Below are 72089 nucleotides of genomic sequence, written 5' to 3' on the forward strand. Positions count from 1 at the left end.
ATTCAACAATATTTGTAGAGAATTGTACAACATTTTGCAGAATGGGCAGTGACTTAATGCCATGTCCTGGTGTGAAACCATTTGTACTGTCTACAGACACAGGAAGTGTCAGATGTGCTGTTGGTTGGGATCTTAAATGATACACATTTTGATGTGCTCCAGCCTTTTCTCCTGCAAAGGCAAAGCATCTGGATCAGACACTAACAGCTGACTGCAATAGTAATACAACTAGTGCCTTATAGTGCCCATGCAAATGAAGTAGCTGGCAGGGAGAAATGTGTGTTGGGGGGCCATGTTCCCCATTCCTGTAATGAAAAGGAAGCAGGGTGAAGGTCAATTTACCTTCCCAGTTTATGCAGCTGATTCCAGAGACTGAGGGGAGAAGCAGGTGACACCTCCATCAGCTACCGCACCAGATATTCCACTGATGCAAAAGTGCATTGCCTGTGTCCTGTAACCATGGCCAGGGGGAATAGATCTCTGCCTGCCCTTACCAGGGAAATGGAGACAGAACAGATCAAGGTTGTGGCTGTGACTCCAGCTGCAAGTTGGGAATCTGAGGCAGCTAAGTAGTTTCTGCCAGTCCTGTGACACCCACATGAGGGAGGGACAAGACGAAGTCAAGTGTAAGACAGCTGCCATGGCTCCTGAAGAGGTAATAGGACTGGCACATCTTGGACTGAGAGGGCACCACTCTCCTCTATCCCTCGCAGATGAAAGGGAAGAGGGAAGTGCTGATTCAGGTCCTCATTTCAGTCCCAGGGGTTTTACAGTCTTGGGGGCCATGTGAGGGCAAGTGTGGGGTCCCCTGGGGCACTGCACTGCCAGTCTGGCTGAGCCCGCTTTCAAGATGGGGAGCTGTGGAGACCTGGGAAACTTGTGGTTGATTTTTATGCAACAAATGTGTGACTCGCTTTCCCCATTCACATTCTGTGGCTACCCACCAAATGTGGAGGTGTTAATGTATGTCTTGAGACAGGACAAGCAATGCAGTGACTGAGCGGAAAGAATATAAGCACTGCTGAGCTATCGAAAACTAACAACATGTGACTTAGTTTAGAATCATGAACTACCAAATTCTGTAGAATCAACATCATTAAAGTTATCTTTATTGCTAGCGATTGCACCCTGACTTAGTGGGCGAGTGCAGGAGTTTGCTGGGCAGTTAAAGTCATTTGTGTGTAATTTAACAAATCCTTAGGCTTATAAACCTCTCACCTCCCAGGGGAATTTGCATATAGTGGTTTGACTTCACAAGAGTAAGGTTCGGGAACAGCTTTCCAAGGAGATTAGTGCAGGCAAATAAACTCACATGCATCTGATGAGGTGGGTATTCACTCAAGAAAGCTCATGCTCCAAAACGTCTGTTAGTCTATAAGGTGCCACAGGATTCTTTTCTGCTTTTACAGATTCAGACTAACACAGCTACCCCTCTGATACTGGTCACTTGTTCCAAGACTGATCTTGATAAAGTTATGGAGAGGATGGTATGATGAGGTTGCCTACTGTGGCATATGGTCCATCTGCCACTGCTATTAGCAGAGATCTCCTGCAGCCAGAGATGGGACTCTAGCTAGGGAGGGCTCTGAGTTACTACAGACAACTCTTTCCCAGCTGTCTAGTTGTGGGTCTCACGAACATGTCCCGGGTCTAATTCAGGGGTTCTCAAAGTGGGGGTTGGGACCCCTCAGGAGCTTGCTAGGTTATTACATAGGGGGTTGTGAGCTGCCAGCCACCACCTGAAACCCTGCTTTGCCTCCAGCATTTATAATGGTGTTAAATATATTTTAAAAGTGTTTTTAATTTATTATGGGGGTCGCACTCAGAAGCTTGCTATATGAAAGGGGTCACCAATACAAAAGTTGGAGAACCACTGGTCTAACTGATCACCCATCTTTGGTCAGGAAGGAATTTGCTTCCAGGTCAGAGGAGCAGGCAGCCTGTGGAGTTTTCATCTTCCTCCACAGCATGGGGCACAGGTGGTTTTCTGGTTTGAACTAGAGCAAGTGCTAGATTCTCTATAACTTGAAATCTTTATATGAATAACTGAGGACTTTAATAGCTCAGCCAGAGGTTACCACCCTGTTGCAGGGTGGGCGGGTGGGTGAGGTTCTGTGGTCTGCAAAGTCTCCGAGTCCGGCTGGATTCAGACTGATGACCTACATGGGGAAGACTTGGTTCACAAGACTGGCAAGGAACTGAAACTGTTATAAAATAGCCATCCCGATTAAGGAAGATGGGAGGGGTGGCTATCACCCAGTTCAAAAACTGACAATGTGTGAGTCAAACAGAACCAGGTCCTGTGAGAGAACCTGAATTACTTTGAAACCTGCCAGGTTCCTTCATGGGAGACAGGCATTGCGTAGTAAGCGTGGGTGTGAACTGTTTATTGTGACATGTTTACTCAATTATGGTTTTGTTCCGAATAAATAATTCTCTGTTGTATGCAGGATGGCTGGTCACTGGATAACTCTGTCCCTGCCTCGGATAGAGCAGGGTGACAGGTGCTGGACTAAACTCAGACTTGACCACAGTGGCTTGCAGGTGGAAGTGTAGCCTAAATGACTGGCCTGGCAGGAGGGTAATGCAGGTTCCTTCCCCAGGAATGGGAACAGCAGGAGACCTATGTGAGGTGTTGTGACGATGCGATTCTGGCGGGACCCAAATGAGAGTGCCAATTCAGGACCAATTGCTTAAACAGGGCAGTCACAGCCCAAGGCTGGGGGTTTTCCACCTCTAAGGCAAACCAAACCAGCCATAGAAAAATGACTTTGGTTTTACCCCACTGGCCAACCACAAGTCACACAAGCAATTTCCTAGACACTCCAGTCTCCCCGTATTACCACCAGTGCCACTCATCCCAGGGAAGAATGGTTATGAAAACCAACACCCCAATAAATGAAAAAAGGTTCCCTTGATCCCAAAGGACCAAGCCCCAGACCCAGGTCAATATACACATCAGATCTTACCCACAAATCACGCTGTTGCCAATTCTTTAGAATCTAAAATCTAAAGGTTTATTAATAAAAGGAAAAAGGTAGAGGTGAGAGCTAGAATTGGTTAAATGGAATCAATTACATATAGTAATGGCAAAGTTCTTGGTTCAGGCTTGTAGCAGTGATGGAGTAAACTGCAGGTTCAAATCAAGTCTCTGGAGTACATCCCCCACTGGGATGGGTCATCAGTCCTCTGTGTAGAGCTTCAGTGTGCAGCAAAGTCCCTCCAGAAGTAGGAAGCAGGATTGAAGACAAGATGGAGATGAGGCATCAGCCTTATATAGGCTCTTCCAGGTGTAAGAACACTTCTTTGTTCTTACTGTGGAAAATTACAGCAAAATGGACTTTGCAGTCACATGGGCCAGTTCCTGCACATCTTGCTGAGTTACAAGGCGTATTTGCCTCCTCTCAATGGGTCAGTTGTGTAGCTGATTGTCCTTAATGGGCCATCAAGCAGGCTAGGCAGAGCTAACACCCATTTGTCTGGGTTTTTCCCAGAAATATAGCACAAATTTGAAATACAGACAGTATACAGCCAGTACTCATAACTTCAACTACAAAATGATACAGATATACAGACAGCATAATCATAACCAGCAACCCATAAACTGGTCTTGGACATCTTAAATGACCCCCTTTACATAAGTTTTGGTGCCACTGCAGGACCTTGGTTGCAAACCATGTTCTATATGGTCCCAGTTTATATCAATAATGTCAGAGGTGTCCTCAGTGAAGCCAGGAAGGGATCAAAGGCGCATTTACCTCATGATCTGGGACAACTGGATCACAGCCTCCAAACACCTCTCTGGGGAAGAGATTTCTCTGAGGCTACAGCCCGCCAGTAAAGCAGGAAGAGGCATAGTAAGAGACAACGGTTAGCAGCAGATGCTAGATCAATTCAGACTAGAAATACGGCTCACAATTTAGACAATGAGGGTAAATTCTTAGAGCTATTTATCAGGAGCTTTCAAAGTTTCAAAGTCTGTTTTTGTTTTTCACTGGAACAAAACCCAAATAGTTTAAACATTCACAGAACAATGGAATTGTGTCCAGCTGCTGGTTTTCCATTCAGAAGAATGTGTCAATGTCTGGGGAGGGGAAAGAGAGACTGTGCGCGGGGGGAGGGGGGGGCGCTAGTATGTGAGAAACCTGAGTTCCAGCCACTCCTCTCCTGGTCTAAAGTGGCCTGGGTGGGTGCTACAACTCAATGTGCTCTGGTGCATCTCATGTTCAGTTCTCCTTTTCCCCATCCTAGGGGGTGATCAGCACCAGAAAGACTGAGATGGCACCTCAGGGCCTGGATGATGAGATCTGTGTGAGGAGAGATCTTGACCAGTAGAGACACCATGACAGTTTCCCTATTGGCAGGTGGCTTATTTAGCCCCTGGAAAGGGTTAGAGGTTCCTATCTCAACAAAGGAACTGAACCCTCTCCCCATCATCTTTCCTGCCCACTTGAGCTATAAAAGCTAGAGCTGGTTGTGATACAGTTTGCCAACAATCTCTTTGGTTGACTTCTTCTCTTTCATCCATGTGGACATTCCTTTCAATGTCTTTGGATGCCATGGTGTCTTGGCAGTGATAATGGGGCAGCTTCTCCAAGATCTACCCAAGCACTTGTAGGGGCCCCTGTGTGGTCATTGATAGAATGATAGAACTGTCAGGATGGAAGAAACTTCAAGAAGTCATCTAATTTTATAAATATACAGTCAAACTTCACAATAATGCATCCCGACATAACACGAAATCACATATAATGCGATCATAAGTTGGCTCCCCTTTAAGGCCTAATACCAGTGGTCCCCAATGCCATGGCTCCCGCCGGGACATTGATGTGCCCCCGCCTAGTGCCCAGCAGAGAAGAGAAGCTGCGGCAGGCGCGGGGTCATGGCTTCTCTCCAAGCTGGAGAGAAGCCGCGGCCCCGTGCTTCCCTGGGACAGAGAGCACCGGCGCCCACAACCTCAGTGCTCTCTGTACCCGGCAGGCATGGGGCCGCGGCTCCTTTTGAACCTGGAGAGAAGCTGCGGCCCTGCACCTGCCATGTGAGGGAGGGACAAGATGAAGTCAAGTGTAAGACAGCTGCCATGACTCCTGAAGAGGTAGCAGGAGCCGGGGTGGGGGGGGATTTCTCCCCACAGTCTGTGAAAGAGTGTGTGCCTCTGAACAGGGTGCGGGAAGAAATACAGCTCAGCTCATCTCAGCGTGTGGGACAAAGGACAAATCCAGTGGAGCAGGAACGCAACGGGGCGTCTGCAACCTCCCCTCGCTGGGGGAACTGCGGGATGCCACGGGTGTCCCCAGGCCCCGGCCTGCGAGGAGATGGGCAGAAGAAGGAATTTGGCTCTGAGGAAGACATATAGATTCTCCATTGCAGAGGCTTGGGATCCCTCAGCTGGTAACAGACCTGCATGATTAATAGCATGTGGCCCTCTCCCAGTGATAGAGTGGGTGCTCCGCATGCCCCTCCAGTGAGTGGGAACTCCAGTGGACAGCCTGGGTGACTGGCACGTCTTGGACTGAGAGGGCATCACTCTCCTCTATCCCTTGCAGATGAAAGGGAGAAGGGAGGTGCTGATTCAGGTTCTCATTTCAGTCCCAGGAGTTTTACAGTCTTGGGGGCCATGTGAGGGCATGTGTGGGCTCCCCTGGGGCACTGCACTGGCAGCCTGGCTGAGCCTGCTTTCAAGACGGGGAGATGTGGAGACCTGGGAAACTTGTGGTTGATTTTTATGCAACAAATGTGTGACTCGCTTTCCCCATTCACATTCTATGGCTACCCACCAAATGTGGAGGTGTTAATGTATGTCTTGAGACAGGACAAGCAATGCAGTGACTGAGCGGAAAGAATATAAGCACTGCTGAGCTATCGAAAACTGACAACATGTGACTTAGTTTAGAATCATGAACTACCAAATTCTGTAGAATCAACATCATTAAAGTTATCTTTATTGCTAGCAATTGCACCCTGACTCAGTGGGTGAGTGCAGGAGTTTGCTGGGCAGTTATAGTCATTTGTGTGTAATTTAACAAATCCTTAGGCTTATAAACCTCTCACCTCCCAGGGGAATTTGCATATAGTGGTTTGACTTCACAAGAGTAAGGTTCAGGAAGAGCTTTCCAAGGAGATTAGTGCGAGCAAATAATGGCTACCCTCCAAGTTTGGAGGTGTTAATGTATGTCTTGAGACAGGACAAGCAACGCAGCGACTGGGCGGAAAGAATATAAATACTGCTGAGCCATCAGGAACTGACAACATGTGGCCTTCCCTTTAGAATCAGGAACTATCAAATTCTGTAGAGTCATTAAAGTTATCTTTATTGCTAGCGATTGCCCCCTGACTCGGGGCAATCCTTAAGCTGATAAGATGGCAAACCTCGCACCCCAGAGGAATTTGCATATTGTGGTTTGACTTCAGAGCCATGAGGTATTGGAACAGCCCTCCAAGGGGAGCAGTGAGGGCAATTAAACTCACTTGTTTCAAGACTGAGCTTGAAAAACGTATGGAGGGGATGGTATGATGAGGTGGCCTACTGTGGCATATGGCCCATCTGCCACTGCTGTCAACAGAGATATCCTGCAGCCAGAGATGGGACTCTAGATGAGGAGGTCTCTGAGTTACTATGGAGAATTCTTTCCCAGCTGTCTGGCTGGTGGGTCTCACCCACATGCTCAAAGTCTGACTGATCGTTATAAAGGGGTCTTGAATAGTGTGACCAGACAGCGACTGTGAAAATTGGGATGGGTGGGGGGGTAATACAAGCCTATGTAAGAAAAAGACTCAAAAATCAGGACTGTCCCTCTAAAATCTGGACATCTGGTCACCTTAATCTTGAAGGAATTCTCCCCCAGGTCAGATTGGCAGGGAGCCTGGTTTTTTTTTTTTCATCTTTCTCTGCAGTACGGGGCATGGGTCACTTGCTGGTTTGAACTAGAATAAGTGGTAGATTTTCTGTAACTTGAAATCTTTATATGAAGGGTTTGAAGACCTCTGTAACTCACCCAAGGTTACCATCCTGCTGCGGGGTGACTGGTAAAGTTGTGTGGCCTGAAATTGCTTCTCATCCATACTGCTTAGGCATTTCCTGTGGTCTCTGAGACTGTGGTGACCTTTCTTGTGAGAGAAGATTTCTTATACATGTTCTTGTGGACCGTGATCCTGTGACATTATTGACATAAGCTGGGACCCGTGTAGATAATTGCTGCAACCATGGACCTGTAGCGGCACCAAATCTGGTATAAAGGTGGGGGAGGTCAAATAAGGTGTCTAAGACAAGGTATGGTTGCTGGTTAAGATTATGCTATCTGTATGCATGTTCATTTTTGTATTTAAAGTTAGAAGTATTGGCTCTCTACGGTCTGTATCTCAGACTTATGCTATGCTTCTGGTTGACATCCCAGACAAGTTGGTGTCAGCTCTGCCTAGCCTGCTTAATGGCCCCCTAAGGACCATCAGCTATACAACTGACCACATTGAGAGAAGGCAGAAACACCATGTGGACTCAGCAAAGTACCAGGGACTTGCCCATGTGACTCCAAACTCCGTTTTGCGTAATTTTCCACAGTAAGAACAAAGAGGTGTTCGTACATGTGGAAAGACTATAAAAGGCTGATACCTCATCTCCATCTTGTCTTCAATCCTTCTTCTTACCGTTGGAGGGACTTTGCTATAATCAGAAGCCCTACACAAAGGACTGATGACCCACCCCAGCTGTGGATGTACTCAGAGACTTGATTTGAACCTGCAATTTATTCTATCACTGCTACAAGCCTGAGCCAAGAACTTTAGCCATTACTATATGTAATGGATTCCATTTAACCAATTCTAGCTCTCATCTCTATCTTTCCTTTTATGAATAAACCTTTAGATTTTAGACTTCTAAAGGATTGGTATCAGGTGATTTGTGGGTAAGGTCTGATTTGTATATGGACCTGGGTCTGGGGCTTGGTCCTTTGGGATCAGGAGAACCCTTTGTCTTTTACTTGGGTATTGGTTTCATACAATTCATCTCCATAAGGAGTGGCACTGGTGGGGATACTGGGAAACTGAAGTGTCTAAGGGAATTGCTTGTTGTGACTTGTGGTTAGCCAGTGGGGTTAAAACCAAAGTCCTCTCTGTTTGGCTGGTTTGTTTGCCTTGGTGTGCATAGAAAACCCCAGCCTGGGCGGTAACTGCCCTGTTTAAGCAATTTGCCCCTGAACTGGCACTCTCAGGTTGGATCCTGCAGACCACTGTAACGATGCTGGTTCTAGTCCAAGCTTATGTCAATAACATCACAGATTCCCACTCAGGGTAGGCTCCAGTCACCTTCTTCAACACACCCACTCTTACAGACTCTCCAGAGGGTCAGCATGAAAATTCCATTTTAAGATTCAAGAGATCAATTATAAAAGATTAATTAGGAACAGAGAGAGAGAGAGGAAAAAAATCTGATAATGGTAGAAGTGCAGCCCTCCTGTAGCTAAGGTTGAAAGTCACTTACTGTTTAAAAGACAATTATGTTCAGTCTACATGCTGAATCCAATTGTGTTGAATTTTGCAGTGGCAGTTACTGCCAATCTGACCCCAGGGGTAAACTCCTTCCCGAACCACATATGGTGATCCTTGAGCATGAGAGCAAGAACCAGCCAGCTAACCACCTGAAAGAGAGACTGCTTAGTGCCACTTCAGAGCCTGGGCTACCCTGTCTAGTGTCTCATTCCCAGCCATGACCACCCTGTTAACCTGGAAAGGGTATTCAACAGGGAGCCCCTGTATTTAGCCACCAACCTCCACCCTACAGACTTGTCCTCCCTCCCGTATCTGTCACCAGGGGGGATATTCACAGGAATAGCACAAAGAAAACAGGACATAAAATAGGAACAAAGTCAAATTTATTAAACAAGACTCCCAATTAAATAACCGTTCACACAAAAGGGTAGGACAAAGCATTTGGTTGTTAATTCAGCAAATTGACCTTAAACCAGGGACCCCAAACAAACATAAGGTAGATATACAACTAATTCAGGTAAGTCAGTACATCACTGGATCAGAGGCTATCGTCTCTGACACCCTAACAAGGATTCCTTATTGATGACATCTGATATCTAATCATTAGAGTTCAGATCGATTACTCTTCTACATGTTGCTCCACCGAGGGTGACCACTTAGCAAGTGTGAAAAATCGGGACAGAGTGTGGGGAGTAACAGCAGCCCATATAAAAAAGAGGCCAAAATATCAGGACTGTCCCTATAAAATCGGGACATCTGATCACCCTAGCTCCACCACACTGACTGTGCTGCACAGTCTGTTGCAAAGGGATGCATCATAACACGTGGGATACGATGCCACCTTGCTCCTGCTCTTAACCTGACCCAGCTCCATGCATGGGCCTGATTCTTGTGAACCACCCACACAAAATATTTTGTAGGATCTAGGAGAGGGAGGCATAATGCCAGCAAAGTCACAGATTCCCCTCCAGTTGTGCGTTTCCCAGGGGAAATGTGCCGGCTCTGGACTCCTTCTGCTCTCAGCAGCAAAGTCCAGCCTGGATCAAGGCAATTCATAGGCAGGATGGCGCTGTCCTCGGGATTAAAATTTAACAGGCTATTAGAACAGGAGACCATTAGCCCAAGTTTCACTGTAAATAAGTTTCACTTTATTAGAGCAGGTTGATACTCTGTCACTCAGTGAAGCTAGCAGACTGAAAACTCTTCAGCCCTTTCTCAGAATCAGACATATGTTCCTGTGTTGGGAAGGAAGGGGCAGGAAACACAGTGGGTTTGTGGAGCCACTTCTGGGCTGGAGCTTACTCCTGTTTTGAACACTGCCCTGGAGGTGGGGGGGTGCAAAGCCCCAGTGTGCTCTGGTGCATCTCATGTTTGGTCTGATTTTCCCATCCTAGGGGGTGATCAGCATCGACAAGACAGAGGTGGCACCTCAGGGCCTGGATGATCATCTCTGTGTGAGGAGAGATCTTGGCCAACAGAACAACCTTGACAGTTCCCTGTGAGTGGGTGGCTCATTTATCCCCTGGGAAGGGTTAGAGGTTCCTAGCTCACAAAGGAACTGAACCCCTCCCCATCACCTTTCCTACCTGCTTGAGGGTATAGAAGCTAGAACTCTCTGCTCTCTTTAGATTGTGTGCTAAGATTTCCCTTCTTGCAGCTCTTCAAACAGCCCAGAGTTCCTAAGATGCGAGCGTCATGCATCTTTCTTGGCCATCCCACGCTGATGTCGGTGAAATGTCCTGGTTGAGGCACCAGTACTTGCAGCACCATTGAGAAGTACCCCTTGCAGTTTATGTACTGGTTGACAGGTGGTCCCCTGCCAAATGGGGAAATGCATTCCATCTGTCGCCCCACCACAGTTAGGAAACCCCATTGCAGCAAAGCCATCCACTATGACCTGCACATTCCCCAGAGTCTCTACCCTTGTTAGCAGAAGGTTATTGACTGCTTTGGCTACCTGGACCACAGCAGCCCCCACAATAGATTTGCCCACTCCAAATTGATTCTGGACTGAGGGTAGCAGTCAGGTGTTTGTAAGCTTCACAGGGCTATGGCCACTGCTTCTCAACTGTCAGGGAGTTTCATCTTGGTATTTCTGCACTTCAGGGTGGGGGGAAGCATGTCACAAGTTGAAGAGACAGCGGGGCTGCAGAGTTGCAGGGGTAGCGGGACAGTGGGGTTGCAGGGCTCTAGCCGGGGCAGCGGGGACCATGGGGTTGCGAAGCTACGGCTTGGGGAGCGGGGCAGTAGCAGTTGTCACTTTCAGGCAGGGGGGACCCGGGGCTGAGGCCTGGGGATTACGGGGCTCTGGCCAGGGGAGGCGGGGACCGCGGGATTGCAGGGTTCCAGCCTGGAGAGTGAGGGTGTGTGGTTGCAGGGCTCCGGCTGCAAGTAGCGGGCCACGGGACTTGCCCCGCTCTGCCAGGGGAGCGGGGGTTGCAGGGCTCCGGCCAGGAGAGCGGGGCAGCAGGACTTGCCGTGCTCCGCCAGGGAAGCTGGACCGCGGGGCTCTGGCAGGGACTGCGGCTGCTGCGGGGTTGCAAGCTCCGGCGAGGGTAGCAGGGCACAGGGTTGCAGGGCTCCAGTCGTGGGAGCGGTGGCAGCCGCACTTGCCATTCTCGGCCTGGGGACCGGGGCTGCTGGGGTTGCGGGGCTCTGGTCCGGGTAGCGGTGCCGCGGGACTTGCCACCATTGGGCCTGGGGAGCCAGACCACAGAGTTGCAGGGCTCCGGCCAGGGTAGTGGGGCTGTGGGTCTTCGAGGTTGCAGGGGCTCTAGTCAGGGTAGTGGGACTGCAGAGTTTGCGGGGCTCTGGCCACAGTAGCAGGGCAGCAGGAATTTTGCCGCTCTCCGCCGGGGGACCAGGATCGCGGGGCTCCAGCAGGGATAGCGGGGCTGCGGGGCTTTGGGGTTGCAGGGCTCCAGCTGGGATAGTGGGCCGTGTGGTTGCGGGGCTCTACTGGGGAAATGGGACCGGGTTGCGGGGCTCTGGTTGGGAGAGCGGGGCAGCCGCATTTGCCACTCTTGGGCCAGGAGACCACGGCGGTGGGGTTGCAGAGCTCCAGCCGGTGTAGCGGGACCGCAGGGTTGCAGGGATCTGGCCGGGAGAGCAGGGCTGCTTGGTTGCGGGGCTCTGGCCATGGTAGCTGGGCCACGGGACTTGCCACGCTCGGCCGGGGGAGCCGGATCGCAGGATTGCGGGGCTCTGGCGGGGAGAGCGGGGCTCCAGGGTTGCGGAGCTTGGCCGGGGTAGCGGGCCGGGACTTGAAGCCCTCCGGCCTGGGGAGCGAGACCATGGGGTTGCGGGGATCCAGGCCAGGGAAGTGGGGCCGCGGGACTTGCCCCGCTCTGGAGGGGGGAGCGAGGCAGGTCCCAGGGCTCTGGCCGCAGGAGCAGGGCCAAAAGCTAAAAGCTGACATTAACGTTGTTTCAATCTGTGTGTTACCTGACATCCTGTATTCATTGTCACCATAGAAGGGAAGGGCTTTGCATACATGGAAATTTGCCTGGGCATCAGTACAAAATGTTTAGTAAAATTTGCTTTAAAAATTAAACCGGGCGCTTTATCATCTTGTGTCATCATTTTTATCTCTTAGCTTTCAGCTATTTAAGTGAACTCTAAAACTTTCATACTGACTGTTTACTATGTGCCATTGTTCTCTCTAATCTCCTTCATAGCCATCATTGACTTTTTTCCATTTTAATACTATCCCATAGTATCAGAGACAGTGAGAAAAATAGCAAATAAAGGTACATGACTATCTTTCTGTCTCTATAGAGAATGATAGATATACATACATCTGTCTCACATAGAGAGATAGGGGCGGCTCCAGGCTCCAGCACGCCAAGCGCATGCTTGGGGTGGCATCCTGTGGGGGGCACTCTGCCGGTCGCAGGAAGGGCGGCAGGCAGCCAGCCTTCGGTGGCATGCCTGCAGAGGGTCCACTGGTCCTGCGGCTCAGGTGGAGCTGCGGGACCAGCAGACCCTCCGCAGGCATGCCTGCGGGAGGTCCACTGGACCTGCAGGACCAGCGACTGGCGGAGCGCCCCCTGCGGCGTGCCGCCGTGCTTGGGGTGGCAAAATGTCTAGAGCTGTCCCTGTAGGGAGATGTGATGTATTCCCTGCAGGCCAGGGCCGGCTTTAGGAAGTGCGGGGCCCAATTCGAACAGTTTTGATGGCCCCAGCAGGGATGACTCAAAAAAGAAAAAAACACATGTAAATAAACATGTGGGGCTTGTACTCATTGGACGGTGCTCCAAGTCTTCAGTGGCACTTCGAAGTTTGATGGCTTTGTTGATCTTTCATGTAAATGTATCTTCATTCTCAGTTTACATTGGAGACACAGGCAAGCAGGCAGCACCACATTCCTTTAACTAGGGCAGGGTAACTTAAACCCTGTCTACCAAACACTTTTAAGACCAGTGTGTTACCAGTTCACATATGGTATCTCACAATATCCCTTTTAGATACAGATTATTACAACAGCAAATTGGGGTGCACTCAGCTGGTTGGGCCAGCTAGGACTCATGGCTAGATGCCAGAGTGTCCCTTGCCCTCTGGTATTGGGATGCTCATAGAGTCACAACAGCCCTGCTCTAACTGAGTCCCATGGTGCTTAAGGAGAGGATTTTCAAAGGCTCCCAGTTTGATCTTATTTTCCTTTTAAAGTAGACATTAGAACTCTCACTGACTTTAATTGGATCAGAGTTAGGCCAGGCCAGAGCCCTTTTGAAAATCCACCCGAAAAGAATTATGTCAGTATAACTTAGTTTTTTTATTAACAAGGAATATATTTGTATTTCATGTTATAGTTAACAAGTGATGTAAAACCTGGTCAAGTTCTCTGCCACAGACTTGCTAACACAATTTAAAATTCTCTGAAAGCTCAACTTATGTAGAAAAGTGCCCTGCAGACTCTGACATGTAAACACTTTTGTGCAGAGAATCTGAGACATCTGAGCAGTTCAGTATGTTACACCTGTGCAGACAGTTAATCTGAAATTCGTTGATTTCCTGAGCTGCTGACAGAGCTTCTGGCATTTTGCCAGTTCATTCCACTCTCATTTAACCAATCAGTTAAAAAAATGAAGGGATGGTTTTGGAAATTTCCTTCTATATCCTGGACAAACCTCACTGAATTATGTTTAAGTATTTTAAGAGTTCAGTGTATTCAAAATGTGAATGGTTATGTATTATCATGGGATTGTATGGAACTTCTTTAGGAGGAAGACAGGATTGATGCAATCTCTGGGAAGCACTGTTAGCTTCAATAGACTACGCAGAACAATGTAGAGGACATGAATGATCCTTTGGGACAATATGTGGGAAGTGGAATTCCTAGGAAGTATTTGGGAGGAGAGGATTGCAAACTCCTATCTAAGGACTCAGCTTCTGAAGTTTTGCCCTGGAGCGGGAAAACCATTTGTCTGCTGATCACTTGTTACATGAGGATAGGTCAAAAACAAACTGTCTAAAGGAGTAACTGACTTACTTGTGGATGTGCGTCTTTTGAGATGAAGCTGTTATGAATTTGTCACCACATAAAAAACCCTGGGTGGAGTCTGAAGGACTGTGCACTGAATCACTGACCAGAACCCTTGTTGGAGTTGAAGTGATCTCTGATAAGCTTATCAGCATGTGTGTAGGTTCTTTTTTTTCCAAAATATTTTCTCTATAATGCTTTTACCTTCAGAATAAATGTGCTTGCTTAGAAAGAACTGTGTGGTACCTTAACTGTGGGCTGTTATGCTGTTTTATAGTCTGAGGAGAGAAGTGAAGGAGGCCTGCTAAGGCAGTTTGTCTTTTGCTGGAGATATCACAGGATAGTCAGGCAACTGTACAGCCTGGAAATACCCCGGTCAGGAAGGAAAGAAGTGCTTGTCTCCACCCAAGAGAGAGGAGAGTGGAGAGGACTGGAACCTAGTGTGGGTTCCCTTGCTAGACCATGGCGGGGAAATACAGGTGCAGTTGCCCTGAACTGTGACAATGTGTAATAACTTTTTTTTAAAAATTTCTATTGTCAGGAGTTATTTTACCACCCATCCCTGCAGTATCTGAGGCTTGGATGCACAAAGGGAGTTAGGTGTTGTGATAATGCTGTGTGCTGAGAGTCATAACACCAAACTTTTAGGCAGCTATAAAATCACTTCAATTCACAAAACCTGACTTACACACCTAGGCTCCCTATACAATGACTGGGGAGTGTTAGGCACCTGAGAATGTGATTCATCAAAACCAGCATGCTAGGCAAGGAACCTTCAATAGCAATAGTGAGGTCTTTGGTAGACTTCATGGAATCTTTGGCACTTCCCCCTTTTTTGGGTTAGTGAGGTTTTTTCGGTGGTTGGCAGGAGTTTAGGAGTGGTCAGTTTTTTTAGGTCACCTTAGTTTAAAGATATCCTGTGTGCTAATTTTCAAGAATGAGAAAGGGCAGGAGACATTTAAAAAAAATTAAACTAAACCATTTTGAGTTATGAATGGATAAAAAAATATCTAGACTTTTTTGCAGAAGTCAGAATCAAGTTAGTTTTTCACTGCTTTAAACTGAAAGCAGCTTGATAGATTTCATTCATGCTTCCCCAAAATTCTTTTGTAGTCTGAAACAGAACACGATTAGTTGCAGGCCACAAGAATGGGGTGGGCATGCTGGCAAAGCTAACAGGGTGACAGAAATAAAGCTTATCATGAAGGTGTGCTTGTGTCTTACATAGGCTGTGACTTGTGGCTCCAGAATACTGGATATTAGCTTTTCAGCCAAATCCACTCCTTCCTGAAATTGTTCCTTGTACGTGAACTCCTCACTTAACATTGTAGTTATGTTCCTGAAAAATGTGACTTTAAGCAAAACGATGTTAAGGGAATCCAATTTTCTCATAAGAATTAATGTAAATGAGGGGGTTAGGACCCAGGGAAATTTGTTTCACCAGACAAAAGATGCACATACACAGTATAAGTTTTAAACAAATAATTGAATACTGGAACACAGTGATGATGATTGTGAAACTTAGTTGAGGTGGAGGAGTCAGAGGATGGGATATTTCCCAGGGAATGCCTTACTGCTAAACGATGAACTAGCTTTTGGCTGATCCCTCAAGAGTTAACACATTGTTATTAATGTAGCCTCTCACACTCTACAAGGCAGTACGAATGGAGGGAGAGGAGGGGAGACAGCATGGCAGACAAAGACAGACACACACCTTGTGTGTGGGAGAGAGAGAAAGAGAGAGATGCACACTGCCCCTTTAAGTAAGCTGACTCCATTCTTAAGTACATTGTCTTTTTAAAAAGAACAGGAGTATTTGTGGCACCTTAGAGTCTAACAAATTTATTTGAGCATAAACTTTCGTGGGCTACAGCCCACTTCATTGGCTGCATAGGACTGGAACATACCGCAAGAAGATATTTTTACATACAGAGAACATGAAAAGGTGGAAGTAGCCATACCAACTGTAAGAGGCCAATCAAGGATAGTTCATCTCATTATTATTATTATTATTATTGTTATTAGGCACATCTTTCATTGGGGTCTATTTATACATTTTAAAGACAAATGCTGAAGGAATTATACAGCAAAAGCATAATTTATTCCTGGTCCAAAATTAAGAACAACTAAGACTCATTGCTAAATTATAGATGTTTTGTAAAAAGATTGCTAAAGAAATTTCCCTGCATGCTCTTTTTGGAGGGTGGGTAATATTTCCCCTGGGTCTGCCTTGAAAGACCCTTTGAATTAACAGATCATCATGACTGTCACTCTTAGGATTTAGAGTGCAACTCATCTGTATATATGTTTGTTTGCTTACTGGTTTATAACTCTCCTTTCTTTTTCCTATTAATAATTCTTTAAGTTAATAGACTCATAGACTCATAGACTCAAGGACTGGAAGGGACCTCGAGAGGTCATCGAGTCCAGTCCCCTGCCCTCATGGCAGGACCAAATACTGTCTAGAGCATCCCTAATAGACATTTATCTAACCTACTCTTAAATATCTCCAGAGATGGAGATTCCACAACTTCCCTAGGCAATCTATTCCAGTGTTTAACTACCCTGACAGTTAGGAACTTTTTCCTGATGTCCAACCTAAATCAATTAATTTATTACAGGATTGTCTACAGGCATTGTGTTTGGTGTGAGATCTAAGATACGAATTGATCTGGGACCAGTGACTCCTCTCTTCGGACAGGAACCAACCTGCGTATCTTGTGATTTTTTGTTCTACGTGATCATTCATCACTAAGTTGAGATTGCCTGGACCACAAGATAGACTGGTGAGTCTTAGGGGATTGTCTGTGACTCCAGGTGAGACTGCTTCAGTGAGCCAGGGGTTCACATTTCTTACTGGCTTAGTGTGGGTGTCTGCTCTGTTTTTGATAGGCTGCCCTGAGGTAGGCACACAAAGGACTGCCAGACAGCGCAACACGATGCTCTAACCACTAGGCACAATCCCTGTTCTATCTACTAGGAACAGCGGCCCACAGGACCGGCGCTAGGGGTTTGAGCGCTCTAGGCGGACGGTAATTTCGCCGCCCTGCGCGCTGATCCCGCGGCTCCGCTGGAGCTGCTGCTGTGGTGCCTGGGGAGGGTCCCATGCTCTACGGCTCCGGTGAAGCTGCCGCAGTCATGCCTGTGGTCCACCGGAGCCGCGCGAACAGCCGACCGTCCGCAGACACCACTGTGGCAGCTCCACCGGAGCCGCGGAGCACCGGACCTTCCGCAGGCACCACTGCAGCAGCTCCACCGGAGCCGACTGCTGCCCCCTCCGGCAAACGGCGCCCACCATTTATTCTGGCGCCGTAGGCGATTGCCTAGGCTGCCTAAATGGTAGCGCCGGCCCTGGTGGCCCAAGCCCCAGTCTCTGACACAGTCTTGCTGGAGCATAATTGTTACCTCTGTTGTCTTTACCCTGCTTCCCTTTAGGGGGCCATCTCCACAATTTCCCCTCACTGCTGGAATCTCTGCCAGGGATCTGAACAGTGTCCCCCCTAATTTTTTACATCCATATGCAGAATGAATTTTGTTGTGGGCACCAATATGAAGGTGATGTGTGGCGGGGATGGGCCAAGGGGTTCAGAATGTGGGAGGGGGCTCAGGGCTGTGGCAGAGGGTTGGGGTGCGGGGAATGAGAGCTCTGGCTGGGGGCATGGGCTATGAGATGGGTCTGGGGATGAGGGGATTGGTGTGTGGGAGGGTGCTCAGGGCTAGAACCAAGGGTTGGGAATGGGGGGAATGAGAGTTTGGCTAGGGGTACGGGCTCTGGGGTGGGGGCTGGGATGAGGGGTTCAGGGTGCGGGAAGGGGCTCAGGGTTGGGGCCATGGGAGTGAAGGCTCTGGCTAGCGGTTCGGGCTTTGGGGTAGGGCTGGGGATCAGGGGGTGCAGGCTGCCCTGGGGATTCAGTGGGGAGAGGAGAGAGGACTCCTCTCTTGCCACACTAGCTCAAGTGTCTGGCGAGAGGCCTCCTCTCCCCAGTCATGGCAGCTCTGACTGGGCTGGGCTGGGCTGGGCCAGGCTGGAGGAGGGGCACCTCTCCCCGCCTGCGCAGCCCTTGATAACCTGCTGTGGGACTGTGCAGATTGGAGAGAATTTAGGATCTGGGTGTCCCTTCTTATTGTGGACCATCGTTTCTTTTCTGGTCCTGAGATTACAGCAGTTCAGGTAGCTGGGCCTTTTTCACCCCTTGACAGCTTACTTTTCTCTCTAGGTGTATCTCAGCCAGCTGAGTTTTCTTCAGCTGCTTCATATTCATCTCTTCTGTTTACTTCCTGTTTCCTTTCCTAAACAGGCTGGGAGACACTTTTTCTTTGTGCTTTTTTCCTTCTACAACACTTTTTTTTTTTACTGCCGTTGGCATATATTGTCAATTGCTCTTCACTGATACAAATCCCACACACATGGCCACCAGGTCACAGTTCCTGAGGTAACTACAACTGTGACCCATTCATGGCTGGCTTGAGGGCATCCCACTTGGGTCTCAGGCTCTAGCTGTCACCTTTGTGATGGTGGAACCCACATTCCTCTCCATGCAGATCAGGGATTCAGGCAGCTCCTCCTGCCCTCTACTGGGATCACCTGAGCACATCTGAGGGCATGTTTACACTACAGCATGACAATTACAGAATTGTGGTGCTGCAGCTACACTACTGTAGCACTGACTTATAAACATGTCCTACACAGATGGAAGGGGTTTTCTGTCTATGTAGACAATCCACCTTTCCGAGAGGTGGTAGCTGGGTGGATGGAAGAATCCTTCCTGGCTGCATCTACACTGAGGGTCAGGTCAGCCTAACTACATTGCACAGGGCACAAAATTTTTCACCATCCTGAGTAGATTGACCTACATTTTAAGTGTAGATCTAGTCTGAGTTCAGGTCAGCACCTGTCATCCTGATCTCTTCAAAGCAGTGACAGAGTTAGTCAGTGACTATCCAGCCTTCATATAGCAGCGTATTATTTATTCAGAACAAAACCATTACAGAGATAATGTATCATAAAACAATCAAAAGTTCACACACATGCTTACCACGCAATACCTGTTTCCCACATAGGACCCTGCTAGGCTTCAAAGTAATTCAGGCTCTCTCTCAGGACCTGGCTCTGTTTGGGTCACAATCTCATGTCAGTTTTTGGATCAGCTCAGAGCAACCCCTCCCTCCTCCTCAGTCAGTGGGTCAATAGATCATTTTCAGTTCTTTGTTTGCCAGTCTCTTGAACCAGGGTTTTCACATACAGGTCACCAGTCTCTATCCAGCCCAACTCAGAGACTTTTAAGGCCAGATGGGACCAGCCTGCGTGGGCAGAACTAGCCTGTCCTGCTGAGACCTCACTGCTGTTGTCACTTGTGCTGGCTTTGATCTAGCTAGCTCAAAGTGAGCTGAGGTCTGTCTACACATACTGCAATCACCTGGTGTGTGTGTGTGTGTGTTCAAGACTGGCAGGTGAGAACTGTTTGAGACCAGGGCAGGGAGAGAGAGACAGACACACACACACAGAGAAACAGGAAGCAGCAAGGAAGAGCTGGCAGGAGTTGCTTGGCAGAGAGCTGAGTTTCGAAAAAGAGCAGTAACCATGAGCTGCTGGTGAGGAAGTTGGAGGAAGGCTGTTGGTGAGAGGGGACCAAAGCTGGGGACCCCTGACAAGCAAAAGCCTCGGGCAGTGTCCCCTAGGAAAAGGGGAAGAACTGGTCAAGTCAGGGGAAGTTGAGCCCAAAAGGGGTAGGAGAGGGGTAGGTCTGACAGGCAGGTTGGCCTGGAGGAGTGGAATGCTGGAAGAGGGGAAGCCCTCTGGTGAAGACCTGAATGAAAGGCTGTGGGAGAACTGGTCACTCTCAGGCAGAGGGGCCTGGACCGAGGGACCTGGGATTGGGGCAAAAGGAACTGGGAACAAAGTGTTCCCAGGTGGTGACTTGCTGGTCGTGTCCCTGGAGAAGGAGATGGAAAAACCCACTGTATGTTTATTTATTGTGGACCCAAACGAGCCACTCTTCCCTGTAGTGACACCATGCAACAACCATGTTATGGTGATAAAGGCGTTTTAGTGTTTGTGGTCCCAGATTAGATTAGAGCTTCTCACTGCATTAATAAATCAACACCCCCCTGCCAGGTAAACAAGTCTGATTATCCTTGTTTTACAGATGGGAAACTGAGTGTGCCTGAGTGACTTGCCCCAAGGCCACACGATGAATGTGTGAAAGAGCCAGGGAGTGAGCTCATGACTCCTAATCTGTGCCCCAACAAGAAGACAACCCCTCCTCGGCCCCCTCTTCCCTTCCCCCAACCCAAAACACACACGCTAAAATGTCCTGTCCCTGGAAGGCTTTTATTGCATGGAACTTACTGTCACTTTCTTCGTACCTTTCAGGTCCATGTTGGCAATGAGGAGTTCTTGCACTTGCGGGTGTTCAAAAGCCTTTCTCATGAGAACAAACCTCTGAGCCTCTCCAGTTACCAGAGCAGCAAGATTAAGCATGATGAGCTGACTTACTTTTAGCAGCTCTTCGGAAGAGCCTCTCTCAATTTTTTTTATAGGCTACAAAGTGATGTTTCTCAAACCATGAATAGAATGAAAGTGCATTTCAAAATCCTGTCTGAAATATCAATTCCTTTTCTAGAGTTCCCTCCCTCCTCAGGATCCCAAAGAAGTGATCTAGTTCTCCTCTCACTTACACTAGAGTAAAACAGGCGAAGTTCCTTTGAAATCAGTGGATTTACACCGGTGTAAATTCCATGTCAGTGACTAGAGACTCATGCCCATAGAATCTGTTGTGAGCTGAAGAGAAAAGGGAGTGTAACCAGTACAACTGTGACATAGAGCAGTATAAGGATTAGAATTTTGTCTAAAGAACAAACACATGTAATTGTTAGGGAACTAAAGATGGAGGTTTACAACACTGTAGCAAACTTGAAAAAGTGAAAAGAAATAGGATTATAGTCATTTGAAATAGAAGCATTTCCTAGGCAATCAAATCCATCCCCCCGCAAGGATATGATATAGTTCCCAATAGAGGACATGTCAGATATGACCGCACTTCTTCACCAGATCTTAACCGAAAGTCCTTGTAAGGCATTAAAACCACATAGCCACTTCTAAATAGATAATATTTCTACAGAAGGTACAGGGTGTATTTAGCAGGAGTTTCGCTCTGTTCTCTTAGCTGTTGTTGAAGATGTATGTGTTGATTTGAATTGTTTTCTTTATAAGGGCCATCTTCCTCACAGCCTCAAGCAAGGGCAATCTCCCTGCTATGAGTTGATGTGGCACAGAGTGAAATGGATTCAATGGAAATGGAGTGAAATGTGTTGTGAAATATCTGGAGAGTCAGAAAATGCAACTGGCTATGAGAGAAAGCAGGAGGCTTTATGAAGCTCTCATCAGGAGCAGGGAAAGGTTGAGGTTTAATATTGTGGATTTAATGGGCTAGAAAATCCTGGGATATATAGGGTACAGAGCATTGTTGGAAAACAAACTTCATTTCAGTATCCATCCAGCAGAAATGGTGCTGCCAAGATCTGGAGCATATTGGGGTGAGGAGAAGGAACTTACTCACTGAGAGGACATTTTTTAACCCTGATTACAAAGGAGGATTCAGAAATTCCTGAGATTTGTATTAATAGCACTTCATTTCCATGCCTGTCTCTTCCAACACATCCATTTAAGTGGGTGCTGATAAGTATTTCCTGGAATTTGCTGAAGAGCAGTGTCTAACATTTCCAAGAAACCTGTCTTTTCATCTTCCCCACAGCCAGATTGGGATGCATATGCACTTTGTTTGGCAAGCCATATTCAAAAGCCAGCTTGACCATCCCTAACCTGATTCTATTTAGCGTCAGCCTCTCTTTCCTTTATTTTACTCTCAAGGGTTATGCCTACTCCATGTCTTGAGTTGGAGCCCCCACAGTATTTTGTATTCTTCGCCAATTTCTTTGGCCTTTTCCCCTTTCTATTTTGTTTCCTGGATGTGTGCTATCTGTACCTTCCTTCTCTTCAGTGTCTCCGCTGGGTCCAAGCTACAGCCAGTTAGTGTGCAGACGTTCCAACTTGCCAGTCTGATCTTAGTTTTCGGGGCAGCTTCTTTAATTGCACATGTCCAAAGCTAAACCATTGCCCTGGCCAACTTTTCACAACACTCGGGCAGGGGCACTGTGCATCGTTTCTAGAATACCCCTCATTTTCTTGATTCATTTCAGGACTCATAGTGTTCATGGATCTGGAAAAAGCCTCTGACTGAGTTCCAGGGGAAGTCATCTAGTGGTGCAAGAGGAGGAAGATTGTGCAGACTTTGTGCAGCTTATTGAAGCTATATATGTAGGTGCAACATCAACATCAGAACTTCTGGTGCTGAGCCCCATGAACTATCATTAAAGGTTGGAGTGCATAAGGCATCAGCATAGAGCCCTTGTTTATCCTGGTCCTAGATACCCTCACAAGAAACATACAGAAGGAGGCACCTTGGTGCATATTGTTTGAAAATGAAACTCTATGCAGTGAGGAGAGAGCTTGATAAATGGAGAGATGTGTTGGAGAGACATGAGCTCAAAATAAGCAGAGGAAACACAGCATAGGGTGTGTAATTTTAGTAATGTGAACACTGAAGAATTCTCCTTGAAACTAGATTGGCAGACAGGACTGAAAATGCAAAGTTTCAAATATCTGGGTTCCAGAATCTGGGGAAGTAAAGGAGAATAGTAGAGCTAGGATAATAAATGCCTGGCTCTAATGTAAAGAGATAAGCGGTGCAGAATGTGACAGAAAAAACCCAATAAGATTAGTACGGAAAATCTACACAACTGTGGTCCTTCCCGTTTTAATGTATGGCACTTAGAGTTGGGCAACAACGAGCAAATGATCCACAGAAATTCAAATGCTGAGATGGACAAGTGGCATAAGCAAGAAAGACTACATGGAGAATGTGTGTGCTACAGACATGCTCAAAGTAACACCCATAAACAAAAAAAAATGAGGGAATGGAGGCTCAGATGGTTTGCTCATGTACAGCCCAGTCATGACAACTATATGGGTAAACCAGTCCAACAGATCAAGATTGATGGGGGAGAAGACAGCGACTGACTCAACAAGAAGTGGTGAGATGTCATCGTAAAGGAAGGCATGTTAGCATATAGTGTGAGAGAGGAGATGGCACTTTGGAGGGAGAGGACTTGTAGAGTGGACCCCATTTGATGGGATTAACAGAAGGAAGAGAAAGAAGCAACCTTCTTCGTTTGCTGGTGTAATGAGATTTCAGAATAAGGTGGAACTAATTTGTGGCTCAAATTCTGAAGTCAAGAATGTTCTGTATTCTAAGAGGAACCCAAGGAAGCTGGGTCACCTGTTATGCAGACCTTTCTCAGAAAATAGTAAAAGAATGCAGGCCATGTGTCTGTGTGTGTTATACTATGTACTGTCTATATTCCTAAAGTGGGGAAATGATGTTCATATGATCATGCATGATAAAACATAGTATTCAATGGTAAGGAAATATTGTTACATACACAAGACAAATTTTAGTACATGACTGGCCCACTTATCACATTATTGTTTTCAACTAATGTTTGAAATTGGTGAGTAATGCTCACTAATCATATCTCACATGTAAATGCCAGCACTCTGGTTGCAGCTGAGAGCGGAAAAAATTATCACTGCTGAGCCATTCAGGAAGAAGAGATTATTTGGCATGTGGTGTCTGTTTAGCTGTTCTTTGAGTGGTTCATCTTATTTCTTTTTCTGTAGACTTATCTTGATCTCTGTTGTAAGTTAGGTTAATATGTATTGAAAAGTTGGTATTAAAGCGCCCCCTTGTGCTGATGTAATATAGACAATATGACATATAAATGAATCAGAAAAAAGAACAGGAGTACTTGTGACACCTTAGAGACTAACAAATTTCTTTGAGCATAAGCTTTCGTGTGGCACCTCAGTCTCTAAGGTGCCACAAGTACTCCTGTTCTTTTTGCGGATACAGACTAACACGGCTGCTACTCTGAAATGAATCAGAGAAATTCTGGAAACAGACATAAAAAGCAACATATGCCGATATCCATATGTACCAACCACCATGTTAGTTAATATCAGCTCCTGCAAAAGCTGTTTCCTGTCTCATATCAAGATTATGGAAAATAAGTAACTAAGACTCAAATGAACTCGGCGGAATTGTGACACAAAAGGTATCTTGAGACATACTCACTGTGACTTCCTCAGGACTCCTCTATTCTGGGAAATACTCCCCAGGTACTCTCAGATAAAACTGATTAATATCTGTGTCAAAAGATTTATGGGGAATTCACAATACTCTAGATGAAGAGAAAGAAATGATTCCAGGACAATGTTCTACAAAGTAGCATACTCCTTACCTGCCCTTGCACATGCAATGCTTTGTAAAAATTGGGATGTTGATGTCAAGAAATATTACTATAAAAATAATATATGAAATACGGTGTGACAATCAGCTACTATGGATTTAGCTAAGGGATGGTGGTAAACATCCTTGGATACCAAGCCATAGGAGAAGCCTGCCTCCATTACTGATTTTGTATGTTTTGAACTTAAGGTGCTATCCTTCTAATTAATGCAAGAGCCATATTCCAGAGGCTGGTTAATCAGGTGTTACATGGGTTCCAGGACTTTGCTATCAGCTACGTAGATGACATCACTTTATTTAGCGACACCAGGGAGGAGCACAAAGCACAGGTGGGGAAGGTATTGAGAAGCCTCAGGGAGGCAGGCCTCACATTCCAGGTGTCAAAGTATAGGCTGGTGCAGCAAAGATCCCTTACTTGGACCATTGGGTGGGCAGAGGCACACACACCTAGCGGATGTGCTACATAGCAAAAGTGACAGGCAAACAGAGTAAATCACAAGTTGCAAAGCTCAAACTCCACTTTCTAGAACAGTCCATGAAGGTATTATCAGATCCTGAGGAGGTCCTGCATCTGCTTTCCATTCCAACCTTACAGCCAAGGCTGAGATGGTCTGGTCCACCCTACTTTGAATGTAATTGGTCAGGTGGGCCTTGCTGACCACTAGGTCTACGTGCTCCAGCTCTCATTTCAAGCCCAATCTTTCCCACCGCATGGCCTTGTTCTTATTGACAAGGAGTGCAAAACCAGTTTGAGATTCTGGCCGAGAGCCATGTGGTCAGCAGAACTGGGCCTGAGGCGGGAACCCTTGGCATTCTGGGTCCAGCTGTGGAGTGGGGAGGGACAGGCATAGATGGTGCTGGGGGAGGGAGACTGTCAGTGGAATGCTATGCTGGTGATTGTTGTTACCAGTCATTGGAAGGGCATGGGGCGGGATACTGATCTATATGAGATAGTTGAAGGAAGCTTGCAGGGTGATGGTGGATGATGATGAAGTGGAGATGGACATCGACTGTGAAGATGAAAATGTCGGCAGTGCAGTTCAGGTGTTGGGGTTCGGGGGTGTCCTAGGAGAGAATGCAAGCAGGTGACATGCTGCTTTTCAGTGATGCAGACTTTTAGCAGAAACCCTGTGTGCACAACCTGTGGACTCGCACCTGAGTTATATATGCATTCCAGACAGCAGGAACAATCCTCAACCTGCTCTTCTGGGATAGAAATTGAGGGTGGGAGTGACTGTGACCTGGCCTGCTCCATGTTGGCCTTTTTGGTTATAGCTGGGGCAGCTGCTCACTGAACCATGCTTCTCTTTGCCAGCAAGGGTTCATTTCTTCCCCATCCTGCAATTCTGAGACCGGTTTAAGACCAGTGCTGTTCAAGGGAATGAGTCAAGAGTGGACCACATTATCTAACCATCCAACTAAGTCTGTGTCTAGTGCCCAGATCCTCAAAGGTATCCATGCTCCTAACTCCCACTGGCTTCCTAAATACCTTTGAGGATCTGAGCCTGGGACCCTAACACTGCAGTGCCTCCCCTAGCAATGGCAACAGGGTTGAGGTAGGAGGAGATTATAGAGCTTTTCTTGGAATTGTTTGGGGAAAGATTTGATAATGTCTTTAAAATCCTGTGTGAATTATGGTGTGAGGTTGTTTTATAGTTCTGTATAGCAGGTGGTGTCAGAGACTCGTCTGTTGGTCTTTTTGACACAGTTACCACAGTTAGGGACTGCAATAGTACCGCCCCTTGTCTACTGGTTTGATCACTCTCTGGTGATTGGATTTCAGAGTCTGTCCCATGGGTGGTACGGAGACTGCGCTGAATGTAATGGATATCTGAGAATATCACATTTGATTTTTTTCCCTGAAGCAATCGATGCAACGATCCATTGTGTAGTTTTCTCTGCTGTGGGTTGTCCATTCAGATGATTTTTTTCTTGTGACTTTGGTGGGGATGTGGGTGTTTCTCCCACTGAAGTTGTTTCACTGCGTAACTAATTAAATATTCACTGGCACAAACAGAATGAGAGTGATTCTGTAGTTCAGTAACTAGGGCACATATCTGATACGTGGAAACCATTTTCAAATCCCTTCTCCCCACCAAGCAAAGGAGGGGAATTGAACCAGAGCCTCCTATCTCCCAAGCAAGTACCCTAACCACTGGGGTAAAGGTTTTGAGGAAGTCAGCCTCCTCTTCCTTTCCCCTCTGGCTCCTTTGTGCCACCCCTTTTCTTGCAAGAAACAGCTCAGGCACCTGATACCTGGTAAAGGGTTTGTTCATAGATTAAGAGATTCAATAGATTTTAAGGCCACAAGGGACATCTAGTCTGACCTCCCATAAAACACAGGCCAGAGAGCTCCCCTCAAATAATTCCTAGAGCAGAGCTTTCGAATAAACATCCAATTGCGATTTAAAAATGGTCAGTTCTGGAGAATCCACTATGACCCAGGGTAAATTATTCTAATAGTTAATTACTTTCTCCACTAAAAATGTACACCTTATTTCCAGTCTCAATTTGTCTAACTTCAACTTCCAATCATTGGATCGTCTTATCCCTTTCTCCGCTAGATTGAAGAGCCCATTATTAAATATTCATTGTCCATGCAGGGACTTTTAGAAAGGAGTCAAGTCAACCCTTAACCTTGTCTTTGTTAACCAAATAGAGTGAACTCTTTGAGTCTATCACTAGAGGGCCTGTTTTCTAATCCTTTCATCATTCTGGGAGGCTCCTCTTTGAGCCAGATCCAATTTATCAACATCCTCCTTGAATTGTGGGCACCAGAACTGGACACAATATTCCAGCACTGGTCACATGCATGCCAGATACAGGGGTAAAATAACCTCTCTGCTCCTACTCGAGGTGCCCCTGTTTATGCATCCCAGGATCCCATTATCTCTTTTGACCACAGCATCATACTGGGTGCTCGTGTTCAGCTGACTGCCCATCACAATCCCCCAGGCGTTTTTCAGAGTCACTGCTTCCCAGGATACAGTCCCCAATTCTGTAAATATAACCAGCATTCTTTTACATTTAGCCATATTAAAATACGTATTGATGGAATGCAAACCATATAAGCAAAGGCTGAAGGAATTGGGTATGTTTAGTTTGGAAAAGAGAAGATTATGGGGGGACATGGCAGGGGTCTTCAAATGCATGAGAGGCTATCATAAGAAAGATGAAGAAAAGTTGTTCTCTTTTGCCACAGAGGGAAAGACAAGAGCCAATGGGTTCAAACTATGTCATAGCAGATTTGGATTAAAATCTCTAGAAAAACTTCCTAACTGTAAGAACAGTAGGACAATGGAACAGGCTGCTTAAGGAGGTTGTGGAAGCTTCTTCACTGGGGGTTTTCAAAAGGAGGCTGGATAGCCACCTGTCTTGGATGGTATAGATGCAACAAATCCTGCATATTTGCAGGTGTTTAGGCTAGATGACCTTTGCAGTCCCTTCTAACCCTATGATTGTTTGCTTGCACCTAGTATTCCAAGCGATCCAGATCTCTCTGAATCAGTGACCTCTCCTCTTCATTGTTTACCACTCCCCCAATTTTGAGTCATCTGTAAACTTATCAGTGATGATTGCATGTTGTCTTTCAGGCCAGTGTTGAAATTGTTTAAATAGCAGAGGACCAAGAGCCAATCTCTATGGGACCCCACTGGAAACAAACCTGTTCAACCAGGATTCCCCATTTATGGTTATGTTTTGAAACCTATCAAATAGCCAGTTTTCAATCCATTTACATGTGTTGTAAAGTTGGTTTTATATTGTTCTAGTTTTTTTAATAAAAAATGTCATGGAGTACTAAGTCAATCACCTTAGAGAAGCCTAAGTTTATTACGTCCACACTATTACTTTAATCAAACTTGTCGTATTGTCAATAAAAGAAACAGAGTTAGCTTAACAGGATCTATTTTCCATATGTCCATGTTGATTTGCATTCGTTACATTACCCTCTTTTAGTTCCTTATTAACAGAGTCTTGTGTCAGCTGCTCCATTATCTTGCCCAGAATCAATGTCAGGCTGAGAGGTTTATAATTACCTGCATCATCCCATTTACCCATTTTAAAAATTGGTACAGCATTAGCATTCCTCTAGTCTTCTGGATCTTACCCAGTGCTCTAGGACTTATTGACAATCAGTATCAACAGTCTAGCAAACTCCTCAGCCAGCTCTTTAAAAACTCTTGGATGCACATTATCTGGTACTGATAATTTTAAAATGTCTAACTTTAGTAGCTTCTGTTTAACCTCCTCTAGCGATACTAATGGATAGAAAGAATATCATCACCACAGGATGGAACTATACCATCTGTTTTTCCCCCACAATACAGAACATAAATATTTATTGAACACTTCTAACTGTTCTAGGCTGTGACTCCCAAGCAGAGATAAGTGTCTCCCTCCAGACTGGAGTTAGGTACCTAAATTCCTTTGAGGGATGGCACTTAGGACATACCACCCTTTCCTCAGTATTTCCTATTGGCTAACAGGCAGCTACCTATTCAGTAAGCAGAATTTTGTGAATCCCATTCTTAGGTGCCTCATTTTCTCCATCCATTGTACAGGAAACCTGAACCCCTAATTCAGGGTTTGTAAATTCCACAGGGTGACTAGGCACCTATAAGTTAGGTGTTACAATGTCCAGATACCTTACAAAACCTCTCTATCCAAGTCTCTTAGACAGCTGCCCTCATTGTGCAGGAGGCAGAAAGTTTCTGACAGATGGGCCTAAATGACTGAACTTGTTGCCACGGGAGATCAGATTGAGACCTGGGCCAGCAGTGTTCAGAGCACAATGAAAACTCTTTTGCCAGGGCCTTTTCGCAATGACAAAGCTAAAAAGACCCACCATTTCTTCAACAGAAGGAGCAGACTGGGCCTTTGGGCCCCAGGCAACCTATGATCACAGGATCTCCTGTTTTGGGGAAACATTAGGGAAGGGGAAAATCTCTACTACCATGTAAAAAAGTTTCTAGCCCTTTTCCCTTAAGAGAAAGCCTTGGGAAATGTAAGCGGATCACTAGGACTGAAAGGAACTAGAGGCTGAACTGTACATCTGCAGCAGAAGGTTGCGGGGACCTAAAGAGCTACCCCTCCCAAACCTAAGGATGAGAGTTGAGAAAGCAGTTGGAGAGTCTGAATGAAGATCACCCTCCTGACAATCCCAAAATTTTACAGCTGCAAGTGTGTGACTCATGCTTTATAAATCCTGAGATGAGATTCACAAAAACCATCTGTTTATCTTTCCTACTTTTGTAGAGAAATAGCACCCAACAAGTGCTAGCCGGATACTGCACAAGCACATAGGAGAGAGTCTCTACCTTCGTTAAAAGGCATATTGGACCTTCCCCTGCAATGTTTGCTCATTATTTGGAGGGGCTTGAGGCAAGATGTTCATATGATACCTAAGTTCTTCTTCAACTAGAACACTTGGCAAGATCCCCCACTTCTTCCATGCTACATTGAGTACTGACTTTAATAAGTTAGTTAATTCCAAAATCCCACTGACTTCTATAATTTGTGGCTTCAAAGACTGGATACGTCTTTTTCTCTTTCTCTTCCAGCTGTGGCTTCACCTGTAAAAAAAAAGAAAGAGGGTTAGATGGTGTAATGGGGTCAGCACACCCCCTTCTCATCATGTCTACTACCTCAGTTTGCCCCTATCGGAATGCACATAGGTTAAATGCTGCATACAACATTTCCCTTCTTGGGCCTTGCTTATTAATGAACAATTCAACTCAGCTCAGATCTTCCAGTCTTATTCCCAAGGCTCAACAGTTCCTTCCAACCAGGGTTTACAACCCTGTCAAAACTAGGATTGCTGCCTGGCTTTTCCTGAAACACCTCATACCTGAAGCTCCTGCTTTCCTGCAAACATCTCCCACCAAAACTCCTGTCTATCCACTCACCCTCAGAGTCTGTCTGGCCCAGCTCCCTCTGACAGGAGGCATCACCTCCAGTTTGCCATCACATGACACTTGGTCATTGTGACACAAAGGCCCATTGCTGCTAACTGGCAAAGGGTTCGGTGTTTTTTACGACTCCTGTTTCAGACCTGACAAACTCACTACACCTAACACACTGCTCTCATGGTATTCACCCATGACAGGTAGCATGTGAGGTCTCTGTTGAAAACTTGAAACCTAACAATACCCATAATCATTGTGAGATGTGTGTATGGGTGATTTTTAAGGAATAATGTAACTTTATTGAAAATTATGCCCTTATTGTCTATGAGGGAAAGTGAATCATCAGGGAATAATATGTCTCAGTCATGACCAAAACAGACAGGAGGGAATTTTCACCTGTCCTGGGCTAGTCAATTATATACAGTAACTCCCCATTTAAAATCCTCTTGTTTAATGTTGTTTTGATCTTACGTCCCTGCTCAGTTACAGAACATCCCCATTTAAAGTTGTGCAATGCTTCACTATAACATCGTTTGGCTGCCTGCTTTGTCCACAGCTGGCAGCCTCTGTATCAGCTCCCCCTATGTCCCCCTCCCACAGTGCTTCCTACTCACTGAGAGACCCCACAGATCAGTGCCTTCCCCCTCCTCCCCCAGCCTCCTGCTCACACCAATCAGCTGGCTTGTGGCGTTCAGAAGGGAGTGGGGGGGAGCGAGGACTCAGCATGCAGGCTCCCCCTCTCTCCCAAATGCCACAAACCAGCTGATTGCCGCAGGCAGGAGGGAGAGGGGAGGCTGCACACCAAGGCCTCTCTCCTCCCCCCACCCTCCTGCCCCCTGCATGTCCCAAGCCAGCTGATTGCTGAGGGGGTAAGGGGGAGGAGCAAGAATGCAGTGCACCTCCCCCCTCCCTCCCCTGCATCCTGCCCATGGCAATCAGCTGGCTTGCAGTGTTCAGGAGGGAGGGCGGAGGAGGGAGGATGCATCATGCAGAGTAAAGGGGGGGAAGAAGAGGCGGGTTAAGGGTAGGGGCTTGGGGGAAAGGGGTGGCTTGGGCAGGCCAAGGGTTCATCCCCCCAACCCTGGTGCTTGCAGAGTAGGGGAAGATGCCACTGCAGGTTTAAAACAAACACAAGTAAGTATTTTTTCATGCAACACACTGTCAACCTCTCGAACTCCTTGTCAGAGGGTGTTGTGAAGGCTAATACTACAACAGGGAACAAAAGGGAGCTAGATAGATCCATGGAAGATAGCCATTGATGGACCTGTTAGGCAGGCTGGGCAGGAATGGTGTCCCTAGCTCCTGTTTGCCAGAAGCTGGGATTGGGTGACAGGGCATGGATCACTTGAGGACAACCTGTCTGTTCATTCCCTTTGGGGCACCTGCGGTTGGCCACTGTCAGAGGACAGGATACTGGGCTTGATGGAACTTTGGTCTGACCCAGTATGGCCATTCTTATGTGCAAGGGTCTTGGACTGATAGTCACAACTACTGTGGACAAGCTGAAGTGCAAAAATCTGCTGCATAGTTCTGTAAATGCAAACTGCGTTATTCCAATGCTGGACTTCCTGTCCAGCTCTGCCTAGGCCCCTCAGTCCTGCCCTGCAGCCCTCTGCTATTCCAGCCCTGGGCATTGGGGGTGAGTTATATGGGCCTGTGGTGCCTGTGCTCCACCAATATGCAGGAACATTAGCCCAGCTCCACTAATGTTTGGGGCTCCGCTGCCGGCCCCACGCCCAGGGTCCCGTCTGCCACCTAGGGCTCCGCTGCCGGCCCCATACCCACCCCCAGCTGTGGATCCAGCCTCAACACCCTTGCCCCTGTCCAGGTGCCCACCCCCAGAGATATGGCCCTGATCCTGGCGCCAGCTGGGGGTGGGGTGGGTGGATGTGGATAAGGATATATATCGGCTTACAAGGCAGGTCTGCTGTCCCGGACACCTGCCCCTTCTGCGGCATGAGGGAGACCCTGGTGCACGTTTACTTAGAGTGCGCCAGGTTGCAGCCCCTACACCGGCTCCTCATTGCCATCCTCTTACATTTCTGGTTGCACTTTTCCTCTCACCTCCTTCTGTACGCACTCCCTATCCGTGGCCCCACGAAGTCCCGGGACCTCCTGGTCAACCTCCTCCTCGCCCTGGCAAAAAAGGCCATCCACGCGACCAGGGAGGGGAGGTTGGCCGATGGAGACTCCGGTGACTGTGGGGCTTGCTTCCGCTCCATGGTCCGATCACGCATCCGGGCGGAGTTCCTCTAGGCAGCGTCCACTGGCTCCCTTGACGCCTTCGAGGAGCAGTGAGCGCTATCCGGGGTTCTCTGCTCGGTGTCCCCGTCAGGTTCCCTCCTTCTGACCCTCTGACCTCACTCCTGTCCCTGTTCTTTTATTAGTTGTCCCCCGAACTCAGTGGGTTCTGTGGCCCTGTGGTTCCTCCCCTTAGGCTGGGGGAGGATCCTTTAGCAGTGGGCGGGCTTTGCCCACCCACTTCCCAGACACCCAATAGATACAAGGCAGGTCTGGGGAGTGGGATTTGGACTCGTTCTGGGCACCATCAAAAATTTTCAAACCTGGTGCCCATGGTCCTGGGCTCCTCACCCAGCTCTTCCAATGCCCCTCAGTCCTGCCCTGCAGTCCCCGTTATTCCAGTCCTGGGCTTGCCATACAGCTCAGTCCAAAACTTCTTTAGAAGTGCCAAGGATACTGAGATGTGGGTTTGTAGGTGTGGCAAACTCAGGACACTTAGCTACCAGGAGAGGGGTAGTAATTAGTCCCAGAAGGCTTAACCATGAAGGAATAAGGTTCAGCTGGAACAGGGGTTACCAGGGAGCTAATTAGTTTCAGCTGGCCCCAATGGCTGGAGACCTTTTTAAACCCTTCCTGGCAGGGAAGCAGGGGGGAGGAGAGAAGTAGAGTAGCTGCCAGTGAGTAGGGGCAGCTGAACTCTGAAACTTTTCTTGCAAGGCAGATTGCACTCTCCCCAGAAGGAGAGGAAAACAGAACAAGGGCCTGACTGAGAAGGGATCAGCCAGACCCTGTGTGACTGTGAAGGGCTTTTGCTTTGCCCAAGCCTGTGTCTCCAAGGCTAAGAAGGACTGAGCTAGCAGAGGAGAGGCAGGTACTTTGCCACACAGGAGAAAAAGCAGCTGGACTTTCCGGGTTACAGAGAGGCAGAATGAGAACAATAAGACTATATAGAATCCTCCACAGATTAAACCTTCCAGATCTTAAGCAAAATAAGCCATTATGGGAGAAGAGAGGAGGTCCTCTCATGAATCAGTAACTGGTTAAAAGATAGGAAACAAAGGGTAGGAATAAATGGTCAGTTTTCAGAATGGAGAGTGGTGTCTCCCAGGGATGTGTATTGGGACCAGTGCTGTTCAACCTACTCATAAAGGATTTGGAAATAGGGGAAACAGTGAGGTGGCAAAATTTGCAGATGATACAAAATTATTCAGGATAGTTAAGTCCAAAACAGACTGCAAAGAGTTGCAAAGGGATCTCACAAAATAGCTGATATAATTCAATATAATGCAAAATAATGCATGTTGGAAAACATAATCCCAACTATATATACAATGTGATGGGGTCTAAATTATCTGTTACCATCCAAGAAAGAGATCTTGGAGTCATTGTGGATAATTCTTTGAAAACATTCACTGAATATGCAGTAGCAGTCAAAAAAGTTAACAATGTTAGGCACCGTTAGGAAAGGGATAGATAATTAAACAGTAAATATCATAATGCCATTCTACTCCTAATCCATGGTACTCCTACACCTTAAATACTGTGTGCAGTTATGGTTGCCCTGTCTCAAAAAAGATATATTAGAATTGGAAAAGGTACAAAGAAGGGCAACAAAAAATGATTAAGGGTATGGAAGAGCTTCCGTATGAGGAGGGATTTAAAAGGCTTGGACTGTTCAGATTGGAAGAGAGAAGACTAAGGGAGTATATGATAGAGTCTGTAACAGGAGTCTGCAACCTTTCAGAAGCGGTGTTCCGAGTCTTCAGTCATTCACTCTAATTTAAGGCTTCGTGTGCCAGTTATACATTTTAATGTTTTTAGAAGGTTTCTTTCTATAAGTCTATAATATATAACTAAACTATTGTATGTAAAGTAAATAAGGTTTTTAAAATGTTTAAGAAGCTTCATTTAAAATTAAATTAAAATGCAGACTGGTGGCCAGGACCCAGGCACTGTGAGTGCCACTGAAAATCAGCTCCTGTGCCGCCTTCAGCACCCGTGACATAGGTTGCCTACTCCTGGTTTATAACATCATGAATGGTGTGGAGAAAGTAAATAAAGAAGTGTTATTTATGGTGTCATATAAGACAATAATTAGTGGTCACCCAATGAAAGTGTCAAGGCTGAATCTCCACTCTGTCACTCAGAGTGCAGAAGGTAGGGGCCTGAAAGGATTCTAAAAATTAATACTTGTCACTTCAAGCTTATATTAAACTCCCAAGGTTACAGCTTTTCTCTGACCTTGGCTTGGTAATCACTGCCATCACCTAAATGCAAAAAACAAAAAACAAAACAAAAACAACCCTTGAACCCAAGAAGGAACACTTGGGAATTCCTCCCTAGGGGGTACCCTCAAGCTCTTTTGCACTCTCTCCCCCTCCCCCTCTAGGGAAGAGCTGAGAAAGAAAACAAAGAAAATTAGCTGTGCTACCATCTAATCAAACAGCATGCACAAACTTCTTAGCACACCAAAAATCCAATCCAGTTCTTAAAAAAGGTAAATTTTATTTAAAGGGAAAAAATACATCTGGAACTTACGCTTTTGCTAGATTTTAAAAGAGCAATTCTAAAAATTAAGCATCCAAACTAGCTTCCTTGGGGGTTCAGCTTAAAGGTTACAAGCAAGCAAAAGCTTCAGGGATTAGCACAGAGGAGATCCACAAGCGAAAATAAAAAATAAACCTGATTGTGTCTAACTAAACATTCCCTATTCAAATAATTTCTTCTAGATATGGAAGATGAACTTCCATACCTGGTTCAAACCTTACACAGCATTGCTGCTCCATGTCTCGTTCTCCGGAGAACAGACAAAGGGAAAGTTTCCTTCCCAAATTTAAAAATTCTAGCCTTCCCATTGGCTCTTTTGGTCAGGTGCCCACTCCTTTTCTTTTTCCTGTGGCCTTGTTAAACCTTTACAGGTAAAGCAAGCAGAGAACAGCTACCAGGAGGGATTTTACAGCTAACTGGCTGGCTGGGTGTCCAAAGGGAGCTCCTCACCACACTTCATTTATCACAGATGTTGGAGGGCCAACCTACCCTGGCAAAAATGTCTGCCAATGCCAGGCTCATGCTTTTAATCCTGGTGTTGCTTAGAGCTACTGCTTCTGGCCATCCGGTCACAAAATCCATTAAAGTCAATATGTACAGCTTTCCTCTGGGGGTCTTCTTAGGGAAAGGAGCCAGAATATCCACAGCTACATGCTGAATAGAACTTCAATGGTGGGGAGTGGCTGGAGAGGGGCCTTGACCTGGTGTTGGGGCTTTCCCACCTTCTAGCACACCTCACAAGACCAGACATAGATAGAAACATCCTCCCAGTGGAAAGACTTTCCTTAACGTTCCTTAGTCCTGTTCATCCCCTGCATAGCCACTAGGGTGATCATGGGCTAAGGTCAAGACCTTTTCCCTATACTTAGTTGGAACTACCAACTGTCAGGGGGCTTATTCCTTCACCCTCTCATTTCCCTGGTCCTTCTCGCATGAACAGAGAGCAACAATATCCGAAGTCCAAAGGTGCAAACAATTCTATGTTTATTGGGGTGAACTTCCAGCAAGCACGATTCCAGTTTCCTTCCTTAGTGTCCCCCTTCCCAGCTCTGACACCACAGAGCCTTGTCTGTGTCCCTGTTCCTGTTCCCATCCCCTGTTCCTATTTCCCCCTTTAGCAAAACATGATTCCAATTCCTCCATCCCCAGTCCCTGTTCCCATGTTCCCCCCCCCCCCCCGCCGCCCCATACCTCCTCGGAGTGATGATGTCTGATCAAAGGCAGAATGAGATCCAAAAGAGGTGGAGGGAATTAAAGTTAAAAATATTCAGATTGAAAATATAATGCAACTTTTTAACACTGAGAATAATTAGCCTCTAGGCTGTTGAATATTACCAAGGGATGTGATTAATCATCACTTAGAGTCTTCAAACAGAGTCTGTATGTTTTTCAAAAAGGTATGGTTTAGTTCAGTGTTTCTCAGGGGGACCACCAAAGGCAATGGTTTCAAGGCATCGAAAATGTTATTACAAACTAAAGAAAATAAATTCTTGCTCCCCACTCACCCTTACACTTCAAAGTGTCTCTGTCAACCTCTCAAGACACACACAAATTCTGTGGGTATATCAGTGTTATCATTGAATAATAAATAGTAAATAAGGTTTACAATTACTTTCATAAATGTGAGAAGTTGCAAAGAATTTTGATATTGAACAAGTTGTCTCCCACCTGCAAAGCTTGAGAAACACTGATCAGATTCAACCACGTGTTATAGGAATTGCTGGGAGAAATCCTGTGACCTCGGTCACACAGCAGGTCAGACCAGAGGAACATAGTGGCCCATGCCATTCTTAAACTCTATGAATCTATTGCAAGGGGATTCCTTCGTGATAACGTCCATCTACACATTGGAGTTCAGTTAGATTAACTTTCCATATACCACTGTGCTGACTCTGCTGCACATTCTATTGCAATGGGATGCCTCATAAAACATGGAGGATATGAGGCCACCCTGCTCCTGCTCTTCACCTGACCCAGCTCCACTCATAGGACTGACCCTTGTGAGCCACCCACATAAAGATTTCTGGGGGATCAGGAAGAGGGGGCATAGTGAAGCAGTCACAGCTCCCCTCCAGCTGTGCCATCTCCAGAGGAAATGTGTTGGCATTGAGTTCCTTCTGCCCTGAAAAGCTAAGTCCAGCCTGGACCAAGGCAGTTACTATGCAGGAAGGAGCTCTCCTGGGGACTGAACCTTTACTGGCTATCAGGACAGGAGACCATTAGTACAAGTTTTCACTGCAAATCACTTTATTGAAGCAGGTTAACCATAAATCACTCAGAGAAGCTAACAGACTGAAAACCCTTCAACCCTTTCTTGGAAGCCGACATGAGCACGTTGGGATGGAAGAGGGAGGAAACACAGTGGGTTTGTGGAGCCACCTCCATGCTGGAGCTTACTCCTGGAACGATGCCCTGGGTTGGTGCTATGCGCAATGTGTTCTGGTGCACCTCATGCTCGGTTCTTCTTCTCCCATCCTAGATAATGATCAACTCAATCAACCTTGAGATGGTATTTTAGGCCACAGAGGACCAGCACTGTGTGAGGAGATCTCTTGGCCAGTGGCACACCATGATTTTTTCCCTGTTGGTGGGTGGCTCATTTATCCCCTGCTGATACTGGGAGGTGCTGGAAGTTACTATCTCCACAAAGAACATGATCCCCTCCTCATTCCCTTTCCCTCCCCACATGAAGCTGTAGAAATTGGAAACCTCACACTGTCTTAGGTTGTGGTGATAGAGGTTTGCTAATGATCTGTTTGGTTAACTCCTTCTGTTTCATCCATGTGGACATTCCTTTCAATCTGTCTCTAGGTGTCATGGAGATAATGGGGCAGGATGGTCCCAAGGTCGGCTCAAACACCTCTGGGAGCCCCTCTATGATCACAGAATCTTAGAAATGTAGAGCTCAGGGACCTCCAGAGGTCATCTTATCCCAGGAGAAGGGATTGACAGGAAAATAAATGGCAGACAGAGACCATTAGATCCCTGAATAAGCCTCCTACTTAAAGCTGTGTGAAGGGTCCGGAGGAAAGGGAACACCCCAAAGGAAGCTGCAAATCAGGGAGAGCATAAAGGAGACTGGGAGGGTGAGGTCCGGAAGGAAGTTCTGGCATGGCCTTGGGGGACAAACAGCAGGACACCAGGCTATGAAGCACTGCACAGGGTGAGCTGTGCTTTCCCAAATTCACTGAATCTGTGGCGCATGGAGCAATGAAGTGCAAGCATGGGCAGAGCTCTAACTCTGCACCTCCCTGTGGGGGCACCTGATCGATGGCACCCCAAGATGGCAAGGTCTGCATCTCATTGGAACTAGCACCAGCCAGCTCTCAGGGGATGCAGAAATGAAAGCTTGTCATTGAAATTGATGATTTCATAGTTTGGAAGCTGATCACCTTTCCGGGCAAGATAATTCAAGCTGCTTCCATCTTCACGTTCACACAATAGCCAGGCACCGCTCTGCACATTATGGGAAGACACTCAGTCATTGAAAGATCCCTTGCTCAGACTGGTTGCTTCTATTACCATCTTGATCTTCCCTTCATACTTGGCATGTTCATACAGGGTGATCTTGGGATTCTTCAGGTCTTCAGTAATCAGCTTGAGAGAAGTGATCTTGTCATTCATATCTTCACCAACAAAGTTGTATTCACCTTCCTCAAACACCAGGAACTTGCCTGAATAATTAGGATACTCATAGGCCACCCAGGGTTGGCCAGTGACCTTTACAGAAGAGACACAGTGGCCCCACTCTACGGGCTTCAAGTCAGCGATGTCAGAAATGAATTCTTTGGATTTACCTTGGAAGTTTATATGCTCATAAATGATGGATAAGTGGTGGATTCAACCGTCACCCGAGGTTTTTAAGAACAGGTTAGACTAACACTGGTCAGGAATGGTCTAGTTATTACTTCATCCTGACTTGAGTGCAGGGGACTGGACTAGACCACTTACTGAGATCCCATCCAGTCCTACACATCTGTGATTCCAGTAAGACTGAACCAGAATGTTTAAAGCTCACTGAAAAGCTTTGTTTCAAATTTCATCAAAAACAACACATTCCTGCAGAAAGCTTTGATTTCAATGAACCAGCATTTTCTAGCAGAAAAATTTTCTTTCCAAATACTTTTTGACTGGCTCTCATCTCTGTAAAGGTCTCAGAGCATGAAGCAAATGTCTCCTCCAGTGCAGAGATGCTCACAGGTCTGGCAGCAGCACTGGCTCCACATCAGTGTGTCTCAATCTTTTTTGGTTCAGGAGTCATTTGTAAACCTGGATGGCCGGTCACAACCCAGTAAATAGCCTTAGTGAAAACACATCTGGCTTACTAAATATTTCTCACCCACGATATACAATCTATATATGGATATAATAAGTACTAAGAAAGTACATGGTGAGCACCATAGCAGCAGCTCCTGCTTCTCCTGTCCTGTGGGGTGGCTGGGCTTGGCTCCCCGTTCAGTGCATTGTGACATCTGGGGATGTCGTACAGCTCAGGCTGGGCCCAGTCCCACCCCGTCTCATATTTTTGTGTGTAGCATTGTGACCTGGCACATGTGGCTCAGCCTCACTCACTGAACTTTGGCCCCTCACGACAGAGGGGTGGCTGGGTCAAAGCAGAGCAGCATGGCAACCCCACAGCAGGAAGCCAAGCCCAGTCAGTCCCATGGGACCGTAGCTGCAGGAGTCTGTGAAGGGGTGTATTCCCCACACTTGCCCTGAGAGGTCTGATCAATCAGTTAAGCAGTGAGCAGGGGAGAGATTTAGGCTGCAAAGGGGCCACTAACTGGAAGCAGGCTCAGCTGGACAGGAACAAGAGGGGCCTGTATAGAGCCCAGAAATAGAGAGCAGAAATAGGGCTGCAGGGAAGCAGACTGCAGTCACTTCCTGGGAGAAGGGAGGTGTGTTTGGGGATGCAGGGGAGTAGTCTGCCGTCAGTCCCTGAGAGGCGGGAGCTTGGATTCGCAAACCCAGAGGAAGGGGGAGATAGAAGGTAGAACTGGGAAATAGGAAGGAGTTCAGGGGCAGCAACATGGTCTGGGAGTGAGCAGGCCACTGCTGCTAGAGATAGTGTCCCTGGACTGGAACCTGGAGTAGAGGGTGGTCTGGGTTCCCCTACCAGCCACTGAGGACATAGCATAGGCCAAGAAAAGGACAATGGATTGCCTTGGATCGTTTGCCCTGGAAAGGGAAACAAGCAAGTGACCTGGCTGGAGAGCCAAGTCAAGAAAAGGGAACACCCTGAGTTGCAGAAGGTACGACAGGACAATGGGAAAGACAACACCAGAAGAGGCCACAACGCCTGGCCAGACCTAATCCCCAGAGTGAGCAGGAGGAGGTACCTCTTGCGGTGAGTGAACCCTGAGACAGAGCCACTGCTCTGAAGTGAATGGGACAGGCTCAGCAACCCCCCAGGGCAACCCCACCTTCCATGGAAAGGACCGGATCTTTCCCCCCTCAGGCCTCCCACACCACCCTTTGGTACATTCTGGTGAACCAATCTGGGGTCACAGTGCACAGATAGAGAAAAGCTTCTCCACACGGAGACAAGAGGGAGAGAGAGAGCGGGCACATAAATTGAGTTCAGCGTTTGCATCCAGATGTTGAGCACTGGATATAAATTGACAGAAAATGCCTGTGAGCTCTGAGCAAATGTTGATGAGCGAGAGGTGGAGTGGCCATCTCAGGGCTCCTCCCACCAGGGTCTGAGAGGGGGAAGCAGAGTAAACCCCAATATCCACAAGGCTTTTTCTCTTTCCGACTAAGGTTTTGGATGAGGAGAAAGAGACTCTGCCCACCCCCCACCCCACTCTGATTTCCCGCATGCTGGGGAGGAGGGAGAAGTGTACCCTTAAAAGATACCCCCAGCTGCTATCTCTTCACGCTGGGATTTTGGGAAAGAGTTGGCTGTGAAAGGATGGGGAAGCAGGGAGAAAGGGGACTGAAAAGCGAGGACACAACACAGATAGGAGAAGAAGAGAGGGGCTATGAGCAAGGGGGAAGAGCTAGAGAGAGAAGATGAGAGAAAGGGAAGTAATGCGAGAGAATCGAGAAAGAGTGACAGGGTCATGATGAAAGCAGAGAGCGAAAGAAGAATGGATTTAAAGCCTGCAGAGTCTAGTGCATGGAGCACCTACAATGCTTGACTCTGAGCTGGTGGTACACAGCCACTGTACCAGACATCCAGAAGGGACTAGTGTGCCACAGGACTTAGAGAAATACCCTGCAGTGGGGTTGGCTGCCAGAGTTTGGAGCCAATCCTGCAGACATGTAAGCAGCTATGCAACTTTACTCACACAGATAGTTCCATTGGCTGTCTAGGGGCGCGTGGTGCTTTGGTGTAAAGTGTTTGCATTTATTGGGCCAGATTCACCACCGGTGTAACACAATCTTACACATACAATAGAAGGATTTATGCTGATTTATTCTGGCATAAATTAGCAACATTCCCTGTGGATAGGAGCTCTGATGGGCACCAGGTTATAGTAGGCAGCCATAATTCCACTGTTGTGTGATGAAGCAGAGCCTAGAAGCGGATAGTCCTGGCAGAGAATGGGGCCTGGCCAGGGTCTCCATTGTACATAGATCTGATTGGGCATTTTCTATTGAAATGATTTTTGGACAATTTCTAAAAAATCTAAATTTTTAATGAGAAATTTTCAATTTTGCTGAATTTGGGGGGGGAAATCAAAACAAAATGTTTCATTTCAAGGCTGTTCAATAGTACACCGCTTCCACCTAGAGTGCCTTGAGGGTTCGTGGGAGTCATATTTCAGCTGCTTCGTGTCCCCATTCTCTCCTATGACCTGGACCCTTACCCAGACTACATTCCCATGATGCACTGTGGCCTCCCTCCTGACAGAGCCATATGGTGCCTCAGGGAGATGGATTCTTGGCAGGGAGCCTGCCCCATAGGGAAAAATGAAAGCATGAGGTACCCCAAACTATTGTCCCATGAGACAATAAGCAAGTGCAGTTTAATGTCAAACTGACTTGAAACAAAATGTTTCAACATTGACTAAACAAATTCTTTTGTGAAAATTCTTGATATTTTTCCAGTTTGAGACATAAACAAATGTCAAATTATTACAATTCCCTATGAGCCAAATTCCTATTTTGTCTCAGCTGCATTTATGCAGTTTATACTCACCTCCTGCAGAGTGTGCTCTTCCTCCTCCTACTATTGGCCCCAATTCAGGAAACCTGTGAAGATTAGACTATTACAAAGCTGTGAGAATATGGATTTAAGAGCCTAACTTCAGGCACTCAGCTGAAATTTTTCATGTTAACCTCCGTGCCTTAGTTTCCCCATTTGTACAAGAGAAATATTAATACTTCCCTTGTTCTTCTTTGTGATGATTAAGCACTTAAGCATTGTAAAGCAAAGCTAAAAGTCATCAGAGTTCACATAAAAACCTCCAGTGGCCAATCCCCCACTCTCTCTCCCACTCCCATCTTATTGAGGCAATTGGCTATTGCAAATGTTTTAATGTTGATCTTCCAAAGCCCAGCACAAGCAGGTTGCTATTCTTCTTCAACAGAAGAACTAAAGATCACAAATGTGCATTTCTCTTACTGTGAGCATTTCTTGCCTATGACAGAGTGTTATGCTGGAGGTCGGGTGGCTCCCACCAAGCGTGTGTTTGATTTAGAGGCAATCACACACCTACTGAAGCTATGGGCATGGCACTCACCTTTCATTCAGGCTAAATAACATAGCAGTTAAATACCAATTTGTTTAATGAACACCAGAAAAATGGAAGTCACCACCCAAAGACTAGACTGGATGCAAACACAAGGGCTTGGGACTGATTTGTGAGGAGCTGTATGTGTGTCTGTAAGTCAGAAGCAGCCACAAAGCAGAGAAAGAGAGTTTTTCTTCATTCCTGTAGTATCTGCCACCTCTTCCTACAAACTAAATATTCCCTCCCCTTCCTATAGTATTTGGTGTGGTCTCCCCCTGTCAGAACTTGTGCTCTCAGAATCCACCTTCCCTAAATACAGGAGGCACACTCTCACGCCTGGTGGTAGCAGTAACATCTCCTCCTTACAAAATCATCTTAGGGGATGTGGTGAGCTTGTGTGAACCACGCATACTAAACCTACAGACACTCTGTAATTCTTCTCTAGGTGCTCTCATCAGATTCCCAGACAAAGCATAATAACAAATAACAATTTCTACCTTGGCTTCTGGCTTCAGCTTTGGACACTTGGGAGCTCTCAATGCACCTTCGTATCCAGCTGCTGCTGCAGACAAGAGATACCCTCTCCAACCGCTTTTATACTTGAACATTGGCTGATCACTATCATAATATTACGTAGTTGCCCAATAGAAGTTCACCACTTAGCTATCTATGTCCAGAAGCAACTGAGTGACCCCAGGATGATGCCATAAATGGTAACAATGTGATTGAAGCATTTCTTATGAAATATTTATTCTGCAGAAAAGGACCTGGGGATTACAATGAATGAGAAGCTGGATATGAGTCAGCAGTGTGCCCTTGTTCCCAAGAAGGCCAACAGCATATTGGGCTGTGTTAGTAGGAGCATTGCCAGCAGATCGAGGGAAGTGATTATTCTTCTCTATTTGGCACTGATGAGGCCACACCTGGAGTATTGCATTCAGTTTTGGTCCCCCCACTACAGAAGGGATGTGGACAGATTGGAGAGAGTCCAGCAGAGGGCAACGAAAATGATTACGGAGCTGGGACACATGACTTATGAGGAGAGGCTGAAGGAATAAGGGTTATTCAGTCTGCAGAAGAGAAGACTGAAGTGGGGGATTTCATAGCAGCCTTCAACTACCTGAAGGGGGTTTCCAAAGAGGATGGAGCATGGCTGTTCTCAGTGGTGGCAGATGACAGAACAAGGAGCAATGGTCTCAAGTTGCAGTGCGGGAGGTCTAGGTTGGATACTAGGAAACACTATATCACTAGGAGGGTGGTAAAGCATGGGAATGGGTTATATAGGGAGGTGGTGGAATCTCCATCCTTAGAGGTTTTAAGGCCCACGTTGACTAAGCCTTGGCTGGGATGATTTAGTTGGTGTTGGTCCTCCCTTGAGCAGGGGATTGGACTAGATGACCTCCTGAGATCTCTTCCAACCTTAATCTGCTATGATTCTAAGAGAGGCACTATGTAAAACAACAAGGGCCCCTCTTAGTCTGGGGAAGAATTCCAGGTGTGCCTGCTCAAACGAGGGGCAGAATGAAATGTTTGACAAGGGAAAGCTGGGGAAGAAGAGCAAGCCTGACCAACAGGAAATGAAATTTCATTCCCTGGAAGCCCTAGAGGGAGGAGAAGCCATTTTGGGGGCAATATGGAGCCAACCACAGAAAGGGCAGGACTGGCTGTGCAGGGATCCAGAAGAACCTGTGCCTGCCATCCAAACTTGTAAAGAGACTGGCACAAAGGAGGTAACCGGATGGATAGAGGGCATTGCATAGATTTTATGTGGAGGATTGATTGTCCCAAATCAGTGCCACATTAAACAGAAGCAAATAAATAGGCAGACAGCATCTCCTCGAGAGCCAATCATTGAGCGATATTAACGTTGGTTGATTTTCCTACCTCCACCGTGTGTGTGTGTACTGTGTTTGACACTGTGGAACTGCTTCAATCCCAGAGCTGTAGGACACAACAATCACAAAAAGCGTTAGTGTTTAACAAAAATAAGTACTCGAAAAAATACTGAGTGGCTTGATAAATGGGTCTAAATCAGTAAAAACAGAACTCCTTCAAGGAAAAAATGGCAATTTATCAGCTAAAATCGGTAAAAACTGAAAACCTGGAACATTACCTGTCATATACAGGAGGGCAGATGAGACAACATGGTTTTCTTTTCTGGCCTTAAGCTCTGTAACTCTATTCCCACATAGAAAGTCTGCAGCTTCTATTTCCCCAATGAAAAAATACTTTAGGCTCCTTTATCATTTGTTCCTTTAGTAGCAGCTGAGATCTACGGTACATCATAACACACTGCCTGCTTAACCGGTCAATAAACTCTCCTGATCTGATTGAAAACCTGGCCATGTGATTTGTTGTAAGAGCATATTATGTCTCGAAAACATTCACTTAACATATGAAGAGGGTTCTTCTTTTCTAGTGTTCACTTTGCCTTCTTCCTCTTTCTTAGTTTTGATATGAAATAACTGGCAACCTCAAGGATTAAACAGAATTACAAGAAAAGTAGTGCAATCTTCACCATGAGCAAAGACAAACAGAGAGAAAATTACCCACCAACCCCATACTAAGAACTGAAGAAGATAAGAACGGCTGTACTGGGTCAGGACCAATAGTCCATCTAGCCCAGTATTCAGTCTTCTGACAGTGGCCAATGCCAAGGGCTTCAGAGAAAATGAATAGAACAGGCAATCATCACTTGTCGTCCACTCCCTGCTTTTGGCAAAGAAAGGCTAGATGTACTCAGAGCATGGAGTTGCATCCCTGACCATCTTGGCTAATAGCCATTGATGGATCTATCCTCCATGAACTTATCTAGTTCTTTTTTTAACCCTGTTATAGTTCTGGCCTCCACAACATCTGCTGGCAACAATTTCCACAGATTGACTGCGTGTTGTGGGAAGAAATACTTCCTTTTCTTTGTTTTAAACTTGCTGACAATTAATTTCATTGGGTCACCTCCTGGTTCTTGTGTTACTTGAAGGAGTAAATAACACTTCTCGATTCACTTTCTCCACACCAAGATTTTATAGACCTCTATTATATCCTCTCTTAGTCATCTCTTTCCCAAGCTGAAAAGTCCCAGTCTTTTTAATCTCTCCTCATACAGAAATTGTTCCATATCCCTAACCATTTTTGTTGCCCCTCTCTGTACCTTCTCCAATTCTAATATATCTTTTCTGAGATGAGGCGACCAGAATGGCACACAGTACTGGAGGTGTGGACGTACCATGGATTTATATAGTGTCATTATGATAGTTTCTGTCTTATTATCTAGCCCTTTTCTAATGGTTCCTAACATTCTGTTAGGTTTTTTTATGTTGCTGCACATTGAGGAAATGTTTCCAGAGAACTATCCACAAAGACTCCAAGATCACTTCCTTGAATGGTAACATCTTATTTAGACCTCATCGTTTTATAAATAGAGTTGGAATTATGTTTTCAAATGTGCATTACTTCGCAGTTATCAACACTGAACTTCATCTGCTATTTTGTTGCCCAGTCATCAAGATTTGTTATCAATTTATTTCAAAATCTCCTCGAGGGATACCTCAGTCTGGGACCATCCCTTAGATTTACCACCTTACAGGTGTGGGAATCTCCCTCACATCCTCTGCAACGAAGACTGAAGCAAATAATTCATTTAGTTTCTCTGCAATGACATTGTCTTCCTTGAGTGCTCCTTTGCCACTTTGATTGTCCAGAAACCCCTTTTCTGTTTCTGATGTACTTTTAAAACAATTGCTGTTAATTTTAGGGTCTTTGGCTAGTTGCTTTTCAAATTCTTTTTTGGCCTGCCAAGTTATACTTTTACACTTGACTTGTGAGAGTTTATGCTTCTTTCCATTTTCCTCAGTAGGATTTAACTTCCAATTTTTAAAGGATGCCTTTTTGCCTCTAACCACTTTTGGGAGACAATTTATCCCTGTGTATTTTCTGCCTACAATACTTGCTTAACTGCCATTGTCACGTATTAGAAATTCCTCTTCACTGTCACAGATCCCACGCACACGGCCACCAGGTCACAGTTCCCAAGGTAACTACACCTCTGACTCCTTTGTGGCTGGCTCAGGGCACCCCGCTAAAGTCTCAGGCTCTAGCTTTCACCTTTCTCATGGTGCAACCCGTATTTCTTCCTCTTCAGATCAAGGATTTAGGCAACACCTCTTGCCCTTCATTGGGATCACCTAGACAAGTCTGAGGGCATGTCTGCACTACAATACTACAGCTACACTGCTGTACCTATGCTCCTGTAGCACTGTAGTGTAGATAAGTCCTATTTACTCATTTTCCTATTCTTTGTTTGCCAGCCTTCTGAACCACGTCTTTCACATGTAGGTCATCAGTCTGAATCCAGCCCAACTCAGAGATTTCAAGCCCAAAAAGGACCATCAAAATTATCTAGTCTGATCTCCGGCACATTGCAGGCCACAGAACCTCGCCCACCCACTCCTGCAATAGGGTGGAAACCTCTGGCTGAGTTACTTGTAGAGGACCCCGGAAGATATTGTCACGGTGTAGGCCAGGGCTTGCACTTTCTCAAGGAGAGGTTATTAGCGGACAGAAGTTGCTAGCAGCTGCTGCTTTTAACCGGATAAAACTGCTCTGTGTGGGAAGCCTCGGTGTTTTGGGGAATTGCAGATTGTCTGCAGAAAGTCCCTGGCCCGAGGCCAGGGGAGGCGGCCATTGCTGATGGAAAGTCCCTTATTGCATATGTAAAGGCTAGTTTGCATGCTATTAGCATGATGCTATAATTGCTGAGGGCTAGAGCTTGCGCATTGAACTTTGCACCTGACCAAGCTGTTCGGACGTTGGACTCCCCAAGCCAGTGGCAGGAACGCGTGGAGTTCCCGTTGCGGGTGTGTCACTTAACCTTCATTAAAGCCAATTAATTCACCTGTGTGTGTGGGCCTCGTCCTTGCAGAGCATCCAGGCACGCAACAGTTACTGAAGTCCTCAAATCTTCACATAAAGATTTCTAATTACAGAGAATCTACCACTTATTCTAGTTCAAACCAGCAAGTGACCCATGCCCCCTGCTGCGGAGGAAGGTGAAAAACCCTAAGATGTCTGTCAATCTGACCTGGGGGAAGATTTCTTCCTGACCCCAAATATGGTGATCAGTTAGACCCTGAGCATAGAGGTGAGACCAACCAAACAGACATGCAGGAAATAATTCTCTGTAGTAACTCAGAGCCCTTCCCATTTAGCGTCCTCTCTGTGGCCATAGGAGATATTTGCTAATAGCAGTTGCAGAAGGGCCATATAGCATAGTAGGCAAGGTCATCAGACCATTCCCTCCATTAATTGGTCAAGCTTATTCCTGAAACAAGTACAAGGCACTGGTAAGACCTCATTTTGAATACTGTATACAATTTTGATCACCTGTGTTCAAGAAAGATGAATTTAAACTCTGGCAGGCTCCAGACATCTACTGCCAAACATCAGTAACTGCAGCTGCAGCTGAGGAAGGGATGGGACTCAATGGACTTCCCTGCGCCCCCTTTGGCAGAGCTGTACTGCCAGCCCAGACTCTCTCCCCTGCCCCAGGCACGTCTCTTCAGCCATGCTCAGCCCAACTCCCATCCCTGGGAGGGAGGGGAAGGAGTTAATTTGAGGGCTGCTGGTGGCAAGCGCTGGGAGGGAGAGGGAGGAGCGGATTAGGAGGTTGCTTGTGGGTGCTGAGCATCCACTAATTGTTTTTTGTGGGTGCTCCATCCCCCTACATGCGCCTTTATTCTGTTAGCGCAAACACTGACCTCAGTGCTGCAGTACTTGCATCCTCTTCATTCCTGTCTTTATTTTCCTCAACAAATCCTAAGCACTGATTTTCTCCTTGGTTACCAGGCATAGATTACCCTATGTTTCCTTTTTACCTTATCTATCTGTAACCCTCAAGGAGCTTACCTAGGCTCCTGGGACTCTGTGCTGGCAGCTCAGGTAGAGGCACACTGTCTCTGGTAGGAAAGGGAAGGCAAGGGCAAACTCAGAGTCTGCTCAGCAACCAAGAGGGAAAGAGATGCACTATGTAAAACAACAGGGGCCCTTCTTAGTCTGGGGAAGGATTGCAGGTGTGCCTGCTCAGAGGTGGGGCAAAGTGAAATGACTGACAGGGGAAAGTCTGGGAAGAAGAGCAAGCCTGACCAACAGGGATTGAGATTCCCTTCCCTGGGAGCCCTAGAGGGAGGAGAAGCCATTTTGAGGGTAGCCTGTCCATCCAAACTCTTAAAGAGATTGGCACAAAGGAGGTAACCGGATGGATGGAGGCATTACAAAGCTTTATCTGTGGAGGATTAATTGTTGCAAATCAGTGCCACGTTAAATGCAAGCAAATAAATAGGTGAACAGCATCTCCTTGAGAGCAAATCATTGTGCAGTATTAACATTGGGAAACATCCAGTCTCACCTGGTCAGAATTAGGCAAATTCATGTAAGCGGTAGATTCCCCTTTCAGATTGGAAATGTCATCTTTAGTGGCAAATGGTTGAAACCCTCTGGCATAACAGTCATAGTCTGCTGCAAAATTCACCTCAAGGAAGGGGTGCAACAGCTGGGTGACATTCCAAAAAGAATCTTAAGTACCAAACCCTTTGGGGTTCTAATTATGGGCCATGGTCATCTCCCATTTCTCGCCGAGCATTGTCCCGAAGGTTTTGAACACTTTATTGGTTTTCTGACGTTTCATGGTTGGAAGGATTTCCACAAACAGCTGAGTTTTCTTGATATATGTTTCTCCTGCGGCTTTTGAGCTCAGTTCAGCTGAGATTTTGGTTCTCAGGATGTGGTAAGCATCTGTATTTGCAAACATGTTGGCAGTAATCAGAGAAAACTCCAGAGTTTTCTGTGTGTCACACAGTGACTCCAAGCTTTCAACATTGAACATTACCTTGGTGAGCAGAATCTGGAGGTCATTTTGGTTATTTGCCAGTCTCTGAAGAGTTTCTGCTTTAGAACCAACAAACTCAGGATGATCTAAGAGACACATTAGCATGATCCATGAGTTATTTAATGACTGGCAGAGAAATACAAGCTCATCCACTGATGTGGCACAACAGGGGTAGGTATATTCACCTCTTGGACAAGATTCTGTCCTCCGCTTAGGACTAAATCAAGAATTGCCTCTTCTCTTCTGGGTTCCAGGATTAGCTGCTCCAAGAAACAGTTTTTAAGGTGTCAAGAGAAGCTTACAAGGAATGGATCAGTTGGTGATTACCCGTTCCATTCATTTCCTCTGGGGCACCTGGCGCTTGCCCCTGTTGGAAGACAGGATACTGGGCTAGATGGAGCTTTGGTCTGACCCATTTTAGCCATTCTTATGTTCCCAGAAGAGAATTAGTTGATAATGCAAGAAGCCAAAAAAAATCTCAACCTCTCCCACAAAAGCCCAGTGTAGATATAGCTAATCACAGGCTGGAACTGAGGGTTAGTGGCAGAGCTTTGTGTGGGTAATTCAAAGCTGGAACAGCAGCATTGCTGTGGGCCAGGCTGTAGGCAGCACTATTGAACTCAGTAACAGCGCTGTGTTCTGTGCACCTGGAGACCCCCCAAGGGCTTGGGTTACAATCCCTGGCCGTAGTCCCTTGGAATGTCCAAAATTTTTAAACACCAAACACGCCATTCATAAACTTGAAACTTTTCCCACAAAAAACATTAACAGGAAGTTCATTTTGTGGGCACATGTAAGTGATTAGAATGTACTTCTGTGCTGGAAAGTTTTAATGAGTGTCACCAAATGGGTCTTTGATCTTTAGACAATCATAGATCTGAAAGTTGATGCATGTGCTAAGCACCTTTCTTTTAAGCTAAATGGATGGAGCAATTAAATACACCTTTATGTAGTGATAGCTGGAAACTATAAGAAGCCGCCATTCAAGGGAATGGACTGCATGGCAAGGCCAATCAGAAGCTAAGCCATGTGGGCTGAGAGATTTATCTGGAACAGATTTGCAACACAGTCGGCTAGGATATTTGTTGCAACTGTGTGGGTCTGTTTCTGTTTGTGAATGCAGAAAGCCAACAGACTGTGAAGAAAGTAGTAGTGAGCATGACCTTGGCACGAAGCTGAAACACAGAGCTTCTTTTGGGTCCCAGTACTAGCTGGAAAGGCAGATTTGGATTTCAAAGCAAGGAAAGTGCTTGGTGGGTGTTTGTTCCTATTGTGTTCAGGGAAACAGAACTTTGTGTACTGTGGCAAGGCATCTTCTCAGTCTCTCCAGCCTCTGCTGCTTTTAGCCCTGGTGAGACAGGCTTGGGTAACGCGGCCTCCCTTGGGACACAGGGAAATCTGCTCCCCGTATCTCCACCAGTCCTGTTGTATTTTTACTCCCTTGTGGGAGAGAGTAGCGCCTCTCCTCCTGGTGAGGCTGCTGTCTTGCTGCTCCTACACTCCTGGCAGCAGGGCTTCTTCTCTCTCTGCTCTCCCCCTCCTTCCTCCTAGGGAAGGGTTTAAAGAGGTCTCAGGCAGCCCTAAGCTGGAATCAGCTGATACAGTGGCAAGGCATCTTCTCAGTCTCTCCAGACTCTAAGCCCTAAGTTGGAATCAGCTGATACTGTGCCAAGGAATCTGCTCAGTCTCTCCAGCCTCTGCTGCTTTCAGCCCTGGTGAGACAGGCTTGGGTAACGTGGCCTCCCTTGGGACACAGGGAAATCTAATTAACCTAATTAACCTCAGGTAGCTCACCCTCAGTTGATTCTAATTGCTACCTTGGTAATCCTTTCTCAGTTGAACCTGATTGACCTGTAGTTGCATCCCAGTTGATAAGGAGGAGGGCCTTTTAACCCTCTGGGACTGATTCCTACCCCTTCTTTGCAGCTGTCTGTCCTGAGTTTATCACAGTACATTCTTTGTAAATAAACTGGATTGCCCCAAAGACTCCATCATCACTTTCTCCTTCTAACAGAAACAACCCAACAAGGCCCCAGATATTGGCTAACTACTTGGGCCTAAAAGGGGCAACACAGTATTTCAAGAAGGGCAAAGATAAAAAAGACTTTGAAAGCTGGTAAATACAGACTTACAGTTAAACTTACAAGAAACTCAGCTATGTGAAAGTCTAAAGTTCAGTTAAGATACCCAAACAAACTAAACTTTGTCCCCTTAGTGATGCATGCCAATCTTCCCTTCCTATTTTGTGGGCTATTCTAATTTTGAACAAGGACTTTATTTAAAAATTATGGTTCTGGACATCTAATCTGCAGAGAAAACACTGTATTTGCGCAGTTTGTAGGTGGTACAGTAAAAGCTGTTTTATCTGTTACTTTACCAACCGGAAAGCTCTATAAACTGGCAGTTCTGATCTTCATTGAAATTCTGGTTTATTGTCCAATTGGCACAGGGCTGGCAGGAAGTTGGGGTGCAGGAGGAGGAGTGGAGAGTGGGCTGTGGGAGGGAGTTTGGGTGTGGGAGGGGACTTATGACAGCAGGCTGGGGTGTGAGAGGGGATGCGGGGTGCCGGATTTGAGGGGTGCTCACCTTGGGCAGCTCCCCGCAAGTGGCAACCTGTACTGCTGTTCCTAGGTGGAGGTGCAGGTGGCTCTGAGCACTACGTCCACCCACAGGTGCCATCCCCGCAGCTCCCATTGGCCGCAGTTCCCAGCCAATGGGAGCTGTGGAGCTAGCACTTGGGGCGGGGTGAGGGCAGCACACAGAGCCGCCTGCTGCCCTTCCACCTAGAAGCAGCTGGGACAGGTCACTGTTTGTGGGGAGCTACCTGTGATGTGAGCCTCCCAGATCCAGCACCCCGCATCCCTTCCCATACCCCAACCTGCTGCCCCAAGGCCCCTCCCTCACCTAAACTCCCTCCCTCTTTGTTAACCAGCTTTTTTCACTTACTAGCACCCCCTCCATCCCCCCAACATGCCAGATAAAGCAGCTTTTACTGTATATTGAAAACACTGGTTTATAGTTGGATTTATGTCTCCATTATAGACACTCTAGTTCTGTATATAAAGACATCTGAGTAATTGCTTGGCCCAAGAAAGACTAGGGGACAGTTCTTCAAGGTACTAAATGCTGCCAATTCTCTTCAGGGTCAGGCTCTTTATGTGGACTGGAGACCAAATGCCTTCAGGATGCCCTTTGTCTAACTAGAACTGGAAAAGGCAAATTTCTCTGAGGAGTCAGAGCAACCACTGTGTGACTACAAGACAAGCCTCTAATTTTAGTGGCTGTGGTAAGATGTTGGTTGTGTGTGTGTTTTCTCTTGCTCGCTGCATTGGCTCTGGCCAGTCAGCCTGTACTGCAGGCTCTGATTAAACTTCCTAATCAATCCACAGACTTGGTTTTCAGTAAAAGAACTTGGTCAGGTTTATTGCCAGCAAAGCACAGTGATAATGTCCCAGCTCAAGGGTTACAAGTACAGTAACACGTGTATGTCTGTGACAATGGACCAGCTCAGTCAGTGGCGGGACTTTCCACTGTCCCATCAGCTAGGTAGTGACACCCCCTCTGAGATGCCTCTTTATACTTCAATACAAACAACTTACGTATTGTCCCTCTGAGGTGGCCAGCTACCACCCATCACCTTGTACATGTTGGTTCGATTAAAACATCTCTATTCATCATCCTAACCTTATCGGTAAGAGGCTATTATCTTCGGGGAGCATGCTTGTCCCGTCCTTAGTCTCAAGGCTTTTTGGTACTGCCCTTCTGGAATGTGTTTGCGGGAGTGTTCTATGCCTAGCGCTTCTTAGGAATGTGTGTTTCTGCAATAGCAGCCCTGTTTTTGCCAGGCTCTGTGAGCTTGTAAAGGCAGAGCCTAATTCTGCCAATTTTGCTTTGTATCAGCAAAGCATGACCACTACTTTAGTTGAGACCTCAGGCCTCATACCAGGCTGATACAAGGGCTTATGTCTCAGGCCTGCTTCCTACTACAGTGGTCACTAGTGATATGAAACTGTTCTGAATAGGTAAGGCAGTCTGTGTTTTGCTACAGGGGAAACTTAAGGTTATTTGCGTACTTTATCTGTGAAGTCTGCCAGACTTCCAAATATCTCGATTTCTTTTAAGATCTTAACTTTGCATTTCCTAGGTTTATAATTTTTTGTCTGTTTTCTTAACTTTTTAATGTAGCAGACAAAGACACAACAAGATCCAAGGGCTGGAAGCTGAAGCTAGATACATTGAAACTAGAAACAATTTTTAGAAGTGAGGGCAATTAATCATTGGACCAACTTACCATGGGACGAGGCAGACTCTCCATCACTGGAGTCATTAAATCAGGCCTGGATCACTCTCTCAAAGAATGCTGTAGCTCAGCCACAAGTTGTTGAGCTCTATACAATAATGGATAAAATGCTCTGGCCTGTGTTAGGCAGGAAATCAGTCTAGAGGATTATAATGGTCCCTGCAATGTTTAAATGGGGGGAATTTATTCCCTATTTTAAAAAATTGTACTAAAGTTTGCTGGAGAGGAGCAGTCCCTGCAGACTCTAGATGGTGCACCAGAGTGATTCTTCAGTCCCGAAGATTTTAGGAGGTTATCAGGGATAACAACGCCCCCTTGCTCTCTCTGCTGGCCACAAAGTCTTCTATTAACCACAATCCTCACTCACTGCCAGGGCCGGCTCCAGGATTTCTGCCGTGCTGCCCCAAGCTGTGCAAAAAAACCCAAACAAATGATAGATAGAATGCTTTAGAGTGGGCCCGAAGGCCCATAAGATAGGCTGAGCAGGTGATCACATGCTTGATGCATGAACAAGGGGGGCTCAGAAGGTGGATGAATGAAGTCAGCAAGCAGGAGCTGGCTGGATAAACCCCTCCTTGCACTCAAGCTTGGAAAGTGCGGATAAAAAAGTTCTCCTCACTGATAAGGAAGCTGCTTGTGCACCAGGAATTGCTCAAGACCATGAATTTCGTAATCAAATGCTTCATCAGGTGCCGTTAATTAACCACAGGCAGTTAAATGCTTAAACTGTGATGTAAACTTGCTTATATAAATTTGTGCTGTATTGAAGAAAGGGTGAGACTGGTTATGGATCTCTGTGGAGAACGGGCTTGCTCTTTGTTGCTTGTGTGCATGCATCAATAAAGAACTTGGTTTCAGACTTTGCTGGGTTGCCAATCTCTCTTGCGGTCAAACAAGGAACCTGAAAAGTCTGGGATAAAGATAATCTCGACACAAACGAACAAACAAACAAAAAAACACGGCAGTGTGATTGCGCCGCTTCACTCTTCAGCAGCAATTTGGCGGCTGGTCCTTTGCTCCGAGAGTGAGTGAGGGACCCGCCGCCGAATTGCCTCCAAAGACCCAGACTTGCCGCCCCAATAGCGGCTGGAATGCCACCCCTTTGTATTGGCCACCCCAAGCACCTGCTTTTTTAGCTGGTGCCTGGAGCCGGCCCTGCCCACTGTCCTGCGGAGGAGAGCATACGGGGATCCTGACACTGCAGATCTCCGACAGCCTGCACAAGGGCACTTCAACTTCAAGGCTCTTCTCCTTCAGACAGCTGGGATGGATGATGAAGAGGAGGAATAAGGGGACAGGCAAGAGAGGGTCCAGCTATGCCGAGAGCCAGGACCCATTTTTGATTCCACCACAGTCCAGCCAGTGCCTGCAATCAAGCACAGGTGAACACAAAGCAGATGAAAGAAGTGTAAATTAATTTCCCATGGCATCCCCAACTTATCAGGACACAGATATTGAATTTTAATTAATGTACTTGTATTAGAAGAGAGACTGATCTGCTTCTCATTCCCCTCTACATTTAGGCGGGTGGGGGCACATGGAGCAGTTTGTTTATGTACACAGGGATGTCCCTTGAATTTTCCTGAAAGATCTTGATGAAACTTTCACTGAGATACTCTGCAAACTTTTCCCAAAGGTTTTTAGTGATGGCAGACTTATTTCTTCCTCTGTGATAGGACAATCTCCCATGCCACTCAGCGATAGCATTGCAGTACACGGACTAGCATTACACAGGCTGGTGATTTCTGGATGCCAGCAGCAGCTGTGATCTCTCTGCTTTGGTTACCCTCAGGAGTGAGCTATAAGCAAAAACCACCACCGCTGTGGAAAATAGCGCCTGCTCACTGGCATTGCCCTATAACCATAGTTTCATGCCACCAGTTAATTCCCTCTCCATTTCCCTCACCCTTGGTGCATCACACTGACCATGGCTGGTGCTGTGAACAAGCACTCTCAATCAGAAGTGCTAATAAGCACATTGTTAACACTGTAGGGAAGGGGGGATTTCTGAATCTTAAGTTTCACTTTCTGCATATACTATACTGACAATGGTAACTCTGTGTATTTCATCTGTAGTGCAGCCACTGAGGCCTGGAGAAGTTCCCCCTCCACACCAGTGTAACAACTGACCCAGATAAGAAAGAGATAAAAGAGGATGCAGAAGGACATGCTCTGCAAGATCCTACAAGCCAGTGCTCTATCAGACCTAGGGCCTGGAGGGTGAACATTGCAGACTTTATCAAGTAGGAAGGCACAGAAAAGGGAGAGGGAGCTGCACCAGGACTTAATGGACCTTCTCTGACAGCAAAATCAGATGCAGCACAATCTTATGGACCTCCAGCGGAGAACTGCAGCATAGCACCTTCCTACTCCCTCCCTCCTCAGCATTCCTCATGGTCTCAGGGCATGCACACCTACCCTGCCTCTCAGGGCCGGCCTTAGGATTTATGGTGCACTAGGCGAGATTATTAAACTGGTGCCCCTGTGCCTGATCTGCTCTTAGCAACACAAACATAAGCTTACAGTATTGGAAAACTTGTCACATTCACGTTATTAAAACCAGTTTAACTTAATTAAGCACACTGTAATGCTGATGGACTAGCACTAAAGAAGCAGCACTATAGAAAAAATTCTGATGACAGAATGATGCAAATTTTTTTTAATTTATCAAAATTTTATTGGAAATTTATATGAAGAGGTATTGAAACAAAGATTTGTTTTTAATTAAAAGCAATCTTTCTGGCTTTTTTGGCTGCAAAATCAGTAATAATGTCATCGTATGACAAAGACAAAGTCATGTCTTGTTCGATTGCAAGAATAGCAAGACCAGTTAAGCGTTCCTGACTCATTGTAGAGCGGAGATAGTTTTTAATGAGCTTTAGTTTTGAGAAACTCCGTTCTCCTGATGCTACTGTTAAAGGAATTGTCAGTAGAATACGAGTGGCAATGTACACATTAGGATATATGTCAACAAGTTTGCGGGTATGAATAAACTGTACAATGTCCATCACCGATTTTGCATGTGGCAACACTGATGACAGTGTACTCAATTCTTCGTACAGTTCAAGTCCATTTAAATCAAAACTATCACCGTGCTTCAGAAGGCTCTCTAGGTTCTTGCACTTTGTCATTAGTTGCTCTTGTTTTCCTATTTCGTTGAATTTAGTTATGTCATACAAAAATCCAAACTGTTCATGGTGTACTTGCAAGGTATTAAACCTTTCATCAACAGTAGATACTGCTTTATTCATCACAACATTAAAAAATTCAACCTCAAATTTCTTTTCTGGATCGTCTATGGGCATGATCTGCTGTACAGATTCTTCACAAAGAAGTGTCTCTGGCCTTTTTAACTCATATTAACTATGTATTTACTTTATGGAAGTTGGAGAAAACATTGTGAAAACGTAAAACATTGGCTGCCCAGCTTCTGGGCTGGCAAAAGTTATACTGACTCACAGGGAGAAAAAAAAGCAGGAGAATCTTAGTATAACATATGGTCACTCTATACCAGGGGTCGGGTCGGCAACCTTTCAGAAGTGGTGTGCCAAGTTCACTGTAATTTAAGGTTTCTCGTGCCAGTAATACATTTTAATGTTTGTAGAAGGTTTCTCTCTATGTCTATATTATATAAATAAACTATTGTTATTATCTGAGGTCTTGGCCACCGGTCCTGCTCAGGCCACTGCCAGCTGAGTAAATGAAACCCCAAACCGGCAGCGGGCTGGTGGCTGGAACCCTAGACAAGGATCCCAGGCCCTGCTCAGCCTGCTGCTGGTCTGGGGTTCTGACCACCAACTCCTGCCAGCCAGGATCCCGGCCGCCAATCCCCCCTCAGCCCGCTACCAGCCTGGGATTCTGCTCACCCAGGCTGGCAGGAGGCAGAGTGGGGCTGGCGGCTGAGCTCCTGACTGGCAAGGGCTCGGCAGCCGGAACCCTGGAGTAGCAGTAGGCTGAGTGCTGCTGGCACCCCAGACTGGCAGCAGACTGAGCCACTCAACCCCCCTTCGGCCCTGCTCAGCCCACCACCAGCCCACTCAGCCCTCTGCCGGCTGAGTGAATGGAACCCCAGGCTGACAGCAGGTTGAGTGGTTCAGCTGGCCTGCTCAGCCCACTGCCAGCCTGGGGTTCCTTGGGGGTCCCCAGGCCAGCAGCAGGTGCTGAGTGGGGCCCATGGCTGGTATCCCAGCTGGCAATAGGGCAGCAGCTGGAACCCCAGAGCAGTGATGGGCTGAGCCGCTCAGCCTGCTGCTGCATACCATCAAAAATCAGCTCACCTGCCACCTTTGACACGTGTGCCGTAGGTTGCCGACCCCTGCTTTATACACTAGCAAGGAGATGAGCATATTACAGTTGTTGGAGGGCTCTTATCAGGAGTAACAGGTTATAGGAAAGTCAGTCAACATTTTTTGTTTCTCTGATGAAAACTGGCCCACTCCCTGCCTCAAACCAAACCTGTCACTAATAATTGTCAACAACTTAATTTTCTGTTTTTGGCTAAGATATTGATTTTTTTTTAAAATAATATTGAAATTGGATTCAGGATTGTTAGCAAGAATTTTTGGCAAACAAAGTTGTTAAATGACAATCTAAATGGCAACACAGTACTGCTTTCATGCTTGGCTCACCCCCCAGCCCGCTGGTCCAACAGCTGCAGTAGAGGAGGAGATAGGTGGAAAACTGCAGAACCCCAAAATCCACCTCTTGGGGTGCAGAGTGGCAACAGCAGCAGCAAACCCTCAGGTCCAATCACACGCCAATGGGCACCACCACCAGCCTTATGGACCATGGTGAAGTTAGCACAGCATCTGATCTCAGGGACAGGGCACCCATGGAGCCACAGCAGCTCATCCTGCCCTATGCAGCTCCCCCCGGATGAGATGGATAGCTAGCAGCTGCCAGCCTGGGGGATAGGCGCTTCCCAGCTAGGGTGGCCAGATCCAGATGTCCTGATTTTATAGGGCCAGTCCCGATATTTGGGGCTTTGTCTTATATAGGCACCAATTACCCCCACCTAAAGTGACCAGACAGAAAGTGTGTAAAATCAGGACAGGGATGGGCGGGGGTGGGGGGGTAAAAGGAGCCTATATAAGAAAAAGACCCCAAAATTGGGACTGTCCCTATAAAATAGGGATATCCACTCACCCTACCCCAATCCCAATTTTTCACACATCTGGCTAACCCCAGCCAAGCCCTGTGTGACATTGCAATCCTGGCTGCCTGCCGAGGAAGTGAGTTACTTTCACTTTCATTCCTCAGCAAGCAGCCAGCCTCCCCTCCCCCCACGTATCCCCCAGCACCTCACCCAACCCAGCCCTGACGGAGGGGAGGGAGGAGAGAGAGAGGGGTGCTCCTGGGGAGGAGGGAGAAAGGAGGGGGTGCTCCATGGGGCAGGGGGGAGAAGAATGGATGTTATGGGAGACAACAAAGGATACTGGTTCCAGAGCCACAGAGCCTGCCTCACCTGACCTCAGCCGGGGGGAAAGAGTCACACTCACAGGTGAGCTCCTTCTCCAACCCCTACCCCCTTCCCTTCCCAGAGACCCCAGCAGCCAATCCCATTCCTCAGACTGTGCTGCATTCGGCTCTCTCTAGGACCCAGCAGCCCTGCTTCTACACTGTCTGGGCTGCCTGCAGAGTGGTGCCCCCAGGCAATGTGAGGCCCTACGCCGTTGCCTATTCTGCCTATGCCTAAGGACGGCCCTGCTGCCTCTCCACACCAGAGGATAGCATGAACAACCACAGCTTCACCTACACTGATGGTTGATGTATGTGGAGGTACAATGGACATCCATGTTCATTTCCCTTTCTTTATTTAGTAATGACTCCCAAATTTTTTGAAGTTAAGAAGTATTTACTATTATGTTCTTCAGATTTTTGGTTTTCAATATTGAATAAAACTCTTATTTTGGAAACTATTCATCTTTATTAGTTCACAGCGCATGGTATATAATTCCTTGTAGGCAGTGAAACTAATGGTCTTATACACTCACAACCCATACGCTTAGTGACAAACACAGTGTAATAATCATAAATGTACAGCAAGCACCACAAAGTTAATAGGCACTGTTAGTATATAGGCCTGTTTGTTTATCTCAGGTTAACAAATTTGATTTTTGATACTCTTCTATCCTTACTAATATGTGTGAATAAAGAACCAAGACACCATAATGTTGCTTCTGCCCAGCCGGATGGGTTTGCTAGTATAATGAGAAAAGAGATAAGGAATAGAGTTAAAAGTGTTACTGGATATGGTGAAAGCATACACTGGAAGGCTGCCTGGCTTCTCTCTCAAGCCGAAGTCAAGCAACCAGTTAGGAGGGGCTAGAGGGGTTCGATGGTGAGGCATAAGAAATACTAGAAGCCAAGGAAAAGCCTGGCCTTGACCAGTACACCTCACTTTTTACCCCTCCCATGGGATACAAAAGAAGTGGTACCAAGACCCCACACTCACAGCCCTCCAAAACGGAACATAACCATAAATTGCACGGAGTGGGACCAGGGGTCTTTTTGGGCCTTCTCAGTGAAGAAAAAAAAAGTTTAAAAGTGGAAAACTGAGAGTGAGCAGGTTAACTGTTTCTGGGCAACTCCACGTGTTAACCTGCTCACTCTCAGTTTTTCACTTTTAAACTTTTTTTTCTTCACTGAGAAGGCCCAAAAATACCCCTGGTCCCACCCCATACAATTTGTTCCCCCAGTGTCTCTTGCTTTTGTTTGCAAGCCAGGTGGATTACAGGAGTGCCCTTGCCCGCTGTAGTTAACTGTTTCTGGGCAACCTCTCATCTCAAGCGTCCCTCCTCTCCTCACCTTGGTCCCTCCTGTCCTCATGTTCTCTGGCATCTTTCCTGTAATTTGATACCACATCCTTCCACTCATTCAGATGAGCTCTTTCATTGAGGGTCACTTCCATGATTTCTGAGAACGTTTCATCTCACGTCTTTTTTTTGCCGCCTTATCTGAGTTAGCCTTTGGGATGGAGTAGGGAGACTTGAAAAAATTGCAGTTGCATGAGGGAGGGAAAAAGGGAGAGAAGTATTTAAAAAGATACATTTTACAGAACAATGCTTATACTCTTTCACAGTGAACAACACTATTCACCTTACATAGCACATGTGATTTCACTATAAGGTCGCATTTTGCATCTTAATATTGAGTGCCTGCGGCTCTGGTGTTAGAGATCTCACAGACGCAGGTCTGGGCAGCATAATTCAGCTTGCATACGGCCATGGTAAGCCATTGTCTTTCAGCTTCTGCAGCCTTCATATACACAGTGCCCTCCTTTCCCAAATACCAAGCAAAGCCCATTCAATGCTGCTTCTTTCCTGTTAAGACGCAGCATCAGAAACCACCCCACCCCCATCCAATTCTCTGGAATGATCGCTTTACCCCTCCCCCCACCACTTGGCTGGTATCATGGAAGATCACTGCTAAACACCCACTTCCCCACCCCCACAACATGGCTGTTAGCAGGGAAGATCCCTGCTAGCCAAACGCGAAAAAGCTCAGCTCCAATCACCTGCTTGGCTACCTGCAAGGAAGGATTTCTTTTAAGTGACGGGCAAACAGCCCAGTAGGAATGGCCATCTCTGTCCCCTTAATTCAATTCCTGAATTTCAGCTAGGTTACCATGAACTATATCACTCTCCTGAGGATAACACAGCGAGATAAAGAACAGATGTTGCTTGAATGCCAGCAAACACCGGGACCATATGCAACGAGGCTTTGTCATGCAATGATACCAGATTACTTGCTGCATGCCTGGCGTGGTCAAGTGTCCTACCATGGAGGACGGAATAAGGCTGCCCTGCCCAGAAACCTTCTGCAAGGGCTTTTGAAGTATCTCTAGGAGAGCTTCATGGAGATGTCCCTGGAGGATTTCCGCTCCATCCCCAGACATGTTAACAGACTTGTCCAATAACTATACTGGCCACGAATGCATCCTGAGTCCTCAGGGCAAATTAATCATTCCAAAAAAGCTTGCTTTTAAACCATGTTTTATATTTACAAAGGTACACTCACCAGAGGTCCCTTCCATGGCTTCATTGTCTGGGATAGTGGCTTGGGAGGGCTGGGAGGGTAATGCTGTCAGGGTAAGAAAAAGCTCCAGGTCTGCTGGAGAAAACAGAGTGCTGTGTGCTCTCTGCAAGCTCGTCCTCCTCTTCCTCCTCCTCATCTTCCCCGCTCGCAGAATCCTGAGCCATGGCTGAGATTACCACCCCCATCTTGGAATCCACGAACAGGGGTGGGGTACAGGTGGCACAGCCCCCTAGAATTGCATGCAGCTCAGCATAGAAGCGGCATGTTTTCGGCCCTGCCCTGGACCTTCCGTTTGCTTCTTTGGTTTTCTGGTAGGCTTGTCTGAGCTCCTTAACTTTCACATGGCACTGTACTGAGTCCCTGGTGTGGCCTCTCTGCATCATGGTCTTGGAAATTTTTTCAAATGTTTTTTCATTTTGTCTTTTGGAACGGAGTTCTGTTAGCACGGAATTCTCTCCCCATATAGCGATCAGATCTAGTACCTCCCATGCGGTCCATGCTGGAGCTCTTTTCTGATTCTCAGGAGACTGCATTGTTACATGTGCTGATGAGCTCTGCGTGGTCACCTGTGCTGGTGAGCTCTCCAGGCTGGCCAAACAGGAAATGAAATTCAAAAGTTTGTGGGGCTTTTCCTGTCTACCTGGCCAGTGCATCCAAGTTCAGATTGCTTTCCGAGTTCAGATTGCTAATCCAACAAGGCAATACCGATTTCAGCGCTACTCCTCTCGTCGGGGAGGAGTACAGAAACCGGTTTAAAGAGCCCTTTATATCGATATAAAGGGCCTCGTTGTGTGGATGGGTGTAGGGTTAAATCGGTTTAATGCTGCTAAATTCGGTTTAAACGCGTAGTGTAGACCAGGCCTGGGTGTCTCCATCTCCTATGTCCTGGGCTTACTTATAAAAGGGGACAGCCCAGACATGTTTCTTTTACTTGCTCATCTACTCTTTCTGGACATCAAGTAGTAAAATGAAGAGCAGAACAGCCAGACCACACTTGTCGTAGAGAACTTGGGAGTCAGTAGCATTTTAGTGAGAGCTTTCAAGTTGCCGTTTGGTTCAGTTTTGTTAAAATATAGTTGACAGCTATTTATTTCAATCTTTCAATTACTAAGTTAAGACATTTGGGAGTTCAGCTTTAAAATAAGTAAACATAGTAGGGTATTTTAAAATTAACCACTGGAACATTTTACCAAGGGATGTGGTGGATTCTCCACCCCTTGAGGTCTTTAAATTAAGATGAGAAGACTTTCTAAAAAATATGTTCCAGCTCAGGGTGTCTCAAACATATTTGGGGAAACAGACAAATGCTATCTTTAATTCTGGTCTGTGGGCTGACTATATACACCCTCTGCTGATATGCGGTGGAATGGCCCGACAGCAGACGGAGATTTGAACAGAGATCAAGCAGCAAATATGGCCTTTATTTACTAAGCAGGTATTAATGATTATTTCTTCAGTGCTTTATTGTCACATTCACCACCCAGAGAAGAAACTTGATTCCCTTTGGGCCATTGCTATCTCTGCCCTCTGTGTCTCTTCCTTCTCATCCTCCTTTCTCGATTCCTCTCCCCCTCCCTCATCTCTGAAGAAGTGGGGTTTTTACCCATGAAACCTTATACCCAAATAAATCTGTTAGTCTTTACGGTGCCACCGGACTCCTCATTGTTTTTATGGATACAGACTAATACGGCAACCCCTCTGATTCTTGATTCCTCATCTCTGTCAATCTCCTCTGTTCTTTTCTCTGCATTTCCTTCCCAGCTGCTGCTCCCAGTTCCTGTCCCAGTGAACTCCACATCAACCCCCATCCCAGAGCATAACTGATCAGAGATTCAATGGTTAATGTTGATAATGAATAAGCATAATTTAAAGTTGGTACTTCAGTTGAGTTAAGAGGCGGTGAGGAATTTCACTGCAAGTCATTGATTCAGACTGACTGCAGAAGCAAGACAGCCACCACTGCATCAGTTACATGTGTTTCATATTTAGAAGGTTATCTATGCAGCTAAGAGAGCTAGAAATTTAGGGGGCTTTAATGAAAGCTAAGATTCTGGATAATCTAAATAAATCATGTGAGCCACATAAATACATCACAGGGGCTGGATCTGGCCTGTGTGTTTGACACCTCTGCTCTAGCTCAACCACAAGATATGGTCTTGATACATGAATCACTGCATATAATTCTCGCTCCTGTGTTATACAGGAGGACAGACTAGATGATCAGTGTGGTCCCTTCTGGTTTTGAAATCCATGAATATTAGTTTATTTCCAGTTTGAGCCTGGCTGAACAGGGCAGACAGCAGAAAGTTGAAATCCTGTCAATTTTTTTTGACTTTATTAACATAAGGTCTTGCCCAGGACTGAGCCCAAAATTTTCATCTTTCCTAGTTTCCTAAAATAAATATATATGTACGCATGTGATTGTACCTGAGTTTCTTTTAAAAGTACAGTAAAAACATGTGAGTTGGCAACTGTCAGTTTGTTCAGGAATTAAACTGTACATTACTTTTTATATACTACTTTTGTACTAAATTGTAATACTTTACAATGGTCAAACAAATTACAGAATTTTTTTTATTACTATGGCCATACATAATTTTTGTATAATCAAAGAAAAACTTTGCTCCATTTGTTTCTCTCAAACTTGTTTATACTTGGAAGGAATAGATTTTTATTGGTTAATGTCGGTAAACATGGATTTCACCGTACACACACAACCACTGGAAAAATATTTCCATTGATAATAGAAATACACAGCTAGACAAAATCAGAAAAATGTGGCTTGAGAACTTAAAGTCAAAATTGAGTGGTTTAGACTTTTGAATTAGTCTTATTACAAATGAACGAAAAGTGACAAGTACAATTTGTTGTTTTGATTTTTACTGTGTATCTTTTGACATGTGAATTTGATCATTTACATAATAGTTTATAAAACTTTAACTTTTTGAATCTCAATGTCTATTGTCATTAAATAATTGCCTGACTCACTCATAATATCACACATCTGTGAAAATGTAACTTGATAAAAATTGAAAAAAAATAGTTGTGGTATCCTCTTGCACTGAGGATACTTGTGCAGGGAAGGGAATTCCATTTATTAGGAAGAGGCCTCCAGAACCTCTCTCCTACATGTACTACCAGCATGGGCTCCTCCCAGCACTACACGTAAGACTACCTAGATGTCTTGAGAGATCCACAACCTTCACATCAGGCAAGCAAATCACAACATCATCTGGAAGGACGATCCCAACTATGAGATCATTTCCCTCTGCTCCAGTAGGATGTCCTCCTTCCCTGAGACTTTCATCCTCCTCAACAGCACAGAGGCTGTCAGCCTGGGGGTGGGACCATTCTACGGTGTCTCGGAAAGTCTCATCTATATACCTCTCTGTCTCCCTCAGCTCCTCCAGTTCAGCCACTCTGGTCTCCAAAGCCCATACACAGCCTCTGAGGACCAGGAGCTCCTTGCACCGAAGGCACACATACACCACCTGCCCATAGGGCAGGTAATCATACATGCTGCATTGGGTGCAATAAACTGGATAGCCCCCAATCTGTTGCTGGACTTCTGCCTGCATTCTCTTTTTACTCCTGAAGCTCCTTCCTTTGTTGTTGTTTTGTCTTTAACAGGTGGTGTCTGGCTTTAAGTTTAAAGAATGTTAAGTGTATCTAGAGCTCCCACACACACACACACATTCCCCTCACAACTCTCTTGCAAAACTCCCCTGTTAGCTGCTCCTGGTCGCTAGCTCCTCTGGTCAATTAGGAGTGGGCTTTTCAATGTCCTGGTCTTCCTGAGTAGCCCTGTCCCCCTAGTTAAGGTTTGATGCGTGCTAAAGGGCTTAGGGATCAAAGCCTTGTTAAGAAGCTCTCAGCCATGCCTAGCAGGCCACTAGGCTCAGCACGCACATGGTCAGCACAGGGTCCCCCAAACAAACAGAGCACAGCGTATATTTCAGTCAAGCAGCAAGCACAAGGACCAATAAGAAAAGAAGATACTTTCAAATCTGGGGGGCGAGGGAGAGAGAGGTTTTGTTTGTTCTCCCTTTGTTTGTTCCCTCTTGGACAAGAGATGGACCAGGCAGGAAAAAACATCTCCTAAAAACCTACCTGAAATGAGCATCTAAGATTACAAAAATTGTAAGTAAAGGCAAAGAAATGTGTTACAAAATCTTTCATTTTAACTTGTGAATTTTACCAGTGATAAGGGATAGTTTTATTCCTGTTTTTTGGTAACTGAGAAGTTGAGTCTAGAGGGGAGTCCTCTATGTTTTAAATCTTTTATTACCCTGTAAAGTTACCTTCCATCCTGATTTTGCAGGTGTGATTCTTTTACTTTTTTCTTTATAATAAAGTTCTTCTTTTAAGAACCTGATTGATTTTTAGTGTCCTAAAAACCAAAGGATTTTGTCTGTGCTCACTTTGTTAAACTGTTGGTTGATATATTATTCTCAAGCCTCCCCAGGAAAAGGGGTGAAGGTGTTTGGGGGGATATTTTGGGGGGATAGACTCCAAGTGGCCCCTCCCTGAATTTTTGTTTAAATCACTTGGTGGTGGCAGCAATACCGTCCAAGGACAAGGAAAGGAATTTGTGCTTTGGGGACATTTTTAACCTAAGCTTGCGGAATATAAAATTAGGAGGTCTTTCATGCATGTCCCCACATCTGTACCCCAGAGTTCAGAGAGGAAAGGAAACCTTGACAATCCGTGTCAAAAGCTTTATGGGGAATTCACAATACTCTGGATGCAGAGAAGGAAATGATTCCAGGATCAATGTTTCTACAAGGTAGCCTACACCTTATCTGCCCTTGCTCATGCAAGTCTTTGTAAAAGTCTGGGGTGTTGAGGTCAAGAAAAATTACTACAAAAATGATACATGAAATATAGTGTGACAATCAGTTAGCTACTGTTGTTAAATCATAGAATAATAGACTTTATGGTCAGAAGGGACCATTGTGATCATCTAGTCTGACCTCCTGCACAACGCAGGCCACAGAATCTCACCTACCCACTCCTGTATCAAACCTGTATCTGAGCCATTGAAGTCCTCAAATCATAGTTTAAAGACTTCAAGATACAGAGAATCTTCCAGCAAGTAACCCATGCCCCACACTGCAGAGGAAGGTGAAAAACCCCCAGGGCCTCCGCCAATCTGCCCTGGAGGAGAATTCTTTCCCGACCCCAAATATGGCGATCGGGTAAACCCTGAGCATGTGGGCAAGATGTTCGTCTGCATGTGTGTGTTCTCCCTGTATGCTGCCCCAGCTCTCCACAGACAGCTGGCACAGCAGACCTTGAGCAAACTGCCTAATGACCACAAGATCCGTTAAGGTAAGAAGGCACCAAGCCAGGTTTAGTGTCAACAAAGCATAGTAATAGCACCTGGCAGACTCTGAGGATACTAAGACATGTATGCCTGTGATAATGGATGCAGCTCAGTGAATGGCGAGACTTTCAATTCCCCCACTCAGCTGGACAAAGATACTCCCTCTGAGATAAATCTTTATACCCTGATACAAACAGGTTACATACTGTCTCTAACATAGTTAGTGCCCTTTGCCGTGGCTAGTTATCCCCCATCACCTTGTACATGTTGGTTCAATCAAAACATCTCTATTATGTACTGTCATCCTGACCTTATGTTTTAGGAGGGGTCAGTGTGTTCCTGTTAACCTTGGGGAATGTTTTTGTACCATCCTTGATATCAGAATGCTCGGGTACCACTCTTCAGAAATGTTTTGGTACCATTTAATATCAGGATGTGTTTGCATGAGTACTTTGTGACTAGCACTTCTTAGGAAATGCGTATTTCTGCAATATCAGCCCTGTTCTTGCCAAATTCTATGAGCAGATCCTGCTTCATACCAGGCCTCTGATACAAGGCCTTATGTCTCAGGCTCTCTTCCTCATACAGCTACTATGGATTTAACCAAGGGAGTCTGGTAAATTTCCTTGGCTAGAGAGTCACGGAAGAAGTCTGCATCTATTACTGATTTTGTACTTTTTAAATTTAAAGTACTATCTTTCTAATTAATTAATGCAAGAGCCACATTCCAGAGGCTGGTTAATCAGGTATTACATGGGCTCGAGGACTTTGCTATCAGCTACATTGATGATATCACTATATTAAGCGACACTGGGGAGGAACACAAAGCACAGGTGGAGAAGGTATTGAGAAACCTCAGGGAGGCAGGCCTCACACTCAAAGTGTCAAAGTGTAGAATGGGGGCAACAAAGATCCCTCACTTGGGCCATTGCGTGGCAGAGGTACACATACCTAGCAGATGTGCTATCTAGCAAAAGTGACAGGCAAACTGAGTAAGTCGCAAGTTACAAGGCTCAAACTCCACTTTCTAGAACAGTCCGTGAAGGTGTCATCAGATCCTGAGGAGGTCCTACATCTGCTATTCCATTCCAACCTTACAGCCAAGGCTGAGAAGGCTTGGTCCAGCCTACTTTGAATGTAATTGCTTCTGTGGGCCTTGCTATTAGATTCCTGTGTCCCTGCACAATTGTGAGGCCTCTTGCGTACTCCCATTTCAACCCAGTATTTTCCCACACCATGGCCTTGTTCTGGTTGACAAGGAGCATAAAGCCATGCTGGGGTTCTGGTCAAGGGCCACTTCATCAGCAGAATTGGGCCTGGGGTGAGATCCCTTGGCATCCTGACTCCATCAATGCAGTGGGGAGGGACAGGCATAGATGGTACTGAGGGAGGGAGACTGTCAGAGGAATACTATGCTGATTATTGTTGTTACCAGCCACGGGAAGGACATAGAGTAGGGTGCTGGCCTGTGGAAGATAGTTAAAGGCAAACTTGCAGGGTGATGGTGGATGATGATGAAGTGGAGATAGATATCGACTGTGAAGATGACGGTGGCACAGATCAGATTTTGTTGTGCTGGAGGCGAGGAGAGGTGCTGGTCAATGTCCTAGGAGAGAGTGCAACTAGGTGACATGCTGCTTTTCAGTGATGCCAACCTTGACCAAAGACCTCGTGTACACAACCTGAAGACTCACACCTGACTGACAAGTCAATTCCAGACAGCAGGAACAATCCTCACCCTGATCTTCTGGGATACAGATGGAGAGTGGTGGTGGCTGTGAACTGGCCTGCTCCATGTTGGCCTTTCTTGGTTAAGGCTGTGGCAGCTGCTCACTGGACTGTGCTTCTCTTTGCCATCATGGGTTCATTTCTTCCCCATCCCACAATTCTGAGACCGGTTTAATATCAGTGGTATCCAAGGGAAAGAGTCAAGTCAACATTATCTAAAAATCCAACCAACTTTGTGTCTAGTGCCCAGATCCTCAAAAGTATCCAGGCCCCTAACTCCCACTGGCTTCCTAAATACCTTTGAGAATCTGGGCCTGGGGCCCTAACACAGCAGTGCCTGCCTGAGCAATGGCAACACCAGTGTCTCTCTTAAACCCCACCCACCTGCAGCTTACCTAACAGGGGAGAGGAGGATGTGGAAAAAACTAATGTACTCAATGCGTTTTTTTGCCTCTGTCTTCACAAACAAGATCAGCTCCCAGACTACTGCACTGGGCAGCACAGCATGGGGAGGAGGTGACCAGCCCTCTGTGGAGAAATAAGTGGTTCAGAACTATTTTAAAAAAGCTGGACGAGCACAAGTCCATGGGGCCGGATGCACTGCATCCAAGGGTGCTAAAGGAGTTGGTGGATGTGATTGCAGAGTCATTGGCCATTATCTTTGAAAACTTATGGCAATTTGAGGAGGTCCTAGATGACTGGAAAAAGGCTAATGTAGTGCCCATCTTTAAAAAAGAGAAGACGGAGGATCTGGGGAACTAAAGGCCAGTCAGCCTCACCTCAGTCACTGGAAAAATCATGGAGCAGGTCCTCAAGGAATCAATTCTGAAGCACTTAGAGAAGAGGAAAGTGATCAGAAACAGTCAGCATGGATTCAGCAAGGGCAAGTCATGCCTGATTAACCTAATTGTCTTCTATGATGAGATAACTGGCTCTGTGAATGAGGGGAAAGCAGTGGATGTGTTATTTCTTGACTTTAGCAAAACTTTTGATATGGTGTCCCACAGTATTCTTGCCAGCAAGTTAAAGAAATATGGGCTGGATGAATGGACTATAAGGTGGATAGAAAGCTTGCTAGATCATCGGGCTCAATGGGTAGTGATCAATGGCTCCATGTCTAGTTGGCAGCCAGTATCAAGCAGAGTGCCACAAGAGTCGGTCCTGGTGCTGGTTGTGTTCAATATCTTCATTAATGCTCTGGAGGATGGCATGGGCTGCATCCTCAGCAAGTTTGGAGATGACACTAAACTGGAAGGAGTGGTAGATATGCTGGAGGATAGAGATAGGATACAGAGGGACCTAGACAAATTAGAGGATTGGGCCAAAAGAAATATGATGAGGTTCAACAAGGACAAGTGTAGAGTCCTGCACTTATGATGACTTAAATGACTGCTTCATGGAGCAGCTAGTACGGGAACCCACAAAGGGAGAGACAACTCTAGATTTAATCCTGAGTGGAGTACAGGAGCTAGTCCAAGAGGACCGCTTGGAAATAGTGACCATAATACAACAGCATTCAACATCCCTGTGGTGGGAAGAACATCTCAACAGCCCAACTCTGTGGCATTTAATTTCAAAAGGGGGAACTATACAAAAATGAGGGGATTAGTTAAACAAAAGTTAAAAGGTACAGTGACTAAAGTGAAATTTCTGCAAGCTGCATGGGTGCTTTTTAAAGACACCATAATAGAGGCCCAACTTCAATATATACCCCAAATTAAGAAACACAGTAAAAGAACTAAAAAAAAGCCACCATGGCTTAACAACCATGTAAAAGAAGCAGTAAGAGATAAAAAGACTTCCTTTAAAAAGTGGAAGTCAAATCCTAGTGAGGCAAATAGGAAGGAGCATAAACACTGCCAACTTAAGTGCAAAAGTGTAATAAGAAAAGCCAAAGAGGAGTTTGAAGAACGGCAAGCCCAAAACTCCAAAGGTAATAACAAAATGTTTTTTAAGTACATTAGAAGCAGGAAGCCTGCTAAACAACCAGTGGGGCCCCTTGACGATCGAAATACAAAAAGAGCACTTAAAGACGATAAAGTCCTTGTGGAGAAACTAAATGGATTATTTGCTTCAGTTTTCACGACTGAGGATATTAGTGAGATTCCCAAATCTGAGCTGGCTTTTGTAGGTGACAAATCTGAGGAACTGTCACAGATTGAAGTGTCACTAGAGGAGATGTTGGAATTAATTGATAAACTCAACATTAACAAGTCACTGGGACCAGATGGCATTCACCCAAGAATTCTGAAAGAACTCAAATGTGAAGTTGCAGAACTATTAACTAAGGTTTGTAACCTGTCCTTTAAATCGGCTTCAGTACCCAGTGACTGGAAGTTAGCTAATGTAACACCAATATTTAAAAAGGGCTCTAGAGGTGATCCCGGCAATTACAGACTGGTAAGTCTAACATCGGTACCGGGCAAATTAGTCGAAACAATAGTTAAAAATAAAATTGTCAGACACATAGAAAAACATAAATTGTTGAGCAATAGTCAACATGGTTTCTGTAAAGGGAAATCGTGTCTTACTAATCTATTAGAGTTCTCTGAAGGAGTCAACAAACATGTGGATAAGGGGGATCCAGTGGACATAGTGTACTTAGATTTCGAAAAAGCCTTTGACAAGGTCCCTCACCAAAGGCTCTTATGTAAATTAAGCTGTCATGGGATAAAAGGAAAGGTCCTTTCATGGATTGAGAACTGGTTAAAAGACAGGGAACAAAGGGTAGCAATTAATGGTAAATTCTCAGAATGGAGAGGGGTAACTAGAGGTGTTTCCCAAGGGTCAGTCCTAGGACCAATCCTATTCAATTTATTCATAAATGATCTGGAGAAAGGAGTAAACAGTGAGGTGGTAAAGTTTGCAGATGATTCTAAACTACTCAAGATAGTTAAGACCAAAGCAGACTGTGAAGAACTTCAAAAAGATCTCACAAAACTAAGTGACTGGGCAACAAAATGGCAAATGAAATTTAATGTGGATAAATGTAAAGTAATGCACATTGGAAAAAATAACCTCAACTATACATACAATATGATGGGGACTAATTTAGTTACAACGAGTCAGGAAAAAGATCTTGAAGTCATCATGGATAGTTCTCTGA

At 46.0% G+C, this 72089-nt stretch overlaps 2 long non-coding RNA genes across 2 annotated transcripts; one reads left to right on the forward strand and one right to left on the reverse strand.

Moving 5' to 3' along the window:
* Positions 1–27832: 27832 nt before the first annotated feature.
* Positions 27833–43326, reverse strand: LOC115635863. Its single transcript, XR_003996715.1, has 4 exons — positions 43207–43326; positions 42175–42227; positions 39046–39052; positions 27833–27845 (listed from the first exon to the last, which is right to left on the reverse strand). It is a non-coding gene; the product is annotated as an uncharacterized LOC115635863 (long non-coding RNA).
* LOC115635868 lies at positions 37257–50380 on the forward strand. The gene is made up of 3 exons (XR_003996716.1): positions 37257–38858; positions 45786–45790; positions 50368–50380. It is a non-coding gene; the product is annotated as an uncharacterized LOC115635868 (long non-coding RNA).
* Positions 50381–72089: the final 21709 nt, after the last annotated feature.

This window comes from Gopherus evgoodei, chromosome 1, assembly GCF_007399415.2.
Source record: "Gopherus evgoodei ecotype Sinaloan lineage chromosome 1, rGopEvg1_v1.p, whole genome shotgun sequence".
In the NCBI taxonomy this organism is placed as follows: Eukaryota; Metazoa; Chordata; order Testudines; family Testudinidae; genus Gopherus; species Gopherus evgoodei.